We start from the raw sequence: 72,089 nt of genomic DNA on the forward strand, positions 1-72,089 counted from the left end.
GCACCTCTTTTAACACCTTGTTTTGTGCTGCTATATAACCCGTGGTATCTTTTGGTTCTTCGAATTCTTCTTCAACCACCTCCCATGCATCTTGAGAGCCGAGAAGAGCTTTCATTTGAATGCTCCAATTCTCGTAGTTTGTCTTCGTTAGTTGCGGTAGCAACATTTGACCCGTCAAATACGCCATTGACTCTGATACCAAATTCTTAAAGAAATCTCACAAATTTGTGAAATAAATCTCAAACACACTGACGATAGAAGGAGACAAATAACACTCTGTTTGTCTGAAAAAACCTTCTATTATTTCCCTATTTCTTTTCTTTTTTTCTCTGCTCTGCCTTTACAATAGAAAAGCAACGTCTTTTCTAAATCTAATTATAGCTATGAGAATGCCACTCATAAACCGCCACTATTCATATAAAGGCTCTTGCCCTTTTCTTTCAGTACGTTTTCAATTTAAAATCTACTAACAAATGAACTAAAAATGACATTTAATGTTTATTCAATATGCAACCACTCCTCAGTGAGGAGAAGACGATCCTGCTTGTCGATAGCTGAAGTGACATTCTTCTTCCTCTGCTCGATGATGCGCAATCTTCCAGTTACCTCTTCCATCGTCGGTCGTTCATGTGAAGCAATGTCTCGATCGAAATCGCGACTTGCTCGAGGTGATTTGGGGTGACCTGCAGCATCTTCTTCATGATCTCCGTCTTGTTGATGCTCCCACTAAGAATGGTGATGTTGTTGGCGAGCCCCGTGATCCGCATGGAAAAAATCATTGACAGATTCGCCGTGCTTAAAGCAAATCTCCAAGAACTCCTTCTGCAGCTGCTTGATGTTGGACTCTTCGCAGTCGCTACACACCAATCCAGTGGGATTTGACACTTGCTCCTAGGCCAATTGCGCAGTGCGCTGGTAGAGAGAGATGCCAGCATCTCTGGAGGTATAGCCTGTAGTATGGCAGCGAACGCCAGCTGATTGCTTGTGGATGTATATAATAAAATGATGTAAAATTCACAAGAACAAGTGCAAGTATACACTATTACAAGTAGCAAGTAATAAGTAAATTATCGATTCCACAGGGAATCTATCTTTTTGGTTAATTTTATCGCTGGAAATTAAGTGAGTTTTTGGGTAACATTCAAATGGGTGTTGGAGATTTTAACTATTTAAACAAAACTAAAACAGAGTGTCACTGCTGTCGAGAAACAGAAAATGATGAGAAAATCAACTATAATGAGAAAGGTTCCGCTAAGAGAGATTAAATAGATAAGTTGTTGAGTTTTGTAGTAGATTTTAGTTCCTTTTAATAGATTCTCAAGCCCACTTCCGAGGGTCATGAATGGTGATTATTTCCATAATCGTTGTAATTTCTATTAACAAGGCTCTAGGAGAAGAATTATTCATAACCCTTCTATTACCCTTCAAGTTTCCTTGCTATGGAACTAGAGTATTAAAGAGGATTTCATTGCTCCCTCTCTTCTCTCGAATAAGAGAACAACTATGTATGTAAAGTAGCTAATTAAACATACATGTAAATCATTAACAACAACTCTTTAATAAACTAAAATCATACCGTCAATATACTTAAACTATATAAAACTCTCTCGTCTCCCCTATTAAGTTTAGCTCTCCATACAAACTGAATTAAATAAAGAAATCCACATCTTCATCATGTAAAATTGATGGAATAAGGAAAGAGAATAAGGAAATAGAGAGTTATCCCGGTTTGTTGTCGTTCGTCAATGGAAGTTCCCTTCTCTTGAGCTCTCACGTCCACCTCTTTGCCCTAATCAATCCTTGTTGGCCTCCTTTTCCTTCTGCTGTCAACAGCTGCTGGATTAGGGTTTTCTTCTTCTTCTCTGGTTTCACAGCAGTTCACTGCAGCAGAGGCTGCTGCTATGTAATTCAATTTTCTCCCCCAAATGTGTCTCTCCCTTCTTGGTCTTCCTTTTCCTTTTATATTGAGCATGAGTTCCCTTTAGGCTAAAAATGAATAAGTTGTCCACTTACTCATTGGGCCTTTAGGGCTGAAAAGGAATAAGTTGTCCACATAGATGTCCTTCATTAGGTAATCAATGACCCACATGAACTGCTGATGTGGATTTAAAATTTTCATGTCATCCCCCATTTATTTCCAGATTTGCTACTCCCTCGTGGTTCAACATAAATGTCTGAAATTTTACCACATAACTCAATTAAATGTATAATTAAAATCGATTTATGCAAAATCATATTTTTTTCATGTTGGACTGCAATAAACGATTTCATGCTTACTAAGTAGAATAAATGGGGAATAAATGAGAAAATGGTGAATAAGAGTGCAATATTAACTACAAAAAAACTTGATATGACTCTAAATTTAGAGAGTTATCACACCCCAAAACTTAAAAGATTGCTCATCCTTGAGCAATCATTCTCTCCACTCTCCCTTTGTTCTCATTAACAAAATGTTCGTAGAGTATTCATCAAAGACATGATTTAGATCACATTCTTTATATTCCTTCCTCAAATTAGTTATTTCCCACCTTTCACCCACACTTATCACCAAATCTAACCAGAAAAATAACACATTCCTCACTTCCACCGTATTCCCCAAAACACAACTAAAATGATTACCATTCCTTTTACCTTTGCTTTTGTGACTTGGCTTCATAATTTATTTCATTAACTTTCTCTTATCATGACAAATTTTTTTTCCTCCCAAGAATCCTTCAAGTCATCCCCCTATTCTCTGGGTGCTTCCACTTGTGAAGCAAATCACCTAAATCTTCGAGGGATGACTATACAGGCTAACACTCGTTCTCTCCTTAGCTCGACTCTTTTGCTAGCATCCTATAGTTTTAAGTGTGACCACATTTGTGATGCAACTCACCTGAACAATAAGGATACTTTTTTTTTTCTACATCCTAATTACCTTCGATTCAGACACCTCCATTGGTGATGCAGATTGCCTGACAATGAGCAATTAGGACTTTTTTTTTTTTCATTTTTTTTAACAGTGAGAGTTCAAGCTTTAGGTTGAAGAGAAGTGGTCTCAGGTATGGATTATGTTTCTTTTTTTTTTTTTTTTGTTTTTTGTGTGGGGGTGATGGAATTTGCTTTAATACCCCCAAACTTAAACTAGCCATTGTCTCAATGAGCATTAGTGTGGGTGTGGAATCATTCTTGAAAGTAAATTGAGGTGTAGAAGCTCTTGGTAATTGTTTGTGTTGGGAAAATGGTTTAAAGGTTGGGTGAATTATGAGAATTCTTTCTAATTAAGGTGGATTATGATAGATTGGATCTTCACCTTAACTTTGATGAATACTCTTCAATGTGAGCTTCAATTTCCTTAACCCTTTTTTCTTTTAGAAAAACACTCCACTCACCTTACTGTTTTATTTATCTCATTTGACAATACATCCCTAGTTCTTGCCTAAAACATCATGACTACATGTAGAAAAATATGCATGATCTATTACCCTTTCTAAAACTTCATTCTTCTAGGTTGCATGCATGGACATCTTTCAAAATTATATGCAGTCAACAAAACAAAAACAGACAACAAAATATGGATGCATGCTTCAAAATAAGATAATAAGATTGTAAAAGGTGTGTTTAGAGAATTCTCTTATCTTTAGACATCGTGAAGATTCTTTGTGGCTCCATCCTTTTAAAATTTTCTCCAGAAACTTGGAAATATTGCTGCTGTAAATCTGCTATCAGTCTAGCTGCTACTGTAAGTCTATCTGTCCCCCTACAACTGTTGTAGGTCCGTTGCAACATGTGACTTCTGATGTATCACAACCTCTTTATATGCTGAAATTAGCATTCCTAACAACATTTAAATCCTCCTAATTCATCTACAAAAAATGACTACTTCCTTGGGGCATGCGAGTCATTCATGATAAAAATGTAAGATAAGTGAAGATAACTATTTAAAAACGATTAAAAGTGCATAAATAAAAGGAGAAGAAAAACTAACTTGGCTTCCCGGGAGTTTGTTACCTGTTACCGTTCCTTGTCAGCTCCCATTTTCTACAAAATGTTTTACTTTTCAGCTTTTTAAGCTAAAAGAGGCCATGCCTCTTTTTACTTCTCCACCCAAATATGGCTTCAGTCTCTGTCCATTCACTGTGAAAGGTCTCCTTTCGTCTCCATGTTTTATCGTTATTGCCCCATAGGGAATGACTTCAACTATAAACGGACCAACCAGACCATCTTGATTTTAATTTTCCAGGGAATAATTTTATCCTTGAGTTGAATAGCAACACTCTTTGTCCTTTGTAGAATTCCTTGGGCCTAATTTTGTTGTCATGTCACATTTTTGTTTTTTCTTTGTACATTTTAGCATTTTCGTAGGCTAGGTACCTGAATTCTTCCAATTCATTTAGTTGCATTCGCCTCAAGTCTCCATCTGTTGTATAGTCAAAATTTAACTTCTTTAATGCCCAAAATGCTTTATGTTCCAATTCCAGGGGTAGATGACATGCCTTCCCAAAAACTAGCTTGTAAGGAGACATTTCTAAAGGGATTTTGAAGGCTGTCCTATATGCCCATAATGCATCATCAAGTTTCACCGACCAATCTTTCCTGTTGGGTTGTACCACCTTTTTCAAAATACTTTTAATTTCTCTGTTGGAGACCTTTGCTTGCCCATTGGTTTGTGGGTGATAAGGTGTCGCCACTCTATGTTTTACATGTTGGGATTGATACCAGTCGTTAGCTCTGATACCAGTTGTTAGGATCGCACAACAACGCACACACTCGATCTAGATGAACATAAAGAACAGGATAGAGAAAATTGCAAGAAGAACTCTGGCTAAAAGGATTTTTTTTTTATTGATGACTTCAGGCATGTACAACAAGAGAGAGTACAGAGAATAGAAAGTACATCTCAAAGCTCTACGGACGGGATATATATATAATTCAATTTACTATATATAGCTTTACCAGATTTAATCATTTACTATATATAGCTATTTACTATATATAGCTTTACCGGATATAACCATTGACCAAGCTATAAATAAGCATAAGGCTCCATAACCTAACATTACATTGTATCTCTCTAAAAGACTATTCATCAATCTGTTCACAAAGTGCGTTCCCTCATCGTTGATTAATGCTCTTGGTACACCAAACCTAGTGAATATGTTTCTTTTTAAAATCTTGAGTACCATCTTCCCATCGTTGGATGGACAAGCTATTGCTTCCACTCACTTGGACACATAGTCGACAGCCACTAGAATATATAAGTTCCCATAAGATGGCGGAAATGGTCCCATAAAGTCAATGCCCCATACATAAAAAAATTCCACTTCTAAAATTGAATTCAGGGGTAGCTCATTTTTTCTACTGATATTTCCCGTCCTTTGACATTGATCACAACCCTTGCAAAATTCTTTTGCATCTTTGAAAATTGTTGGCCAATAGAAAATCGATTGAAATACCTTGGCTGCTGTACTTTGCCCTCCAAAATGACCTCCATATGAAGATGCATGACATTGTTCAAGAATTGTTGGTACCGTCTGGAATGCATCTTCTCATTATGCCGTCTCCACATTGTTTAAAAAGAAAAGGTTCATCCCAAATGTAACTTTTGGATTCATGGAAAAACCTCTTCCTTTGTTGATAATTTTTCTCTTCGGGTATGATGGCACAAGCCAAAAAATAGTCTATGTCTGCATACCATGGAGTTGCTATCATTCTCCTACTGTTGTAGCTGCTGCTACTGCTGTTTATCCCAAGCAGCTGTTCATCCGGAAATGCATCATCAATTTCTTTGCTATTGACCTTTTCTTCCATGTTCTCCGTTCTAGATAAATGATCCGCTACATGGTTATTAGCTCCTTTCGTGTCCACGCTTTCTATCTCAAACTCTTGTAACAGTAGAATCCATCTAATTAATCTTGGCTTGGCATTCGGTTTCATCATTAGGTGCTTGATTGCTCCGTGGTCAGTGTACACTTTCACCTTCGCTCCAAATAAATAAGCTCTGAACTTTTCAATAGCGAATACTACGGCCAACAATTCTTTTTCAGTGGCTGTATAATTCACTTGAGCCTCATTCAACATTTTGCTGGCATAATAGATAGGATGAAGTACTTTCCCCTTTTTCTGTCCTAACATTGCCTCCACAACATGACCACTAGCATCACACATCAACTCAAATGGTAAATTCCAATCGGGTGTTGACATTATAGGAGCTGCGGTCAGCGCTGTCTTTAATGTTGGAAGACAGTCATACATTGTTTGTCAAAAACGAATTTTCTATTTAACTCCAACAAACTACACAACGGTTTTCCAATCTTGGAGAAATCTTTAATAAAGCTCCTATAAAACCCTGCATGGCCCAAAAAGCTTCTTATACCTTTACTTGACGTAGGTGGATTCAATCTTTCAATAGCTTCTATCTTGTCTCTATCAACTTCTATTCCTCTTCTTGAGATCTTGTGGTCTAACACTATTTCCTCATTGACCATAAAATGACATTTTTCCCAATTCGGTACAAGATTCTTCTCTTCACATCTTTGTAACACCTTCCCTAAATTGCACAAACAAGTCTCAAAAGATTCTCCATAAACCGAAAAATCATCCATGAATATCTTCATAAATGTTTCTACCATATCTGTAAAAAAAGGCCATCATGCAACGTTGAAATGTCGCTGGAGCATTACATAGTCCAAAGGGCATTCGTCTAAAGGCAAAAATTCCATATGGGCATGTGAATGTAGTTTTCTCTTGATCTTCTAGACTGATTGTAATTTGATTGTATCCCGAATAACCATCCAAGAAGCAATAATGTGACTTTCCAGCAAGCCTATCAAGCATTTGATCAATGAATGGTAAGGGAAAATGATCCTTACGTGTCTCTTTGTTTAGTCTTCTATAATCCATGCAAATTCTCCATCCATTCACTATTCTAGTGGGGATCAACTCATTGTTCTCATTTGCCATTACTGTTATCCCTCCTTTCTTTGGAACACATTGAATAGGACTGACCCAGTTGCTGTTTGCAATTGGATAAATTATTCCAGCATCTAGCCATTTGAGAATCTCCTTTCTAACAACCTCCTTCATCATGGGATTTAATCGTCTTTGTTGCTCAATGGACTTAACTTTTCCTTCCTCCAATTGTATTTTGTGCATGCATAGTGAAGGGCTAATTCCTTTTATATCAGCCAATGTCCAACCTATCGCCCTCTTATGCTTCTTCAATGTTTCCAGGAGCATATCCTCTTGAGTCGAGGATAGTGTCGCTGAGATGATGATGGGTAGTGTCTTCTTGTCACCTAAATAAGCATACTTAAGGTTAGGTGGTAGTTGTTTCAAGTCCAGCTGCGGCGCTTCCTCAATAGATGGTCTCATCGGTGAACTCTTTCTTCTCTCACATTCTAGTGACTCAAAAGTTATGTTGATTTCACCTAAAAGTGCTAACTGTTCTATTCTGTCATTCCAGTTGCTGTCTTCTTCCTGCTCGCTTTCCTCATCATCCCATTCCTTGGTCGCTGGTTGTTCTGTCAATTCATACACTGCTGAGCATTCTTCTGTCACTGTTGGATATTTCATGCTGTCATTGATATTAAATTCAACTTTTTGGTCACCCATTCTTAACGTGATGGTTTTTTTTGTAGACATCTACTACTGTTCTTCCAGTCTTTAAAAATGGCCTCCCCAAAATAATTGGAACATCATGATCGGCTTCGTAATCTAAAATGATAAAATCTGCAGGAAATATGAATTTGTCAACTTGAATTAAGATGTTCTCAATCTTTCCTTCGGGATAAGTGAGGACCTATCAGCTAGTTGTAAGGTGACTGTAGTCGGTCTAGCCTCTCAAATCCCCAACTTCTTGTAAATAGATAGAAGCATTAAGTTGATGCTTGCTCCCAAGTCACATAATGCTCTTCCTAGTTCCTTTCTCCAATTGATACAGGAATAGTGAACGATCCACGATCTTTCTCCTTTAGTGGGATCTTGTTCTTCGATATTGCACTGCACTCTTCATTTAATGACACCACCTTAAATTCTTCAAACTTCCTTCTATTAGTGAATACATCCTTCAAGAACTTCACATAATTTGGCATTTGCTTCAAAGCTTCCACAAGTGGTATGTTTATATGAATTTCCTTCAGAATATCCATAAATTTCTCAAAATGGGATTCCTCTTTCTTTCTCTTCATCCTTTGTGGAAAAGGAGGTGATGGTGTGTATGTTCTGCTCTCTTGTCCACTGCTGGCTGTTGTTTTCATTTTAGGCTGCTCCTCAATTTCTGCATAATCCTTGCTGTGTTCTTTCTGTACAGCAGCTTCCTCATTTCTCTGCTGTGTATCAGCAGTTTCTTGGGAATGACTGTCACCTTGTTCTGCACTTTTTTCTCCCCCGCTGGGTATTTTTTTTTTCCACTTCTCAACTCTATTGCTTGACATTGCTCTTTGCCTTCTCTTTTTGGTGTTTCAGTGTCTGCTGGTAGCTTTCCAAGAGGCCTATTTTGTAACTCAGTTGCTAATTGACCTACTTGAACTTCCAAATTTCGCAATGAGGCTTGTTGACTTTGTATCATGGCATCATTTTTAGCCATATATTCCTTTATTAGGCTCTCAATAGATGTTCCGATGTGTATTGAGCTTGGGTAGTTCCTTTCCCTTGGGTGTTGACTTGTTGAGAACTATAAGCCAATTGATTTTGTAATTCAAAACCCGGAGGGTAATTTGCTTTAGGGGGCATTTGTTGGTTGTACGAGCCTTGTCCCTTCCATGAGAAATTTGGATGATTTCTCCACCCCGAATTATAAGTATTTTAGAATGGGTTATTTTTCGGGTTGCTTGACTAACTTGATTCCCGACATAGAAAATTGAGGCCGGTTTGCTTGGACATTGATCAAAGGTGTGTTCCTCTCCACAAGATTCAGCTGCTGTCTGGTTAATTACAGCAGCTGTATGGACTGGTGCTCTGATCATGGAGTCTTGCCCCAACGCTAGATTTTGTAAAATATTAGTCACCGAAGCTAGTTGAGCATTGATGGAGGACAAAGCATCAACTTCAAGTACTCCTCGAGTCTTCCTTTCTGGGTTGCTTCTCACATGGGCCCATTGACAATTGTTAGATGTTATTCTCTCTAAAATCTCATATGCTTCATTGTATGTCTTTGACAAAATAGCTCCATTGGCGGAAGCATCAACTACTTGTTTAGTAGCAATATTTAATCCATCGTAGAAAGTCTCCATTTGTATACAATGAGGTAGTTCATGGTGAGGACACTTTTTAAGCATCTCCTTAAATCTCTCCCAAGCTTCACTTAATGTCTCATCTTCAAACTGTTGAAAAGCAACAATCTCATTTCTGAACCGTGCATTTCTAGTGGGTGGAAAATACTTGATAAAAAATTTCTCTACTAGACTATTCCACGAATCAATTGTTCCCGATGCTAAGGTATTCAACCATGATTTAGCACCATCCCTCAATGAATATGGGAATAAGCTCAGTCTAATCACATCTTTATCCACTCCTTGGAATCGAAATGAGTCACTAACTCCAAAAAAATGACTTTAGGTGTAGGTGAGGATCTTCCGACGGTAGTCCATGAAATTGCCCAATGGTTTGCAACATTTGAAACATCACGGGCTTTAGCTTAAACGTGGTTGCTTGCATTTCGGGTCTAATAATGCACAGATTTAGCTCTTCCACAGCTGGGTGTGCATATACTCGGATTGCTCTTTCTCTATTATCTGATAAATGAATGGAATTAGCAGTAATTCTCTCTTGATTAGCCATTATCACTGGATTTTCAAACTCCCGATTCTGTTGGGCCATTTGCTGTATATCCTATTCTGCCATTTTCTTTTTCTCCCTCAACTTTCGTCTAAAGGTTCTCTCTATTTCGGGATCAAAAATAAATTTCAAACCCGTAGGGGGGTTCATGCACAGAATTCTGCAGAAGTAAGCTCAATTCTGCAACAGTAAATTCAGCAGTAGAAAATTTAGCTTACTATGGTTTCTTTTTGGCTCCAACTCACGAAAATCTACAGCAAGTAAAATAACCATCCTATTCTGCCATTTTCTTTTTCTCCCTCAACTTTCGTCTAAAGGTTCTCTCTATTTCGGGATCAAAAATAAATTTCAAACCCGTAGGGGGTTCATGCACAGAATTCTGCAGAAGTAAGCTCAATTCTGCAACAGTAAATTCAGCAGTAGAAAATTTAGCTTACTATGGTTTCTTTTTGGCTCCAACTTACGAAAATCTACAGCAAGTAAAATAACCAAATTAGGTTCCCCGGCAAGGGGGCCAAAAACTTGATCGCTTGTGGATGTATATAATAAAATGATGTAAAATTCACAAGAATAAGTGCAAGTATACACTATCACAAGTAGCAAGTAATAAGTAAATTATCGATTCCACAGGGAACCTATCTTTTTGGTTAATTTTATCGCTGGAAATTAAGTGAATTTTTGGGTAACATTTAAATGGGTGTTGAAGATTTTAACTATTTAAACAAAACTAAAACAGAGTGCTACTGCTGTCGAGAAACAGAAAATGATGAGAAAATCAACTATAATGAGAAAGGTTCCGCTAAGAGAGATTAAATAGATAAGTTGTTGAGTTTTGTAGTAGATTTTAGTTCCTTTTAATAGATTCTCAAGCCCACTTCTGAGGGTCATGAACGGTGATTATTTCCATAATCGTTGTAATTTCTATTAACAAGGCTCTAGGAGAAGAATTATTCATAACCCTTCTATTACCCTTCAAGTTTCCTTGCTATGGAACTAGGGTATTAAAGAGGATTTCATTGCTCCCTCTCTTCTCCCGAATAAGAGAACAACTATGTATGTAAAGTAGCTAATTAAACATATATGTAAATCATTAACAACAACTCTTTAATAAACTAAAATCATACCGTCAACATACTTAAACTATATAAAACTCTCTCGCCTCCCCTATTAAGTTTAGCTCTCCATACAAACTGAATTAAACAAAGGAATCTGCATCTTCATCATGTAAAATTGATGGAATAAGGAAAGAGAATAAGGAAATAGAGAGTTATCTCGGTTTGTTGCCATTCGTCAATGGAAGTTCCCTCTCTTGAGCTCTCACGTCTACCTCTTTGCCCTAATCAATCCTTGTTGGCCTCCTTTTCTTTCTGCTGTCAACAGCTGCTGGATTAGGGTTTTCTCCTTCTTCTCTGGTCTCATAGCAGTTCACTATAGTAGAGGCTGCTGCTGTGTTATTCGATTTTCTCCCCAAAATGTGTCTCTCCCTTCTTGGTCTTCCTTTTCCTTTTATATTGAGCATGAGTTCCCTTTAGGGCTGAAAATGAATAAGTTGTCCGTTTACTCATTGGGCCTTTAGGGCTGAAAAGGAATAAGTTGTCCACATAGATGTCCCTCATTGGGTAATCAATGACCCACATGGACTGCTGATGTGGATTTAAAATTTTCATGTCATCCCCCATTTATTTCCAGATTTGCTACTCCCTCGTGGTTCAACATAAATGTCTGAAATTTTACCACATAACTCAATTAAATGTATAATTAAAATTGATTTATGCAAAATCATATTTTTTTCATGTTGGACCGCAATAAACGATTTCATGCTCACTAAGTAGAATAAATGGGAAAGAAATGAGAAAATGGTGAATAAGAGTGCAATATTAACTACAAAAAAAAATTGATATGACTCTACATTTAGAGAGTTATCACCAGCCGATCCTCCTAGTACTCGATCGTGTTGGATGATGAAAGTCCCACATCGGCTAATTTAGGGAATGATCATGGGTTTATAAACAAAGAATACTCTCTCCATTGGTATGAGGCCTTTGGGGAAGCCCAAAGCAAAGCCAGGAGAGCTTATGCTCAAAGTGGATAATATCATACCATTGTGGAGAGTCATGATTCCTAACATGGTACCAGAGCTATGCCCTAAACTTAGTCGTGCCAATAGATTGGTAAATCCTCAAATGTCGAACAAAGGACTCCAAAAAAGAAAAAGGAGGACTCTATCCATTGGTATGAGGCCTTTGAGGAAGTTCAAAGTAAAGCCATGAGAGCTAATGCTCAAAGTGGACAATATCGTACCAATGTGGAGAGTCGTATTCATCTAACAGATCGCTTCTCCTTCCTCCGGCTCAACGGTGTGCCACAGCCCTTGCGCTTGCAGGTTAATGCACATCAGCAAAGCCCACTCGTTGTAGTTGGACCTCGTCAGTATCGGATACTGCACAGAGGCGCTCGTCTCTTTGATCACGAGCTCGACAAAAATTTGGCGTTCGTCTTTGCGGCGCTGGCCTCTTGGTGGTAGTGATGGATATGTCAGCACTCGGCCGTAGCGTGGAGGAGTGCGTGAGCCTGTCTGGTATGGACCCCACGACGAGTTCATCTTCGTGTGTTGGTGCATTTTTTTCTACCTTGAACCGGGCTCTGATATCACTTGCCGTCTTTTAACCAAGCAGCTCGTGGGGGGTGGCAGGACATCCAATTCTAAGTGAATGTGAGCGGTACATCCAATTCATGGTAAATTTTGGCATAAAATACAAATCTCAGGTGAGACACTGCTGGTGTACAAGAACAGTGGCGAGCAGGTGGCGGCTTGTACGGGGCAATAGGGTGCAGACACATGTGCGAAGGAGATGATACTTTTGGCAGATGGCGTGGCAGGTGCACTTGCATGAATCCTGTAATAATAGCCAAGCGAGAAGTAATCCAATAATAGTGTGGCGTGGATGGACAAATGACTTTGCAGTGTGACCAGAAAAAGAAAGGAAAAAAAAAATGAAGAGACATAGGAAGTAGGAAGAAGAGAGGTGGAAACTGAACCATGAGGCTATAGGTCTCAATAAGGGAGGGTTGTCTGCCTCTATTATTTATAGCCAAGCCCCAAGGAGTTGTTTTCGGCCATGGTTCGTTCATGAAAAGCGCTCGGGGGATGGATGTTATCTAGTATAAACTGTTAATTTTACACGAATTAGCAACTACCGATAAAGTTTTAGAAAATTTAGAGCTCCTAACACAAACAAAGCGAGCTTGGGAAAGCACACTTCATCTTATAATAGTCATTCAAATTTTCTTCAAATAATACTTGTAGGGATCCCTAGGACGTGTTAGCATGCGAGTATTCTTGCCTTTATTGGTTAGAATATGCACGTTTAGGACTATGAAATCACTATTTGAATGAGAATACTATATATGTTAAGGAAAATTATTGAAATGCCCCTAGATAGAGAATTTATGATGCGTGACGATTTCTAAACTTTTCGTTGTGCTAGATGGATGATGAGATATTGAGATCTGTGCTACGGGCGATTGATGGATGTTATCTCGTCGTTGAGTTTGCATGAATATTTAGACTATAATTTTCGTGTTTTAGGTGATCTATAGGAATATATCCTTAATATGTATGCATTAACGATTAGAATATAATTATGGTTTAGGTTATCGAATGGAATATCTCCCTAACTGCACGCATGAATGAACGAAGCTAAGGCTATGATGTTAGAGCTAGAGAGGTATTCACATTAACCGAGGACTTATAATTTGTTTGTACTTTTCCTTGAAAAAATTCAACATAACTATTAAGGATATCCTATATATCATATTTGATATTTTATTATAAGCAAATATCTAAATATTTGTCTTCTTAGCATAGGTATATTTCCATACATTGTTCTTTCCATTTATTACTCTTTCCAAATCCTTGTAATTTATTTGATTATAAATAAGATAACTTTCACACAATTTAGTTGTGGTGGATTAAGCAAACATTCTCATGGTATCACAGCCCTTTCGGTTTAGCAACTTAGTCCTTTATTTTCAATGGCTTCTGAATCCTCTATTGTTCTTTTCCACCACCACTGGTTTTGATGCCACAAGGGCAGTCGCCATGGCTGCTGCAGGCGGAGTCGATTGATTACTCTTCAGCTCCACCCTACTGACCCCCAAATCACCTTTCACCAACTCTATACATATAACCTCACATTCTCCAACACAATCGGTTTCCCCTTAGCCAACATAGCTTCTCTCAATTTCTTCCCTACCAACCCTTTATCCTTCACAGAAACCCTAATCTCAGGATCCTCATCAGTGTTCTCTTCGGAAATACACAGAATCTCGATAAGCCCATTAACCTTTTGCGGAGATTTACCTTTGGAATCTGGGCGCTGCACTGGCCTCTTCGTCAACCAAGTCGCGGCCACCCTTCTTGCCAAAATTGGCCCCTTCGTCCACTGTGGCGACTCTTCCGACTTCAACATTGTCTTTGTCCCTTGCTCTAGGTTTCCCCGTTCTACTTTTTGGGTTAGAGATATGCTCACAAGAGCCAAGGCAACATCGTTATTGAGCGACGATCCCTCTTCATGGGTTAAACATTCTTATTGAAGCCAAGGTAGCATCACCGCTGAGCGGCGATCCCTATGCAGTATTCGATGGACGAGAAAGTATTTCACTACGCCTCCTTCGAACCAGGTTGTTGACATCTTCACGAAAAGTGTTTCTCGACCTCTCTTTGAATTTTTCAGATCCAAGTTTCACATTCGTTCAAATCCGACACTCAGCTTGCGGGGGAGGAAGGGAGGGGGGAGGTTAAGGATATTTTAGTACTAAATTATAGTATCTAGATATTTTATTATAAGCAAATATCTAGATATTTGTCTTCCTAGCATAGGTATCCTTCCATATATTGTTCTTTCCATTTATTACTCTTTTCATATCTTTGTAATTTATTTTATTATAAATAAGTTAACTTTCACACCATTTAGGTGGGGTGGATTAAGCAAACATTCTCAATAACAATATCAAACTTTCAACTTTTTCCATTGGTAACCCAAAAGAAAAGTGAGAAATTAGAAAGCTTGAAAGTACACACATTATTTATTCAAAGTAAATTTGTAAAAGTGTAATGTATTCCATTGCATAACATGAAAACAAAGGGGGCAATGAAAGAAAATATATGAAATCAACAATAGCAATCACATACATGATGACTCCTAACAAGCTTACAAAATCCTCCTTTCACACATCCACAGATGCAGTGAATCCAACATTTGCCATCCCCTTGATCATCTACTATAGGCTTGCAATCTCCCAAATTAGGATGGTTCTTAGAACACAATTGAGCATTTGCATTCAAACTTCTTGTAATTCTACTTGTTAATTTTCAATAAGAAAAAAATAAAACTAAAAATTTATTTGATAAGAAAAGTTAGACCTCAATATAAAACGAGGAAGGTAACGAAGAAGCCCGTGAACATTGCTCCTACTTTTATCATTTCTCTTGATTGTTTTGTAAAAAAATTGTTGAAATGTGTGATGTAGTTGCAAAGGAAGATGGTGATTTTTTATTGTAAAATTTTGAGGACAAACTTAATAACAAACCCTATTAATCACGCTACTGTATCAAACTTTGAAAGGAAAATATGTAAATTATTTTTAAAACTACTGAATCAATTTAAATATTAATTTTTACCATATAAATATCAAACTTCAAAAGGAAAAATATGTAAATTATTGTTAAACCATCTGATTGTGTTACTATAACACGTGTGGAAGCAATTTAGATCTTAGGCACTCTAACTACATCAATTATAGTAAATTAGCTAGCATGTTCAAAAGCATTAAAACTCAATGAGTTTGAATACTAACCTTTTGTTGTTCAAATTTCTTTTTCCTCACGAACCGGTTTCGAACCACCACTAGTGTCTTCTCTACTATTCTCTGGCCTTAGAACGGGATTGTGGAATCTGGTGAGTGACTAAACTTGGAAGGGATTTAGTATATATAAGAGAGAGTTTGTGAGAGTTTTTCTCAATGTTTTTCCTAGGAAGAAAGTTCCATGTAACTTGATCCCTTTATATTTGCATGTTCATGCAAATTTGAGATTACCAAATTTTGAAATTCCACCCAAATTTGTTGGATTATGTGGTAGGCATGCAAGTTTGAATTAACCAAATTTTGACACTCAAAATTCCACTAACTCACACATGAATTTTTCGGTCCATTTTAATCCAACAATTAATTTGAATAATTAATTTCAAATTAAAGTAATATTAAATGATTAATTAAACTATTTAATTAATATTTATTCGAATGCCAATCCCAATAAATTCCGACACATATTGATTACAATATTTAAATCTTATTTAAATATCTCCGATTCTCTCTTTTTGTTTAATTAGTAAATAAAACAAAAATGCGGTTATATATATCGTATATATTAAGCGCATATTCCCTAATTTGAATTCGAACACTTCGAACTCACTCGTCACACTGTTCTATGGTTTAGTTCGATATGAGCTAGCAAGGGGACCTAATGGGCCTATAGATCATGGGCTCCAACGATCCATGCAAATCTAAGGATAATTCCTAATAAATAGGAGTTCATTGTTAGCTTAGAATTAAGATCGAGTTACTTAGGTCATCGAAAAATGACTTCAAGATTTGACTATGTTATATGTTCGATTGAAGAGTCTAATAACTTAAACACTTTAACAATCGATGAATTGCAAAGCAGCTTGCTGGTACATGAGCAAAGACTGAATGGACGTGTAGGTGATGTACAAGCACTAAAGGTGACATACGATAATAGATTCGATGGAAGAGGAGTTGATTGAGCTCGTGAAGTTTTTCGAGGAAGAGGAAGAGGAAGAGGAAGAGGAAGAGGAAGAGGTAGACATCCATTCAATAAAACTGCAGTTGAGTATTATAAGTGTCATCAGTTAAGACACTTTAGATATGAGTGTCCTCAATGGGAAAAGGAAGCAAATTATGCAGAGCTTGAGGATGAAGAAGAAATCTTGATGATGTCATATGTGTAGCTCAATCAATCAAGGAGGGAAGATGTTTGGTTCCTTGATTCGGAGTATAGCAATCATATGTGTGCAAAAAAGGAATGGCTCTCAAATTTTGACCAGAAATTCCAACAATCTGTGAATCTTGGAAATAATTTCAAGATGGCGGTGTTGGGAAAAGGTAACATTAGATTGCAAGTTTTTGGAGCCACTCAGGTAATCACTGATGTTTTCTATATACCTGAGTTGAAAAACAATCTCTTAAGTCTTAGACAATTGCAAGAAAGAGGTGTGTCTATTTTGATACAACATGGAGAATGCAAAATCAATCATCCCAAGAAGGGGCTTATTATGCAAACAACAATGTCTGAAATAGGATGTTCATATTACTTGCAAGAATCATGCCACAAACCGCCACTTGCTTCCAAACAATTATAAAAGACAACACTCATCTTTGGCACCACAGATATGGGCACCTAGGCTTCAAAGGTTTGAGAACATTGCAACATAAACAAATGGTGAGAGGGTTACCCCAATTGAAAGCATCGTCTAAAATATGCACTAATTGCATGGTGGGAAAGCAACATAGGGATGCATTTCCAAAGAGAAGTTTATGGAGAGCAACACAAACGTTGCAACTGATACATGCAGACATATGTGGACCCATCAAACCTCTTTCCAACAGTAAGAAGAGGTATGTTATAAGTTTTATTGATGATTACAGCTGCAAGGTGTGGATATATTTTCTTGCTGAAAAGTCTGAAGCCTTTACTATCTTCAAGAATTTCAAAAATCTTGTTGAGAAAGATACTTGAGAATTTATTCGTTGTCTACGCACAAACAGGGGTGGAGAGTTCACCTCTCACGAGTTCAACAATTTTTGTAAAACTAATGGTATGAGTAGACAACTTACTACACCCTACACTTCCCAACAAAATGGTGTAGCTGAGCACAAGAACATAACAATTATGAACATGGATAGAAGTATATTATCTGAGAAGCAAGTTCCAAAGAATTTCTGGCCAGGTGCAGTAAACTGGACAATGCACGTGCTCAACAGAAGTCCTACAGTGATATTGAAAAATATGACTTCTGAGGAGATTTGGAGTGGCGTAAAACCTAATCTTGACTATTTTCGAGTTTTTGGATGCATTGGGCATGATCATGTATCAGATGGTAAGAGAAAGAAGTTGGATGATAAAAGTTTTCCGTGTGTGCTACTAGGGATGAGTGAAGAGTCTAAAGCATATAGACTTTGTGATCTAGTGTCCAAGAAGATAGTTGTATGTAGAGATGTGATTTTTGAAGAAAAAAAATGTTGGAATTTGGAGAAAACTAATGAAGAAGCTAGACTTGATACCCTCCAATGGAAAGATAGTATTATAGAAGGAGGCAAACATGACCAAAGTGAGGAAGAATCTGAAGAGGAGACGATAGCAGAAGAAGAAGGGGAAGAGTATAAATCCAGTGAGTCATTTGAATAAAATTCCTCAATATCTGAAGAAAGCACTCCCAAAGTGAGGAACAGAAGAGCACCATTATGGATGGAAGATTATGTGAGCGGGGGAGAATTTTTTAAAGAAGCTGAGCACAACAATTTAGTTATATTAACCTCAACTACAGATCCGACTACCTTTGAAGAAGCTGTTCAAAGTTCAAAAGGGAGAGCTGCAACGAACTTGAAGATAGAATCCATTGAATCAAATGAGACTTGGGAGTTGGCAAATTTCCCTAAAGGAATGAAGAAGATTGGAGTAAAGTGAGTTTTCAAAACAAAACTCAACGAAAATGGCGAAGTTTACAAGTATATGACTAGATTGGTAGCAAAAGGTTATGCACAACAACATGGTATAGACTATACTGAGGTCTTTGCACCTGTGTCTAAGTGAGATACTATTTGAATGATAATTGCTTTAGCAGTTCAGAATAGTTGGAACGTGTATCAGCTTGATGTGAAAAGTTTTTTCTTATATGTTGAATTAAAAGAAGCCATCTTTGTTGAGCAACCACATGGTTATGAGAAAAAAGGTCAAGAATACAAGGCATACAAATTGAAGAAGACATTATATGGCCTTAAACAAGCCCCACGTGCATGGTACAATCGAATTGAAGCACATTTTTTCAAAGAAGGATTTGAGAGGTGCAATTGTAACCATACTTTATTCATACAAACAGGAAATGGAGGTAAAATTTTGATTGTTAGTCTATATGTTGACGATCTAATTTTTATTGGTAATGATGAGAACATGTTTGTTAAGTTCAAGAATTCTATGAAACCTGAATTTGAAATGACTGATTTGGGAAAAATGAAATATTTTCTCGGTGTAAAGATTTTACAAAATCCTGAAGTCATTTATATTAGTCAAAGAAAGTATGGAAAAGAAGTTTTGGAGAAGTTTAGGATGGAAAAAAGTAAGTGTGAAAAACTCTATTGTTCCTGGGGTTAGATCGACAAAGGATGACAAAGGTGCCAAGATCAATGCTACCATGTATAAACAATTGATTGGAAGCCTTATGTATCTAACTGCAACAAGGCCGGATTTAATGTATGTAGTGTCTCTAATGAGCAACTTTATGGCAATTCCAACATAATTGCATTTGCAAGCTTTAAAAAGAGTGTTGAGATACTTAAAAGGTACTATAGATTTGGAAATTCTTTATAGGAAAAGGGGTAAGGGTGAGTTGATAGCATATACTGACAGTGATTATGCAAGAGATATAGGTGACAGGAAAAACACTTCTGGCTATGTGTTCTTACTTAGTGATGGAGCTGTATCTTAGTCCTAAAAAAAACAACGTGTAGTTACATTGTCCAGTACTGTAGCAGAATTTGCGGCAGCCGTGTCTTATGCTTGTCAAGGTGTGTGGATGAGGAGAGTTTTGAAAAAGCTTTGTCATTTTCAAGACAAGTGTATCACTATGTTATGTGATAACAGTTCCACTATTAAGCTATCCAAGAATCCAATCATGCATGGATGTAGCAAACATATTGATGTGAGGTTTCATTTCTTGCGTGATATGACCAGAGATGGAGTTATTGAGCTGAAGCATTCTATCACACAAGAACAAGTTGCAAATATTATGACAAAACCACTAAAGCTGGATGCATTCATAAAACTACGTGAGTCAGTGGGTATGTGTGTAGTACAACGAGTAAACTGAAAGCATCCCTGCAATCAATTTAGGGGAGAGATTGTCAAAGATGGTCATACTAGACCTATTCTCTAGGGATGAAATGGCTACCATTTCCTTAGTATGTCCACTTCTCTCCTAATGTTAGAACTATTGAGTTAATTAGTGGGGGGTTGTTTTTTCTATTTTTAGAGTTGCACTCCAAGTTGTTTTGTATGACAAAATAATTGATTTTAGAGCTTTAGTGTGTGTGTTTACATTACCAAGAAAAAAATTAAGGATATGGATCAAGATCCAAGATCTAGAAAAACTAAGGATATGGATCAAGATCCAAGATCTAGAGACTATCGATAAAATGCTTTTTTCTCGATTCTAGAAAAACTAAGGATATGAATCAAGATCCAAGATCTAGAGACTATTGATAAAATGCTTTTTTCTCAATCCTTTTCTCACGTTTTCTTGGACAAAATCAATGGTGCATTGATCTCGCATTGGTGACTTTGCCTTTGGTTTCTTCTATGTTTTGCTTGTTCAGTTTCTTGTTCTGTTTCTTCTTTCTTTTGAATAATTTTGTTTTTGGTTGCCTTTTTTATCAAGTGGTTTGAACATGAAACCTATAGCATAGTAATGCAATATGGAGTAGACTCTACTCTGTAAGTTGTTATTTTAATTATTTATAATAGAGACATCTCTTGCCGACTTCTTTTTTCTTTCTTGGTTTTATCTCTATCCTTGTGATTTACAAAGTTTTGTTTCTTGTCAACCAAGAACACACATAGTTTTCGAAAAGAATATCTCTTTTAAACTGCGTTCTTATTTTCGGTCAACTTTTGACAAGGAAGGCTACCGGTAAGAATTGTGAAACTTGACTTGACACTTTTCCATTGTACACTTGGGATTCCATTATAAGAGGTTTTTTATATTTGTATCAATCTATCCTAATCTTATCCTTTTCTATCCATAACCTAACCATATCGTTTTATCAATCTCTCGGGACCATATAGTTTCCTATACATAACCTAACCCTATCATTTTATCAATTTATCAATTTATCGTAACCATATCGTTTTTTATACATAATCTAACTGTATCATTATATTAAACATATCTTAACTATAATGTTTTCTATACATAACCTTATCGTATTGTTTTATAAGGCTATCATAACCATAACGTTTTCTATATGTAACCTTATTGTATCGTTTGATCAATCTATCATAACCAACCCTCGCTCCTACTCATTTACTGTAAAAATGTTGCTTAACAGATTATTCATCAGCAAGTAGAACTTCTTCATTTCTCTTCAATAGGTGTAATTGGTGAAGAAAGTATTGTCTTAAGAAGAGATCGTCATGGTAAGTCGGTTCTCCAAAACTTCTATATTTTTTGTTTTGTCAAGTTTCACCAATGTAAACCGTATTTGAATTTTTAAGAATAAGAATTACAAAGGAGTGACCATGAAAAAGGAAGTGAATTTTGAAATGTCGGAAGTCAAGAAAGTATGGATTGTAACTTAAAATAACTCTGTCGAAGTCTTTCCTAAAACACTAACAAAAGAAAATGAGATCTTTAATAAAAGTAATATATATATAAATAACATCCCAAGACTCTACTATATCGAACTTTCATTAGGGATAAATTGGTGACACTAGCTTAATCGAATCAGGTAAGTGTAACGATTCTAGTTTCTGAAAAATATGAAAGTAATAATAATAATAAAATAAATAATTAAATGGTCTTATGAAATCTCCCTCAAAATCGCGAAATTTCCGGCTTGACATTTATTGCCTAATAGAAACATTCCATTTTAAGTTTCCTTATTCTAAAACCCTAGAATGTCGAGATTATTTTTATATTACTATGTCCAACCTTTTACATCACTTGAAAACCATTTACTCTCCAAACTTTTCTCTCGGAACATTAGGGTTTCTATTTTGGAAAAAGGATTTGAGTGGAAGTAAGATATAGATGACGGGATCGCCGTGCTTGTGTTGAAGACGATTCGTGACTGGCGAAAAAAAAAAGTTGCATCGGGGGTCGTCGGTGACGGAAAGGCGTCGGAATAGGTGAAGGTGTCGGCACGTTGTCGGAATCGGGGAGGCAAAATTAGGGTTTCGCTTTTTGGCGGGTAAGAAAGACGTGGGTTTGAATCGAGTCGGGTGCCTCTGAACCATTCCTCAGACGAACGTGCGCCGTGTGTGTTTCGGCCCAACACAGACGCATGCCTGTAGCTCCACTCTCGGCTCCGCACGCGTACTCTCGACTCAGCTTGGCGGGTTCATCGACTCGACGGCTTGGCTTTGCAGCTTGGTACCCATAATATATCGATTTCTAGGTTTTTGGCCCTTCCGAAGCCATATTTGCCCTCAGTTTTACAATCTAAGGTCAGTATGGTTCCTAACAGTCAAAGACAAATTGTATCGGGAGTTTATTTTGATAAATATCATGAGATTTAGCTAGGGTATGTTATGAAAGGTTCCTAAATTTTTATGTGGTTATTATAGGACGTAATTAACCGTTGGAATTAGCTTGTTGTGAGTGACTTCGACCAAGGCCATTGAGGTAAGTGACCTTACTTTTGGAGTTAGCTTATTGTGTGATGTATGATGCTACGTGCCCTGTGGCCCCTACATGCACCATATTTTATGTGATATGACTATGTGATGTATGGATTGTGTTGACTGTTGACTGTCGACTGTTTATGTTATGTTATGTATGAATTATGTTGACTGTTGTCTGTTTATGTTATGTGAAATTATGAATGATATGTTAGTAATATATGTCATGAAAATGTTGATTGATCGAGTCATGTCATGAAATGCTTATGGAACTGGAATATATTTTCATGTTATGTAATATTCCATGTAATGTAAGTTATGTAATATGCCATGTAATGTATGAAACGTATATGTGATGTTAGCAATTCTTATATAATGCCATGCTAGGTATGTTAAGGGACCTCATGCATATATGTATGTCACTTGCATCGGATACTTTCCCTTTATGTTACGAAAGAATGAAATACGATATTTATCTTCGCTATGATATCATGCGGATCTTTTTCTGTTCTGTGGTGTCCGACGACGTATAATACGTTGTGCTCAACCAAGCCAGGCCTAGGGGGTACGTATACGAGCCCGCCTGGTGAATCCATGTGCGTGTACATGGGCTGTGTGTTTGCATTTTTAACCCCAACAGTGGGTTGACTTACTGAGTATTTCATAAAATACTCAAGCCATGTGCTACCTATATTTTTCAGGTAAAGGGCCAATGTACAGTTGACGGTGGAGCTGAGGACACCATGGAAGTGGACGAGGGGCTTTTTTAGTAGTTTACATATATTTGACTGTTTTAAGTTAAAACATTGTACTTTGTTTTATTTAAATTTATTTTGAATTCAGTTACTGAAGGTTTTAGTTTCGAAGATATGTTTGTTTTGGATTTTTGAACCTTTATCAAAGACTTTGTTGCGTTTTTCAAGGTTATTTATGATGAACTTCCGCGCAATGAGTAATGCACGCATGGGTGACATCACTAATTAGGTTTAGAAAATTAGGGGCGTACAGTATGTGACCTTACTGATAATTGAATGATGTATGATGGTGCATGCCTCGTCTTCCCGGCATGTACCATCATATCTTCTGCTATGCTTATGTGTTCTATATAATGAAATGTGATGCTATGATATGGATGCTACTTCTTATATGGCCTATTCCTAAGGACAAGAATGTATTTTCAAGAGTTCAAGTTGATTAGAGAAAGCTTGGAAACTAAACCAAGTTAGGACCTAATAAATGCCTAAAGGAAACACCTCAAGACTCAATACCCTTCTAGAACCATCTAAAGAAATCATTAGGACTCTATGACTTTCTAGAACCATCTAAAGAATGTATGTTCGTATGGTTATGAATGCATGTTCCAGGAATTAAGAACTCTAGAAACTTACAAGATTGAGAACCAAGAACAATACCACACAAGCTTTACAACTACCAAAGTAAGAAGAATACTATGTACAACATATGGATAAGGGACCAAGGTCCTCTGACTAAAAAATTCAAGAATGTTAGGTAATACTCTAATCATGTCCAAAGTGACCCATGAACTCCCACCACGTAGTGCTTTCAGAGGCCCAAGTTTTCCTCTTCTAGGTGGAATGCCCTGCACCATGATTCCTTTGCAGAATGCATGTTTGGACTCATGTTTCCCCACCTAGATGAGACGTCCTGCATCATGTTATGGGTACCCAAAGATTTGCAGGATGCCATATTCATGTAATGGACCGATCACATAACCTTCATGGTCTATCATGGGGAGTAGTCTAGGGCCACGTTGGAACAAAAAGAGGGTAAGTTACCTTAGGCTAGAATCAAGAATCTCCTATGACCTCCCACGGTACAACATGCTCATGTCGTAGACTACGTTGCTTGGAACGCATGAAGCTTTGAGCGTAGGCATTTAGACGATGCCGCATAGAACGCATGAAGCCTTGAGCATAAGAATTCAGGCTGTATCACAGGGCAAGCCCTAGATGCAGGATTAGACTACATCACTTGGAACGTAAGAAACCTTGGGCATAGGTTTTCAGACAGTACCAAAGGGAAAACCCTAAGATGTGGGTTCAAACTACAACGCTTGCAACGCATGAATCCTTAGACGTAGGTTAAGACTATGTCACTTGGAATGAATGAAGCTTGGACACAAGTTGTCAAGTTCATGACTAGTACCGTAAATCCTAGGGAGAGTGTATTGGAGAACGAAGAAGGAACAGAACAAGAACCTAGAAAGTATCAAGAACAAGATAACGATCAAGGACTAGAACATAGATCAAGATCCAAGTTCTAAGGATAAGAACCAAGAACCAAGCACAATAGTACTAAGGCCCTTAGAAGATAACCAAGGTTTCAAAATCCAAGGACCAAGGTCCTCAGGATAGATCATGATAAGAACCTCAAGTCAAGAACAAGAATTAGAGGGCCTAAGTACTTACACAAGAACAAGAAAAGAAAAAGTGTGGCAAGAACAAGAACAAGAGAAGAAAGAATGTGGTATCGTAGCATATTAAGGACACGATTAAGAGCCTACAAGTAGGCTACTTACTGAGTCTTGTACTCATTCTTTATTCTTCATTTTTTCAGGCAATAAGAAGCTGGTCGAGGTCGAGAGTGGACTCTGGAGCAGGTGTCATAAACAAGTCTCAATCGTCGTCCTCAACCCTTTTTGTTTTAAAATGTTTTGTGTCCATTCCTTATTCTGTGTTTTAACTGTTGTGTTGTGTTTTAAATACTTTTGTATGAACTTTATTTTGATATAATATAAATATAATGTATGTTATGTTTTAAATTCAATTTTTTTTATTTCGTGAAATATTTACCCAAAAATAAATAAATAAATAAATAAAGGTGTTAAAGCTAGAGAGGGTTGTAATAGCTCAAAAATAAATAAAGAAATAAAGAAATAAAAAGTTATAAAAAAATAGTTAAAATAATAATAATAATATCAATAAATAAATAAATAAATTCAAATTTAAATGCAAAAAAAAAAAAACAACAACATTTCCCCTTCTCTCCACTAACCTCTCATCCCTCCCCCACAATTATCTTTCCTCAACCCATGCTTACACCATAAAATAACCGTTACTACAAAAAGAAAAAAGAAAAACAATAATCGTCAGATTTACCTGAGAGAAAAAAAAATGAGAATGACCTTTACCCATTGAGATTCACAGAAGATTTAGGTAGATCTGATTATATATTAATTCTTTATTTTCTTTTATCCTATTTTTTTAGAAATCACAACCAATTATAGTTAGATCTTCCTTAAATTATTACAATGGTCTAGCTTTAAGTTAGTGATCTTCCTTAAATTATTACAATGGTCTAGCTTTAAGTTAGAAACTAAATGTCAATCACTTTTAGTAATATTAGATTAAATTTTTATCAGTAGCCAAATGAATAGATTAGAGATAGAATGACCAAGAAAACTTTTGAATATGAAACACTGAGATAAGGAAAGATTTGAAAACAAACATCCATTAGAAATTTAGAATACATTAGAACAGAAGGCAACAGATAAAAAAAAAGAAGATTAGGGAATTAAAAACCACAAACTAAATAATACAGACGAAAAAAAGATGGAAATTAAAAACCACAAACTAAATACAGAGGGGGAGGTAAATACGAGGGTAAATATGTAGAGTACTAAAGCCCATAATAACTTAAATAATCTACTTTCTTGTACAACACTAATCATGAAAAATAAGATTTTTAATAAAAAAAATATAATTATAGATATATAAAAATTCAAGACTTTTAACAATAGATCAATATAAATTAGAGAAATAATGTTGTAGAGTTCAAACCTGAAACTGATGTCATGGGCTCATATAGGTTGACTCGGATTTCAAAGGACGGAATCGAATTTTCATTAAAGATATATTCGTGACAACGACTTAAGCTAGTCAGGTAAGTGACCTTACTATCGGCATGGTTATATTTGATGTTGACACGTACCTTATGGTTCTGCACGTGTCATATATATTGATATGCTTCCTATATGTTATGTATATGTTATAATATGTGAATTGTATGATAATAATTACGGTACAATGTGTTCAAGGATATGTTTGAGATAGGATACAAGAAGGATGCACAAAACGACATGTAACGATAGGAGTAAAATACGTTCATGAAACGTTAAGGTTAGGTTACATACGAGAGTGATATGGATAAGAGATATTGATGGAAGAATACGGTTAGGTTATGGGTAGAAAGGGTTAGGTTTGTGACAGATTGATAGAACGATAGCGTTAGGTTAAGTTCTTGTGATGATATGACTAAGGTACGTTCACGTAAAGATATGTCTGTGATAGGTATAAGAACATTAAGGCTATGATATGTTAGAGAACGATATGACGACGAAGTGTTTACGTTATGACTTGTTTATGATATGATACATTGTGATGCAATATGTCATGGTATGATGTGTATATGATGAAATGTTATGTTAAAAGCATAGAACGTTATGTTAGGTCTCTTAAATTGTGTGTATACAACATGAAATGAATGACATGAAATTATGATAAATGACATGAAATATAACCCCGTTAGAATTATGTATGATTTGAGAACTGAAGAATAAGAAACGATATGTTATGAATGATGAACGATATCTGAAACGATATGAAAAATGATATGATATGTACATAATGCTAGCCGGGTTGTATTAAAGGATAATGAAAATGGAAAAGTTTTGAGACCTCATGCATTTGGGGGGATACCCCTATCCCATCACGAGGGTACGGACGCATACGTCCAATGGCAGGACAACGATCATTATGCTTTGCATAGCACTGCCATGACGGTTACTAGTTCTAGCGGGTGTCCGGCCTAAGGGGCTCCTAGAGTATGCCCACCGGATAAGGAAGGTGGCCCAGTGGTGTGCGAACTAGCTGGTGAGCCCATACTCGCATGTATGGGCTGTGTGTAGAGTATATGGTACACGTCCAAAATTACCCGTTAGGACAGCACCGTAGGGAAAACAGAATGAAAGATAGGTCCCATCATCTCATTGCATATGATTGTTGCATTTAACCCCAATAGTGAGGTCACTTACTGAATATTTCTTTAAATACTCAAGCTATGTGCTACTACATTTTTCAGGTTAAGGCAAGACATTCCTGTACGGCTGACGACGGCATCACAACTCGAGACCATGGCACATGCATAGGATAGTGGTATTTATTTTCTTAGACTTAGGCTAGAATATAATGTTTTTAACTTAAACTCTTATTCGTTTTATTTAGTCTTTTGTTGTGTCCTTTTAATGATGTTTTCGAAACATATAAGTCCATGGCTGTGTTTTAAGATAAAGGTTATGTTTTATGGAATTTTAATGACGTCTTCCGCATTCAAGGTTTATGGTATGTATACAATAGCGACCTTAAATTAAGTAGAAAATTCGAGTCGTTACAGGTATTCACATTAATCGAAGACTTATAATTTGTTTGTACTTCTCCTTGAAAAAATTCAACATAACAATATCTCAAACTTTCAACTTTCTTCCATGTGTAACCCAAAACAAAAGTGAGAACTTAGAAAGCTTGAAAATTCAGACATTATTTATTCAAAGTATAATTTGTAAAAGTGCAATGCATTCCATTGCATCACATGAAAATAAAGGCGGAAATGAAAGAAAATATATGAAATCAACCATAGCAATGACATACATGATGACTCCTAACATGGTTACAAAATCCTCCTTTCTAACATCCAGAAATGCAGTGAGTCCAACATTTTCCATCGGCTTGATCGTCTACTCCAGGCTTGCAAGCTCCCAAACTAGGATGGTTGTTACAACACAATTGAGTCTCTGCATTCAAACTCCCGGTAACTCTACTAGTTAATTTTCAATAAGAAAAACATAACACTAAAAAATTATTCATTAATTTTCAATAAGAAAAAAATAACACTAAAAATTTATTTGATAAGAAAAGTTAGACCTAAATATAAAACGAGGAAGGCAATGAACAAGCGGGTGAAAATTGCTCTTACTTTTGTCATTTCTCTGGATTATGTTGTAAAAAAATTGTTGAAATGTGTGATGTAGTTGCAAAGGAAGAGGGTGGATTTTTATGGTAAAATTTCAAACTTTATAACATACCCTATTAATTACAGAATATGTATGAAAGGAAAATATGTAAATTATTTTTAAACCTATAAAATCAATTTAAATTTAAAGATTAATTTTTTACCATTTATTTATTTCTAACCACCTACATTTCACCATATCAATATTATAATATGCATTGTAATTTATTTTTTTATTTTTATTTTTATTTATTTATTTATTTTTGTCTATAAGCAGCATATACCTTACCATTTATCATGATAAACAATATATTAATAAAAAGTTTGACAATTTGAAATATTTCATATATAGGTTGTATATTAGTATATCGAGTTCTAAGAGTTATTTGTTAAGTCTTGAAGCACAACTAAAGAAAAATTATTAACAAGGTTGCCCTAATTCATATGAGTCAAACATTTCTTTGCATGCATAAATATTTTATAAGCAACTTGTTACTTGATATTCATAAAAACCTTGATTTCTTATAAAGTGTCTTGAGGGGTAGTTAAGTATTTTTCCTCTTGATTACTCCAAAGTTGTACTAATTCTCTAAGATCTTTCCTACTTATCTTTAATATTATAAATGATTGTCATATAGATTTACATACTATTTTGAGTCTTTTAAAATCGGAAAAAAAATCTTAGAATTCTCATAGGAGTTTTTTGGACATTTACTACCCAAATTTTGATTTAAACTCTCAACATATTTGGATGACCTTGTAACTTTGTATAATCCCTTTAAACCATGACATAAGGCTCCTTATCAAATTTCATACCATTTAGAGGTCACTTTGTTCATAAGCTTGCAATACATGATTACAAGGGCATTTTAGTCATTATACACCTACCTTGTTTGAGCCCCTCCATTGTAATTTAATGATCACCAAATTTCAGACCTAGCCTTATCATATCATATTCTAGATTACAATAAACATAGAACTAAGTCAACAATAATGCAGTCAACTATAACATAGTCAATGTTATCAAATTCCATCCTAAGTTACATTTGATAATAGTCAATCAATAACAATATATGCAATCAATGACAATTCTTTTTCTTATATTATGCATGACATTCCTAACAGTGACGGGGTGTCGACGGTGAGACTGTGGAACATGCAAAGCTTACCTCGTAGACTAGTCTATAGAGTCTATAACCGAGAGGTCTGAAACCAACTGTAACGATCCAAGATTTGTACATGCCTAAAGTCGCTACCATCATCATAACGTAATCATTTTATGTGGAAATAAACTTTTAAACTTTATCATAAAACATAAAACATCATCCCAAAATACTACCATTGAATTACTTGTTCGAAAACATCTTTAAAATGACACAATGAAATACTAAATGAAATGAGTACAATTATCCTACGCATGTGCCATGGTATCTAATTGTGATGCTGTCGTTAGCGGTATAGGAATGTCTTGCCTGGACCTATCATATTAGTCTATATTCCTTATGCGGGTATCCTAAATGTGGATGTGTAATTATTGTTCTACATATTCTCCATACGTGTGTGGATGTGGAACCATCAGTCGGTTTGCACACCTCCTTGACCACTTTTTTTTCGGGCGAGAATTCTCTTGTAGGTGTTGATGTCGGACACTCGTTTAATAATAGCGACTGTCGCAGCGCTAGGATAAACATAATGAATCTTTTCCTGCTTGACCATCGTAATAGTATGATAAACATAATGATCGTTTTCCTTTCTTGTAACGTATGCGTCTATACCATCATAAAAAGTGGGTATTCCTTGATGCATGTACACACAATGGTGCAAGAGGATCCAACATTTTTCCTTTTTCATAACCATGTATGACAACCCCTCTAACTTTATCCTCCTTCATATCATATCATTATCATCTTATTGCATGTCATGCATATCATACATCTTATCATGTTATGTGTATCATATCATAAGTATATCGTGTCTCCCAACATATCATTTTATACCGTAGACGTATCATGTCATAAACCATAACACAATATGCGTCGTATCGTCAAACATATCGTACCATAACATATCATAGTCATATCATTTCTTCAAACGCATCGTACAATAACATATATCATATCATTCACATGTCATATTTTAACATATATAAATTATTCACGTATCATATCTCAAATATGACGTCAAATGCATCATACCATAGCATATATCATATTATTAACATAACATATCATAGTCATATCATTTCGTAAACATAAGTGATATAGACTTTTTATAGTCATATCGGATCATAAACATATCTCGATCATATCATTTTCTAAACACTCCACACATATCAAACACATACTACGTGGAGAACCAGGGGGAACGTGTCATCATTCAACATCAATTTTTAACCATATTGATAGTAAGACCACTTACCTCATTAGCTTATGCTGGTGTCACCAATTTGTCCTTAATAAAAGTTCGATTTGGTCCTTTGTATCCCCGACAACCTATGTGCACCCACGACATCAATATGCTATATTTCATGCGAGCATCGTAGACTTTGCATGAGATGAGTTGAGTCCTGGAATATTATCTATATATATATATATATATATATATATATATATATATATTTGTATATATATAATTGTATTTTTATTAAAGATCTCATTTTCTATTATTACTATGGTTTTCTGGTAAATATAGTTATTGTCGTATGAACAAATTTGATGGTGTTATTTTATGTTACAATATTCCTAACTTTCTAGTCGTCTGAAGTTTCAAAATTCATATCCTTTACATAACCTATCATTTGTAATTCTTAATCTTAGAAATCAAGTTGTGTTTGGCCATACATATTAAAAGCTTTTCAATATTATTTTGCTGCTTGAATCACACAAACAATAAAAAAATAGTTTAATCATCTTCAAATCTTCCATTTTCTCTCATCGCCACAAGTTTGAAATTTATTGGAGTCCTTTTAGGCACTAAACAAATAATTAGTGTTGAAAATTACGAAAATGCTCAGGTAGATTTTAAAGGTATTTCAAGGTCCAAACACTTTTTAAATGACTTAAGGATTCATGAACGACCTACTTATAAGGACAAAAACATTTACTTAAGATTTTAACATGTTTGTAAGAAGTTAGATCCTAACTAAAGAAATGGAGTAAATGACCAAAATGGTGAGAAGTTTTGAAGACCCTCAATTCCTCAATGTTATAAGAAACGAAGGATTTTACAAGATCTTAAAGGTTCTAGAACATATTAGGGATATAAACCAAGGCTTATGGAAAAAGACAAGACTACCCATAATGACCTCCCAACAAAGAATCCCGATCCTTCTGCAACCCTTATGAGCTTGGATACTTGATAGGGATTAACAAGGGAAGTGAAGGCTTATGTCCCAAGAAATTACTCTACGAATTAGAACTAGAAAAAAAGTATGACATAAGCCTTAATTCCACCAAGACAATAAGAATGTTGGTGCCAAGCAAGAATAAAGGACCAAGGTCCTGTAATGGTTAATATGCTCGTGACATAGACCACATCGTTTGTAACGTAACAAGTCTTTGATGCATGTTTTAGATTACGTTTTTTGGAACGCATGAAGCCTTGGGTGTAGGTGTTCAGACTATGCCGCTTGGAATGTATGAAACCTTGTGCATACGTTTCCAAATTGTATAGCTTGGAACGTAAGAAGCCTTGGATGCAAGTTTCAGACTAGGCTGCTTGGAATGTATGAAGCCTTAAGCACAGCTATTCAGACTATGTCGCTTGGAACATAAAAATCATTGGGCATAGGTTTCAGACTGCGTCGCTTGGAACATAAGAAGTCTTGGGAATAGGTTTCAGTCTGTATCATAGGGAGCTCATGAAGCCCTAATGCAGATTCAGGCTACGTTGCTTGGAATACAAGAAGCCTTGGACGAAGGTTCAGACTATGTTGCTTGAAAGACATGAATCCTTGGACAGGTTGTCAAGTTCATGTCTTTTACGGTAAATCTTTGGAGGAGTGTCTTTGGGAACAGAAAGAAGAAGAACAAAGAACAAGATTAAGGACAATGACAAGAACTAGGAACCAAGTGTTAAAGATGGTCATATTCTCCACGGATGAAATGGCTACCATTTCTTTAGGATTTCCACTTATCTCAAATGTTAGGACCACTAAGTTAATTTGTGGGGGTTGTTTTCTTCTATTTTTAGAGTTGTCTAATTTCATCGTTTCTAAATTTGTTATTTGCAAGGCTATAAAAGGCAACCAAGTTGATTTGTATGACAAAGTAATTGATTCAGAGCTTTAGCTTGTTTGTTTACAACATTTAGTATCAGAGCCGTCACATCGCAAGGCCTGATTGTGAGAAGAAGAAAGAGATTCAAAATATGGCAGCTAAAATCAATTTCGTTCAACTGGCAATTCCTAAGTTTGATGGCCACTATGATCATTAGTCTACGCTTACGGAAAATTTTCTTCGTTCAAAGGAATATTTGTCCTTGGTGGAGATCAGAATCCCCGTCGCAGCAAAAGGAGTAGAGCTTACTGAAGCACAACAAAAAAACAATTGCTGTCCAGAAGCTGAAAGACTTGAAGGTCAAGAATTATTTGTTCCAAGCCATTAATCGAACTATTATGGAAATCATCCTTAATAGAGTCACTGCAAAAAAAAGAAAAAAAAAAATTTTGGGACACTATGAAGCAGAAGTACCAGGGTTCCACAAGAGTCAAAAGTGCTCAACCCCAAGCTCTTAGGAAAGAGTTTGAAGTCCTACAGATGAAAGAAGGTGAGAGTGTTGATGCATATCTTGCTCCAACTCTCACCATTGCAAACGAGATGAAAATTTATGGCGAACACATGAAACAAGTGGTGATTAATGAAAAAAATCTTGAGATCAATGACTTCAAGATTTGACTATGTTATATCTTCGATTGAAAAGTCTAATAACTTAGACACTTTAATAATCGATGAATTGCAAAGACGCTTGTTGGTACATGAGCAAAGACTAAATGGATGTGTAGGTGATGAACAAGCACTAAAAGTGACATATGATAATAGATTTTGTGGAAGAGGAGTTGATCGAGCTCGTGAAGTTTTTGGAAGAAGATGTAGAGGAAGAGGAAGAGGTAGACATGCATTCAACAAAACTATAGTTGAGTGTTATAAGTGTCATCAGTTAGGACACTTTAGATATGAGTGTCCTCAATGGGAAAAGAAAGCAAGTTATGCAGAGACTGAGGATGAAGAAGAAATCTTGTTGATGACATATGCAGAGCTCAACCAATCAAGGAGGGAAGATGTTTGGTTCCTTGATTCGGGGCGTAGAAATCATATGTGTGCAAATAAGGAATGGTTCTCGGATTTTGACGAGGAATTTCGACAATCTGTGAAGCTTGGAAATAATTTCAAGATGGCAGTGTTGGGAAAAGATAACATTAGATTGCAAGTTGCTGGAGTCACTCAGGTATTCACTGATGTTTTCTATATACCTGAGTTGAAAAACAATCTCTCAAGTCTTGGACAATTGCAAGAAAGAGGTGTATCTATTTTGATACAACATGGAGAATGCAAAATCTATCACCCCAAGAAGGAGCATATTATGCAAACAACAATGTCTACAAATAGGATGTTCATATTACTTGCAAGAATCATGCCACAAGCCGCCACTTGCTTCCAAACAATTATAGAAAACAACACTCATCTTTGGCACCACAGATATGGTCACCTAGGCTTCAAAGGTTTGAGAACATTGCAGCATACAATAATTGTGAGAGGGTTACCCCAATTGAAAGCATCGTCTAAAATATGCACTGATTGCATGGTGGGAAAGCAACATAGGGATGCATTTCCAAAGAGAAGTTTATGGAGAGCAACACAAAGGTTGCAACTGGTACATGCAGACATATGTGGACCCATCAAACCTCTTTCCAACAGTAAGAAGAGGTATGTTATAAGTTTTATTGATGATTACAGCTGCAAGGTGTGGATATATTTTCTTGCTGAAAAGTCTGAAGCCTTTACTATTTTCAAGAATTTCAAAAATCTTGTTGAGAAAGAGACTGGAGATTTTATTCGTTTTCTACGCACAGACAGGGGTGCAAAGTTCACCTCTCACGAGTTCAACAACTTTTGTAAAACTAATGGTATCAGTAGACAACTTACTGCAATCTACACTCCCCAACGAAATGGTGCAGTTGAGCGCAAGAACATAACAATTATGAACATTGTTAGTGTTAAATAAAAGCCATGCCTTATTTAGTTACATCTTAATTCACGCGGATGGAGAAGCGTGATTCTAGGAGCCATTGTTTTGGCAATTTGGGCGAAGTCTTCGTCCACTTCTTCTGTTTTTGTAGAATTGGTTTTTCTATTTTTGTAATTAGATTTGTTATTTAAACCGTTCAACTGAAGTAAAATAAAAACATCGAGTCTTCAGCATTATCAGCGAATCTCTCACTCTCTCTCCTTTTACTTCCGCTAATTTTTCCTTCGAAGAAACCTTCGGCCAATTTTTTGTCGACACTGTCTTCCGAATTGCTAAAGTCAACAAGTGGTATCAGAGCCTCGTTGAAGCGATCGGTAGTATACCATCACAGAAGAGCCAACCTATCAACAATCAAGTTGAATAGCTCAAGTGGTTAGAGTGTCGACCTAACAACACACTGGTCTCAGGTTCGAGTAGAAGAAAATGCAAAGGGCGAAAATAAGCACATCGTGGGGTCCATCCCGAGCAAGCTCGCTCACTCCTCCACGCCGCCGTCAAGTGCCGGCATCTCCATCACCACCACGAATAGGCCGACGCCGTGATGACGGGCGTCGAGTTGTCGTTGAGCGAGTGATCAGGGAGACAACGACCGTCGTCATTCAGTACCCGATGTTGACAAGGTCCAACTACAACGAGTGGGCCTTGTTGATGCGCGGCACCATCCTGTTCGTCAGTAAGGGAGGCGAGCATCGCAAGCCCGACGTCTACTTCATCCCGAGGCTCAAGGCTAACCTTGTGAGCCTGGGTCAACTCGATGAGACAGGTTGCTTCATTTCCATCGAGCGCGGACTACTGAAAATCTGCGATAATCAACGACGGGTGCCTCATCGGCAAACAGAGGCGCACACCCTTTCTGTCTCGAACTCTACCGAGTCGATGAGCCGTTGGAGCTTGTACACGGTGATATCTGCGGGCCCATCAAGCCAGCGACCCCAGGCGGTAAGAGTCTCTTCCTCCTGTTAGTCGATGACAAAAGCCGCTTCATGTGGCTGACTCTGCTGCAAGCGAAAAGTGAGGCGGCAGAGGCTGTTAAGCGCATTAAAGCGGGAGCGGATGCTGAATGTGAGAAGAAGAGATGCGAGTGCTGCGCACAGACTACTCCCCCCAATAGAACGGAGAGGTAGAGCGCCGAAATCAGACCATTGTCGGGACAGCGAGGTCATTGTTGGTGACGGCCGGGATGCCTGGGAGATTCTGGGGAGAGGCAGTAATGACGGCTGTCTATCTCCTCGATTGGAAGAAGCCATATGAGGCCTGGTACAACAAAAAACCAACAGTACATCATTTTCACGTGTCTCGCGACGTCGTCTTCGACGAAAGCACCTTCTGGCAGTGGAATGACGTGATCGAGGCAGACCGTAATCCAAATCAATTCACGGTGGAGTACCTCGTCATCGAGCCTGAAGAAGGAGGAGCCCAGCATCAGGAGACGTCACCGCCGTCAGCAGGTGCACCACCTGAACCAGTGGAATTCGCAACACCACAGACTGCAGATTCGACGCATGATGTCGATCACGATACTGATCTGGAGGCTAGGTACCGGAGGATGTATGACTTAGTGGGAGGAGGTGAACCATCTGGACTAGCAGCGCGCGAGCTCGAAGAAGTGGCCGAACTACATGCCGTCAGTGCAGATGAACCAAACACCTTCGCCGAAGCAGAAAAGAACCCGTGCTGGCTGAAGGCAATGCAGGAGGAGATGACATCCATCACTGAGAACCAGACGTGGAGTCTGGAGGATATGCCACCAGGACACCGAGCCATAGGGCTCAAATGGGTCTTCAAACTGAAGCGCAAGGAAAAAGGAGAAGTTGTGAAGCACAAGGCTCGTCTGGTGGCGAAGGGCTACGTCCAGAAGCAAGGAGTGGACTTCGAAGAGGTATTTGCGCCAGTAGCAAGGTTAGAATCCGTTCGTTTCTTGCTGGCAATTGCAGCACATCACTCTTGGGAGGTTCACCATATGGACGTAAAGTCTGCTTTCCTTAACGGAGAGTTGAAGGAGACCGTCTATGTTCAACAACCACCTGGCTTCCTGGATAACGGCAATCCTAATAAGGTACTGCGCCTGCACAAAGCACTCTACGGGCTTCGACAAGCCCCACGAGCCTGGAACGCGAAGCTCGACAGTACCCTACTGTCACTGAATTTCAAACGTTGTGCCTCTGAGCATGGCATGTACACGTACGGCCACGGCAAAAAGCGACTGATCGTGGGAGTGTACGTCGACGACCTCATAATCACTGGAGGCGACGTGGGAGTCCTCGAAAGGTTCAAGAAGGAGATGTCGAAAAACTTCGAGATGAGCGATCTCGTTGTGCTCAGCTACTACCTCGGCATCGAAGTGCAACAGAATTCTTCCGGCATCTCCATCTGCCAAAGTGCATATGCGAGGAAGCTGCTGGACACAACTGGGCTTATGGACAGTAATCCTACCAGGACGCCAATGGAGGCCCGACTTCTACTAAGGAAGGCCGGCACTACGACGACAGTCGACTCCACCAATTACCGCAGCATTGTCGGGAGTCTGCGCTATCTGGTAAACTCTCGTTCTGATCTTGCTTATTTTGTTGGCTATGTGAGCAGGTTTATGGAAGCACCTAGGGAGGAGCATCTAGTGACTGTCAAGCGCATCCTGCGCTATGTAGCCGGAATTAGAGGCTGGGGTGTGAGATATTGTGCAGGGAGCGGAAAGGAGAAACTCAAGCTGGTCGGCTACAGTGATAGTGACATGGCCGGTGACGTTGATGATCGTAAGAGCACCAGCGGAATGATCTACTTTCTCTCAGGTGGCGCGATCTGCTAGCAATCAACAAAACAGAAGGTGGTTGCTTTGTCTTCCTGCGAAGCAGAATACATCGTCGCTTCGATGGCAGCAACACAAGGGATCTGGCTTGCACGACTAATGGAAGAACTCATCGGGAGAGAAAGCGATCCACCAATGCTATACGTAGACAACAAAGCTACGATCTCCCTGATCAAAAATCCAGTTTTGCACGACCGGAGCAAGCACATAGAAATCAGATTCCACTACATTCGAGAATGTGCAGATCGAGGGCTGATCAAGATTGATTTCATTCGAACAGAGAAACAACTTGGTGAAATTCGAAGAACTACGCTCAAAGATCGGAGTTCAAATAATAAGGTACAGCTTTTAGGAGGAGATTGTTAAATAAAAGCCATGCCTTATTTAGTTACATCTTAATTCACGCGAATGGAGAAGCGTGATTCTAGGAGCCATTGTTTTGGCAATTTGGGCAAAGTCTTCGTCCACTTCTTCTATTTTTGTATAATTGGTTTTTCTATTTTTGTAATTAGATTTGTTATTTAAACCGTTCAACTGAAGTAAAATAAAAACATCGAGTCTTCAGCATTATCAGCGAATCTCTCACTCTCTCTCCTTTTACTTCCGCTAATTTTTCCTTCGAAGAAACCTTCGGCCAATTTTTCGTCGACACTGTCTTCCGAATTGCCAGAGTCAACAGTTAGAAGTATATTATAAGAGAAGCAAGTTTCAGAGAATTTCTGGCCAGAAGCAGAAAACTGAGCAATGCACGTGGTCAACAGAAGTCCTACAGTGGTAGTGAAAAATATGATTCCTGAGGAGGCGTGGAGTGGCGTAAAACCTAATGTTGACTTTCGAGGTTTTGGACGCATTGGGCATGTTCATGTATCAGACAGTAAGAGAAACAAGTTAGATGACAAAAGTTTTCAGTGTGTGCTGCTAGGGATGAGTGAAGAGTCTAAAGCATATAGACTCTATGATCCAGTGTCCAAGAAGATAGTTGTAAGCAGCGATGTGATTTTTGAATAAGACAAATGATGGAATTGGGAGAAAACTAATGAAGAAGCTAGACTTGATACCCTCGAATGGGAAGATAGTATTACAGAAGGAGGCGATCATGACCAAAGTGAGGAAGAATCTGAAGAGGAGACGATAGCAGAAGGAGGTAAGTTAGTATATCTTCCATCCAGGGAGTCATCTGATCAAATTCCTCAATATATGAAGAAAGCACTCCCGAAGTGAGGAACAAAAGAGCACCATTGTGGATGGAAGATTATGTGAGCGGGGGAGAATTTTCTGAAGAAGCTGAGCACAACAATTTAGTTCTATTACCCCCAACTACATCCGACTACCTTTGAAGAAACTGTTCAAAGTTCAAAACGGAGAGCTGCAACGGACTTGGAGATAGAAGTCATCAAATGAAATGAGACTTGGGAGTTGACAAATTTGCCTAAAGGAATGAAGAAGATTAGAGTAAAGTGGGTTTTCGAAACTAAACTCAACGAAAATGGCGAAGTTGACAAGTATAAGGCTAGGTTGGTAGCAAAAGGTTATGCACAACAACATGGTATAGACTATACCAAGGTGTTTGCACCTTTGGCTAGGTGGGATACTATTCAAATGACAATTGCTTTGGCAGCTCGAAATAGTTGGAACGTGTATCAGCTTGACGTGAAAAGTGCTTTCTTATGTTGACTCTGGCAAAACGTCGACGAAAAACAAACAGCCGAAGAAAGTTCCTTCGAAGAAATAATAGCGGAAAGTAAAAAGAAAGAGGGAGAGATTTTGCTGAAGACCTGATGTTTTATTTTTCATTCAGTTGAATTTGTTAAATAACAAACCTAATTACAAAAATAGAAAGAGTGGGGTAAAACTTGGCCCAAAGTTAGCCAAAAATGGCCGGCCAAATTTATACTCTCCCATTTGCGTGAATTCAGAAATTTGAAAGGTCAAAACAACTTAACTAAATTTAAGGATCATAGCTTTTATTTAATAATCTTCTCCTAAATGCTGTGCTATATCTACCTTATTATTTGAACTCCGATCTTTGAGCGTAGTTCTTCAAATTTTACCCGCGCTAGGGACTTGGTGAAAATGTCTCCAAGTTGTTCCTCTGTTCGGATGAAATCAATCTTGATGAGCCCTCGATCTGTACATTCTCGAATGTAGTGGAATCTGATTTCTATGTGCTTGCTCTGGTCGTGCAAAACTAGATTTTTTATTAGGGAGATCGTAGCTTTGTTGTCCACGTATAACATTGGTGGATCGCTTTCTCTCTCCATGAGTTCTTCCATTATTCGCGCAAGCCAGACCCCCTGTGTTGCTGCCATCGAAGCGGCGATGTATTCTGCTTCGCAGGAAGACAAAGAAACTACCTTCTGTTTTGTTGATTGTCAGCAGATCGCGCCACCTGAGAGGAAGTAGATCATTTCGCTGGTGCTCTTACAATCATCAACGTCATCGGCCATGTCACTATCACTGTAGCCGACTAGCTTGAGTTTCTCATTTCCTCTTCCTACGCAGTATCTTACACCCCAGATGCTCCTCCCTAGGTGCTTCCATAAGCCTACTCACATATCCAAAAGAATAACCAAGATCAGGAAGAGTGTTTACTAGATAGCGTAAACTCTCGACAATGCTGCGGTAATTGGTGAAGTCGACTGTCGTCGTAGTGCCGGCCTTCCTTAGTTGGAGCCGGGCCTCCATTGGCGTCCTTGTAGGATTACTGTCCGCAAGCCCAATTGTGTCCAGCAGCTTCTTCGGGTACGCACTTTGACAGATGGAGATGCCGGTAGAATTCTGTTGCACTTCGATGCCGAGGTAGTAGCTGAGCAGGTCGAGATCGCTCATCTCAAAGTTCTTTGACATCTCCTTCTTGAACCTTCCGAGGACTTCCATGTCGCCTCTAGTGATTATGAGGTCGTCGACGTACACTCCCACAATTAGTCGCTGCTTGCCATGGCTGTGCGTGTACATGTCATGCTCAGAGGCACAACACTTGAACTTTAGTGACAGTAGGGTATTGTCGAGCTTCGCGTTCCAGGCTCGTGGGGCTTGTCAAAGGTGTCTTGTGCAGGCGCAGTACCTTACCGGGGTTGTCATTGTCCAAGAAGCCAAGTGGTTTTCGGACGTAGACGGTCTCCTTCAGCTCTCCGTTAAGGAAGGCAAACTTCACGTCCATATGGTGAAGCTCCCAAGAGCAATGTGCTGCAATTGCCAGCAAAAGACGGATGGATTCTAACCTTGCCACCGGCGCAAATACCTCTTCAAAGTTCACTCCTTGCTTTTGGACGTAGCCCTTCGCCACTAGACGAGCCTTGTGCTTCACACAACTTCTCCTTTTTCATTGCGCTTCAGTTTGAAGACCCATTTGAGCCCTATGGCTCGGTGTCCCGGCGGCATATCCTCCAGACTCCAAGTTTGGTTCTCGGTGATGGATGTCATCTCCTTCTGTATTTTCTTCAGCCAGCATGGGTTCCTTTCTGCTTCGGCCAAGGTGTTCGGTTCATCTGCACTTATGCCATGCAGTTCGGCCACTTCTTCGAGCTCGCGCACTGCCAGTCCAGTGGTTCACCTCCTCCAATTAAGTCGTCCATCCTCTGGTACCTGGCCACCAGATCATCATCGTGATTGGCATCCAGCGTCGAATCTGCAGTCCGTGGTGTTGTGAACTCCACTAGTTCAGGGGGTGCACCTGCTGGCGGTGGTGACAGTTCCTGATGTTGGGCTCCTCCTTCTTCCGACTAGGTGACGAGGTACTCCACCATGAATTGATTTGGGTTGTGGTCTGCCTCGATCACGTCGTTCCACTACCAAAAGGTGCCTTCATCAAAGATGACGTTGCGAGATACGTGAGCTCGCCCCCTACAGGATTATAGAGTCTGTATGCCTTGCTCCCGGGTTCATAGCCGATGAAGACGACCTTTAGCCCCTTGGAATCTGATGGTGTTAATATAACACATGCGGAAGCAATTTGGATCTTAGGCACTTTTAGAACATCAATTATAGTAAATAACTAGCATGTTTATAAGTATTAAAACTTAATGAGTTTGAATACTAACCTTTTGTAGTTCAAATTCCTTTTTCCTCACAAACCGGTTTCGAACCACCACTAGTGTTTTCTTCACTATCCTCCGACCTTAGAATGGGATTGTGGAATCCGGTGAGTGACTAAACTTGGGAGGGATTTTGTATATATGAAGAGAGTGTTTGTCAGAGGTTTTTCTCAAGGTTGTTTTACCAAGAAGACCTTTCATGTACCACGATCACTCTATTTATAGAGTCATTTTTTATGTTCGTGCAAATTTGAGATCACCAAATTTTGACACTCAAAATTCCACTCAAATGTTTAGGATTACATGGCAAGCATGCATGTTTGAGTTAACCAAATTTTGACACTCAAAATTCCACTCAAACTTGTGGGGTTTATTTAGCAAGCATACAAGTTTCGTTAAACCAAATTTTGACACCTCAAAATTTCACTAACATGAATTTTTTCATTAAATGAAGTCAACATTTTGACTTTCTTCATTTTAATTCAACAATTAATTTGAATAATTAATTTCAAATTAAGGTAATATTAAATGATTAATTAAAATATTTCATTAATATTTAATATTAACTCAAAAGCCAATCCCAATCAATTATGACACATATTTGATTAAAATATTTAAAACTTATTTAAATATCTCAAATTCTCTCTTTTTGTTTAATTCGTAAATAAAACAAAAATGCGGTTAAATATATCGTATATATGTAGCGCATATTCTCTAATTAGAATTCGAACACTTCGAACTCACTCGTCACACTGTTCTATTGTTTAGTCCGATATGAGCTAGCAGAGGGACCTAATGGACCTATAGATCATGGGCTCCAACGATCCAAGATTAACCGGTTAAACTCATTAACCTTGTTAATCAACAACACTCGTTAACTACTAGGACACTCCACTATAGCCTAGTAGTTGCACTCCCCTCACTATAGATATATTTCTGTCCATTTGATATAACCATGATTAGTAAGTCGATCCTTCACATGTTGTTCGTAGCTAAAGCTGGGTCAATTAGCCGTTTTACCCCTGAAGTTGCTTCTTGTTCCTTATGTCCCACTGATCCTCTTATGAACAATTGGTTTGTGGTCCAACCAGTAAACCGAATCCCTCTCACGCCAATGAGTGGGTGGGGCTCCTTGTTCAAGACCTAGAGTCAGTACTTAAGGGAACTACTTCTCTTCTATCCCTAAAAGTGGGTAGGAACGAATTCCATCTTGCACCCCACGTCCCCAGCTATTCACCCAGTCTTACTCCTGAAATTGGAGGCCTATTGAGTCGGCAAACTCGAGCCACTCTCACCCATGCAAATCTAAGGATAATTCCAAATAAACAGGAATTCATGGTTAGCTCAGGATTAAAATCGAGTTACCTAGGTCATCGAATGAAAAGAAAATCAGTCTCAACAGTAAACGACATTATAAAGTGAGAGTGGTTTTCTTCATGGTCCGATCTTATGCAATACTCATTGCATAGGACGCCCCCACTCACATGTCTCCACATGTACAATTTAGTGATCACATTGTTTATATCATATACAAAAGTGGGCTGCATCCATAGTGTCCCCAGAATAAGGTACTCAGCCTTATCCTTATACTATAGATCATTTTGACTATATACTTGAACTTGATCCACTCTTATGTCTCTACATATAGCTCAAGTAATCATCCTATAGTCAGTGTTCTTAGTTTATTGGATTTAGATTAATGATCGTAAAGTTCACTTTATTCAATAACATTCTTTACTGAATAAACAATAATAATAACTTTATTGAAAATAGAATATGTTTTTATTTACAAACTATGAGTTTTAGGACATAAAACCTAAGAGGATCGAGCTTGGCGAGGTGGGGACGCGTTACCTTCATGTATGCGACACACCCGAACACGCGGAGATGTTGTACAGCTGATTTTTTGTTGTACCAGGCCTTATATGGGGTCTTCCCGTCGAGGATTTGGGTTGGTGATCGATTGAGGAGATAGACGGTCGTCATTACCGCCTCTCTCGAGAATCTCCCAGGCATCTCAGCCGTCACTAGCAATGACCTTGCTGTCCCGACGATGGTCTAATTTTGGCGCTTTACCACTCCGTTCTGTTGGGGGTAGTAGGGCGCTGTTAGGTGTCGTTGTATGCCGAACTCGTCGCAGTACTTATCGAAACTTGCCGAGGTGAATTCTCTGCCTCGATATGTGCGTAGCACTCGCATCTTCTTCTCACATTTGGCCTCCACTCACGCTTTAATGCGCTTAACCGCCTCTGCCGCCTCACTTTTCTCTTGCAGCAGGGTCAGCCACATGAAGCGGCTTTTGTCATCGACTAATAGGAGGAATAGACTCTTACCGCCTGGGGTCGCCGGCTTGATGAGCCCGCAAATATCGCCGTATACAAGCTCCAACGGCTCATCGGCACGGTAGGATGTCCGAGATGGAAAGGGTGTGCGCCTTTGTTTGCCGATGAGGCACCCATCACACAGATTGTTCATGCCTTTGATTGCCGACAAACCATGCAGCATCTCCTCCTTCTGTAGCTTTTCTAGGGCAGGAAAGTTTCAGTGCCCGTACCTTGGGTGCCACCTCCAAGATACCTCTTCGGTCTTGGCCAAGAGGCTGACAGGTTGCTCTATCTCTAACTCCAGGATGTAAAGACGGTTTATCGTGTGCCGAACTTGCATGAGCAGCCGTCGTCGATCATCGCAAATTTTGACTAGCCCGCGCTCGATGGAAATGAAGCAGCCTGCCTCATCGAGTTGACCCAAGCTCACAAGGTTAGCCTTGAGCCTCGGGATGAAGTAGACGTTGGTCAGCTTGTGGTGCTCGCCTTCCTTGCTGATGAACAGGATGGTGCCGCGCCCTTCGATCTCGACGACGAAGCCATCGCTAAATTTTATCATCCCGCGAATCCCCGAGTCGAGCTTGGAGAACGCAGATCTAGCCCCGATCATATGGTTTGTTGCCCCTATGTCGAGGATCCATCACCGGTGCTCATGCTGCTCGTCCCTCTCACCGATCTGAGTGAACACCCGCTCCTCCTTCAGTTGAATGGGTCCCCAGCTGGTGCCGCCTTTGCTACGCCCAGCTAGAGCTCTTCCTCGAGTTCGACGTCGTTGTTGATTACCTCCACCTCCGTGGATTTGGAATCAAAATTAGGGACGTATGCACTTATCATGAAAAGAGCTGGCTCTTCCTCCTCGGATTGAGCCACATGGGCCTTCTCGGCCTTCTCCTTGTTCCAGCAATTCTTGCTCAGGTGACCTCCCTTCCCACAGTTCGAGCACTAGATCGGCCTGCCATCGGTCGACTCCTTCTTTTTATTTCCATTTTGATTTCCATCTTTCCCGCGTGTGCGCCCGTAGGACTTCCATGGCTTCTTACTGCCTTTGTGGCTGGAGGGCCTATTGCTCTCGCCGGTGTTGTCGCGGAGCTTTAGGCTTGCAAGCCATTCCTCCTCCGTGAGGAGTAGACGACCCTCCTTGTTGACAGCTGAAGCGGTATTTTTCTTTCGCCGCTCGACGTTATGCAGTCTTATCATGAAGAGAGCTGGCTCTTCCTCCTCGGATTGAGCCACATGGGCCTTCTCCTTGTTCCAGCAATTCTTGCTCAGGTGACCTCCCTTCCCACAGTTCGAGCACTAGATCGGCCTGCCATCGGTCGACTCCTTCTTTTGATTTCCATTTTGATTTCCATCTTTCCCGCGTGTGCGCCCGTAAGACTTCCATGGCTTCTTACTGCCTTTGCGGCTGGAGGGCCTATTGCTCTCGCCGGTGTTGTCGCGGAGCTTTAGGCTTGCAAGCCATTCCTCCTCCGTGAGGAGTAGACGACCCTCCTTGTCAAAAGCTGAAGCGGTATTTTTCTTTCGCCGCTCGACGTTACGCAGTCTTATCATGAAGAGAGCTGGCTCTTCCTCCTCGGATTTAGCCACATGGGCCTTCTCGGCCTTCTCCTTGTTCCAGCAATTCTTGCTCAGGTGACCTCCCTTCCCACAGTTCGAGCACTAGATCGGCCTGCCATCGGTCGACTCCTTCTTTTGATTTCTATCTTTCCCGCGTGTGCGCCCGTAGGACTTCCATGGCTTCTTACTGCCTTTGCGGCTGGAGGGCCTATTGCTCTCGCCGGTGTTGTCGCGGAGCTTTAGGCTTGCAAGTCATTCCTCCTCCGTGAGGAGTAGACGACCCTCCTTGTCGACAGCTGAAGCGGTATTTTTCTTTCGCCGCTCGACGTTACGCAGTCTTCCGGTCACGTCTTCCACTGGTATGTGGTTCACGTCGAGCAATGTCTCAATTGAAATCGCGAATTGCTCGAGGTGATCGGGGACGACCTGCAACATCTTCTTCACGATTTCTGTCTCACTAATGCTGCCACCGAGAGTGGTGATGCTATTGGCAAGCCACGTGATTCACATTGAAAAATCATCGATGGATTCGCCGTCCTTCAAGCGGATCTCTGAGAGCTCCTTCTGCAGCTGCTTGATGTTAGATTCCCGCACTCGTAGTAACATCGGACCCGATGGGATTTGATTCCCTCTCAGGCCGATTGCGCGGTATGCTTGGTGGAGAGAGACGCCAGCATCTCTGGGGGAACAGATCGTAATATGGTGGCGATCGCCAGCCGATCCTCTCGATACTTGATCGTTTCTCCTTCCTCTGGCTCGACAGCGTGCCATAACCCTTGCATTCATGACTTTGCCTTTGGTTTCTTCTACTTTTATCTTGTTCAGTTTCTGATTCTGTTTCTTCTTTCTTTTGAATAATTTTGTTTTTGTCTGCCTTTTTTATCAGGTGGTTTGAACATGAAACTTATAGCATAGTAATGCAATATGGAGTGAACTCTACTCTGTATGTTGTTATTTTACTTGTTTATAATAGAGGCATCTCTTGCCGGCTTCTTTTTTCTCCCTTGGTTGTATCTCTATCCTTGCGATTCACAAAGGTTTGTTTCTCGTCGACCAAAAACACACTTTTCGAAAAGAATATCTCTTTGAAACCGCGTTCTTATTTTTTGTCAACTTTTGACAAGGAAGGCGACCCGTAAGAATTGTTTGCAATGGAAATATTACTGCTTAGAAACTTGACTTGAAGACACTTTGTCATTGTACAGTTGGGATTCCATTATAAGAGATTATTTATATTTGTATCAATCTATCTTAATCATATCAATTTCTATCCATAACCTAACCATATCGTTTCCTATACATAACCTAACCCTGTCATTTTATCATTTTATCAATTTATCGTAACCATATCGTTTTCTATACATAATCTAACCATATCGTTATATTAAACATATCTTAACTATAACGTTTTCTATACATAACCTTATCGTATTGTTTTATAAGGCTATTGTAACCATAACATTTTCTATACGTAACCTTATTGTATCGTTTGATCAATCTATCACAACCAACCCTGACTTTACTCATTTACCGTAAAAAAAAATGTTGCTTAACAAATTATTCAACAGCTAGTAGAACTTCTTCATTTCTCTTCAACAGGTGTGATTGGTGAAGTAAGTATTGTCTTAAGAAGAGACCATCACAGTAAGTCGGTTTTCCAAAACTTCTATATTTTTTGTTTTGTCAAGTTTCACCAACTTTAATCGTATTTGGATTTTTAAGAATAAGAATTACAAAGGATTAACCATGAAAAAGGAAGTGAGTTTTGAAAGGTCAGAAGTCAAGAAAGTATTGATTGTAACTTAAAATAACTCGATCAAAGTCTTTCCTAAAACACTAACAATAGAAAATTAGATCTTTAATAAAAGTAAGAAGCGTTGGATGTAGGTTTTTAGACTATGCTGGTTGGAACGCACGAAGCCTTGGACATAGGTTTTCAGACTGTATCAAAGGGCAAGCCCTAAGATGCGGGTTCAGACTACGTCTCTTGGAATGCATGAAACCTTGGACGTAGGTTAAGACTGTGTCAAATTCTAGGGGGAGTGTCTTGGAGAACGAATAAGGAACATAAACAAAACCTAGAAAGTATCAAGAACAAGACAACGATCAAGGACTAGAACATAGATCAAGATCCAAGTTCTAAGGATAAGAACCAAGAACCAAGCACCACGGTACTAAGGCCCTTAGAGGATAACAAACGTTTCAGAACCCAAGGTCCGAGGTCCTCAGGATAGATCATGATAAGAGCCCCAAGTCATGAACAAGAATGAGAGGGCCTAAGTACTTACCACAAGAACAAGAACAAGAAAAGAAAGAGTGTGTGGCAAGAACAAGAATAAGAAAAGAAAGAATGTGGTACCGTAGCATATCAAGGACACGATTAAGAGCTTACATGTAGGCTACTTACTGAGTCTTGTACTCATTCCTTATTTTCTATTTTTTTTTTCAGGTAATAAGAAGCTGGTCGAGGTTGGGAGTGGACTCTGGAGCAGGTGTCATAGACAAGCCTCAACCTTCGTCCTCAACCCTTATTTCTTTTAAAAAGTTTTGTGTCCATTCCTTATTTTGTGTTTTAACTATTGTATTGTATTGTCTTTTAAATACTTTTGTATGAACTTTATTTCGATATAATATAAATATAATGTATGTTATGTTTTAAATTCCATTTGTTTTATTACGTGAAATATTTGTCCATCTTTTTGGAGTCATCGAGTCAGCCAGGTCCTTACAATAGGCATATCTTCTTAATATGTATGCATGAACGATTAAAATATAATTATGGTTTAGGTTATCGAATGGAATATCTCCCTAACCGCATGTGTGAGTGAAACAAGTTAAGGTTACGGTGTTATAGCTAGAGAGGTATTCACATTAATCCAAGACTAATAATTTGTTTGTACTTCTCCTTGAAAAAATTCAACCTAACAATATCTCAAACTTTCAACCTTCTTCCATATGTAACCCAAAACAAAACTGAGAACTTAGAAAGCTTAAAAGTTAAGACATTATTTATTCAAAGTATAATTTGTAAAAGTGCAATGCATTCCATTGCATCACATGAAAACAAAGGCGGAAATGAAAGAAAATATATGAAATCAACAATAGTAATGACATACATGATGACTCCCAACATGCTTACAAAATCCTCCTTTCTGACATCTAGAAATGCAGTGAGTCCAACATTTGCCATCGGCTTGATCGTCTACTCCAAGCTTGCAAGCTCCCAAACTAGGATGGTTTTTACAACACAATTGAGTCTCTGCATTCAAACTCCCTGTAACTCTACTAGTTAATTTTCAATAAGAAAAAAATAACACTAAAAAATTATTTAATAAGAAAAGTTAGACCTGAATATAAAATGAGGAAGGTAATGAAGAAGCTGGTGAAAATTGCTCCTACTTTTGTCATTTGTGTTGATTGTGTTGTAAAAAATTGTTGAAATGTGTGATGCAGCTAAAAAGGAAGATGGTGAGTTTTTATTATAAAATTTTGAGGACAAACTTTATGATAAACCCTGACACAATGTGTATCAAATTTTGAAAGGAAAATATGTAAATTATTTTTAAACCGATTTAATGATTAATTTTTTACAATATAAATTTATTTATTTCTAACCACCTACATTTAACCACATCAATATTATATAATATGCATTGTAATATGCAATATATTAATAAGAAATTTGACAATCCGAAATATTTCATGTATAGGTTGTGTATTAGTATATGGACCACATTGAAATTAGAAAATGCAAACACATGCAAGTCTTCTCGTATGTTCACGGTCTTCTTCGTTGATCAAAGTCAGCATTGACAATAATTAATGGGCAGCCAGCATGTCCTCCTCACCGTTTCTCATTACTTCACTATCATGACCAAAATTTTAAGCTCCTTGAAGCATGAACTGCAATATAGTGTGATTTGGAATGGATAAAAATACAATAAATGTTTTTACTTTTTAAAACATGGAGAATTTGAGATAATTAGTCTATTACCTAAACCATACTTACGTAGTTATGTGGTATGTCATCCTCAGATGAGTTTCAGGAGACGGGATTCTATCAGGTTGTCCACTTCCTTTTCTACACATAACTCTATTCCTACACCTAAAGAACTCCCTTGATAGTCCTGTTAGGTCAATTGGTCGGTAAATGCCATGAACCTAGGAAAATACCCCAAATAAGTTAAAGGCGCCCATAAGAATTAAGGGATCTAAAGGAAAAGGTTAAAGGACCTAAGGAGAGTTTAAGGGATCTAAGAAAGTTATTTGAAAAGAAAAAGTTATGATATGGTAAGAAAATGGAAAAGAATTTGATGTAGTTATTCTCGTGAAGTTTCAAATTTTGATCCTTTTAAATAGCCTATTCTCTGTCATTCTTATTGTTAGAAATCACGATGTGTTTGGCCGTACATACTTAAATAATTGTCAATATTATTTTTTCCGTTGTTACATCATATACCACTAAAAAAAAAACTTTCGTACTCGAAAGTGCTTTAATCTTGAAATAACTCGAGTTTTCGTTCTAAGAGTTCTTTGTTAAGTCTGGAAGCACAACTAAAGAAAAATTATTAACAAGGTTGCCCTAATTCATATGAGTCAAACATTTCATTGCATGTATAAATATTTCATAAGCAACTTGTCACTTGGTATTCATAAAAACCTTGATTTCTTATAAAGTGTCTTGAGGGGTAGTTAAGTATTTTTCCTCTTGATTACTCGAAAGCTAATTCTCTAAGATCTTTCATACATACCCTTAATATCGTAAATGAATGCCATATAGATTTACGCACTATTTTGAGTCTTTTAAAGTCTTGAAAAAATCTTAGAATTCTCATAAGGGTATTTTTGACATTTACTACCCCACATTTTGATTTAAATTCTCAACCTATTTCGATGACCTTGTAACTTTGTATAATCCTTTAAACCATGACATAAGGCTCCTCATCAAATTCATGCTATTTAGAGGCCACTTTGGTCATAAGCAAGCAGTACATAATTACAAGGACATTTTAGCCATTATACACCTACCCTTGGTTGAGCCCCTCCATTGTAATCTAATGGTCACCAAATTTCATACCTAGTCTTATCATATCATATTCTAGATTTTTAGAACTAAGTCAACAATAATGCAATCAATTATAACATAGTCAATGTTACCAAATTCCATCCTACGTTACATTTGATAATAGTCAATCAATAACAATATATGCAATCAATGACAATTCTTTTTCTTATCTTATGCATGACATACCTGACCATGACGGGGCGTTGACGGTGGGACTGTGGAACATGCAAAGCATACCTCGTAGACTAGTCTACAGAATCTATAACCTAGATCTCTGATACAAACTGTAACGACCCAAGATTTATACTTACCTAAAGTCGCTACCATCATCATAACGTAATCATTTTATGTGAAAATAAACGTCTAAACTTATCATAAAATATAAAACATCATCGCAAAATACTACCATTGAATTACTTGTTCGAAAACATCTTTAAAATGACACAATGAAATACTAAATGAAATAAGTACAATTATCCTACGCATGTGCCATGGTATTGAATTGCGATGTCGTCGTTAGCGGTACAGAAATGTCTTGCCTAGACCTATCATATTAGTCTATATTCCTTAGACGGGTATCCTAAATGTGGATGTGTAATTATTGCTCTACATATGCTCCACACGTGCGTGGATGTGGAGCCATCAATCGATTTGCACACCTCCTTGACCACTTTTTTTTGGGCTAGAATTCTCTTGTAGGTGCTGATGTCGGACACTCGTTTAAAAAATAGCGACCATCGCAGCATTAAGATAAATATAATGAATCTTTTCCTGCTTGACCGACGCAACAGTATGATAAACATAATGATCGTTTTCCTTTCTCGTAACGTATGTGTCTGTACCATCATAAAAAGTGGGTATTCCTTGATGCATGTACACATAATGGTGCAAGAGGTCCCAACATTTTTCCTTTTTCATTATCACGTATGAAAACCCCTCTAGCGTTTTCCTTCATATCTATCATATCATTATCATCTTATTGCATGTCATGCATGTCGCGTGTGTCATATCATAAGTATATCGTGTCTCCCAACATATCATTTCATATCGTAAACGTATCATGTCATAAAACATATCACAATATGCGTCGTATCGTCAAACATATCTTACCATAACATATATCATATCATTCACATAACATCTCATAGTCATATCATTTCGTCAAACGCATCGTACAATAACATATATCATATCATTCATATGTCATATCATAACATATATAAATTATTCACGTATCATATCTCAAATATATCGTCAAACGAATCATACCATAACATATATCATATATTTAACATAACATATAATAGTCACATCATTTCGTAAACGTATCATAGTCATATAGACTTATTATAGTCATATCGGATCGTAAACATATCTCGATCATATCATTTTCTAAACACTCCACACATATCAAACACATACTACGTGGAGAACCAGGGGGAACGTGTCATCATTCAACATCAATTTCTAACCATATTGATAGTAAGACCACTTACCTGATTAGCTTATGCTGGTGTCATCAATTTGTCCTTAATAAAAGTTTGATTTGGTCATTTGTATCCCAGACATCCTAGGTGCACCCATGACATCAATGTGCTAGATTTCATGTGAGCATCGTAGACTTTGCATGAGTTGAGTCCTGGAATATTATTTATATATATATATATATATATATATTTGTATATATATAATTGTATTTTTATTAAAGATCTCATTTTCTATTATTACTATGGTTTCTTGGTAAATATAGTTATTGTCGTATGAACGAATTTGATGGTGTATTTTATGTTACAGTATTCTCTACTTTCTAGTCGTCTGAAGTTTCAAAATTCATATCCTTTTTCATGACCTATCGTTTGTAATTCTTAATCTTAAAAATCAAGTTGTGTTTGGCCATACATATTAAAAGCTTTTCAATATTATTCAGCTACTTGAATCACACTAACAATAAAAAAATAGTTTAATCATCTCCAAATCTTCCATTTTCTTTCATCCCACGAATTTGAAATTTATTGGAGTCCTTTTAGGCACTAAACAAATAATTAGTGTTGAAAATTACCAAAATGCTCAAGTAGATTTTAAAGGTATTTCAAGTTCCAAATACTTTTTAAATGACTTAAGGATTCATGAACTTCCGACTTATAAGGACAAAAATATTTACTTAAGATTTTAACATGTTTGGAAGAAGTTAGATCCTAAACTAAAGAAATAGAGTAAATGACCAAAATGGTGAGAAGTTTTGAAGACCCTCAGAATTCCTCAATATTATAAGAAACATAAGTATGACTCTAAGAAGGATTTTATAAGATGTTAAAGGTTCTAGAACATATTAGGGATATAAACGAAGGCTTATGGAGAAAGACAAGACTACCCATAATGACCTCCCAACAAAGAATCCCGATCCTTCTGCAACCCTTATGAGCTTGGATACTTGATAGGGATTAACAAGGGAAGTGAAGGCTTATGTCCCACGAAATTACTCTACGAATTAGAACTAGAAAAAAAGTATGACATAAGCCTTAATTCCACCAAGACAATAAGAATGTTGGTGCCAAGCAAGAATAAAGGACCAAGGTCCTCTAATGGTACAACATGCTCGTGACTTAGACCACATCGTTTGTAACGTAACAAGTCTTTGATGCATGTTTTAGATTACGTTTTTTGGAACGCATGAAGCCTTGGGTGTAGGTGTTCAGACTATGCCGCTTGGAATGTATGAAACTTTGCTTTGGACATACATTTCCAAATTGCATAGCTTGGAACATAAGAAGCCTTGGATGCAAGTTTCAGACTAGGCTGCTTGGAATGTATGAAGCCTTAGGCACAGCTATTCAGACTATGTCGCTTGGAACGTAAAAAGCATTGGACATAGGTTTCAGACTGCGTTTGATACATAAGAAAAATTTGATGCAGGTTTAAGACTACACCAATTGGAACGTAAGAAGTCTTAGAAATAGGTTTCCGTCTGTATCACAGGGGGCTCATGAAGCCCTAATGCAGATTCAGGCTACGTCGCTTGGAATGCAAGAAGCCTTGGACGAAGGTTCAGACTATGTTGCTTGAAAGACATGAATCCTTGGACAGGTTGTCAAGTTCATATCTTTTAAGATAAATCTTTGGAGGAGTGTCTTTGGGAACAGAAAGAAGAAGAACAAAGAACAAAGAACAAGATTAAGGACAATGACAAGAACTAGGAACCAAGTGTTAAAGATGGTTATATTCTCCAGGATGAAATGGCTACCATTTCTTTAGGATTTCCACTTCTCTCAAAATGTTAGACCACTAAGTTAATTTGTGGGGGGTTGTTTTTTCTATTTTTAGAGTTGTCTAATTTCGTCGTTTCTAAATTTGTTAGTTTGCAGGGCTATAAAAGTCAACCAAGTTGATTTGTATGAAAAAGTAATAGATTTCAGAGCTCTAGTTTGTGTGTTTACAACATTTGGTATCAAAACTGCCACATCGCAAGGCCCGATTGTGAGAAGAAGAAAGAGATTCAAAATATGGCAACTGAAATCAATTTCATTCAACAACCAATTCCTAAGTTTACGCTTATGGCAACTGAAATCAATTTGATGGCCATTATGATCATTAGTCTACGCTTACGGAAAATTTTCTTCGTTAAAAGGAATATTTGTCCGTGGTGGAGATCAGAATCCCTGCCGCAGCAAAAGGAGTAGAGCTTACAAAAGCACAACAAAAGACAATTGCTGTCCAGAAGATGAAAGACTTGAAGGTCAAGAATTATTTGTTCCAAGCCATTGACCGAACTATTATAGAAATGATCCTTAATAGAGTCACTGCAAAAAAAAGAAAGGAAAAAAAACTTTTGGGACACTATGAAGCAGAAGTACCAGGGTTCCACAAGAGTCAAAAGAGCTCAACCCCAAGCTCTTAGGAAAGAGTTTGAAGTCCTACAGAAGAAAGAAGGTGAGAGTGTTGATGCATATTTTGCTCAAACTCTCACCATTGCAAACGAGATGAAAATTTATGGCGAACACATGAAACAAGTGGTGATTATTGAAAAAAATCTTGAGATCAATGACTTCAAGATTTAACTATGTTATATGTTCGATTGAAGAGTCTAATAACTTAGACACTTTAACAATAGATGAATTGCAAAGCAGCTTGCTGGTACATGAGCAAAGACTGAATCGACATGAAGGTGATGAACAAGCACTAAAGATGACATATGATAATAGATTCTTTGGAAGAGGAGTTGATCGAGCTCGTGAAATTTTTGGAGGAAGAGGTAGAGGAAGAGGAAGAGGTAGACATGCATACAACAACACTATAGTATAGTGTTATAAGTGTCATCAGTTAGGACACTTTAGATATGAGTGTCCTCAATGGGAAAAGGAAGCAAGTTATGCAGAGACTGAGGATGAAGAAGAAATCTTGTTGATGTCATATGCGGAGCTCAATCAATCAAGGAGGGAAGATGTTTGGTTTCTTGATTTGGGGTGTAGAAATCATATGTGTGCAAACAAGGAATGGTTCTCAGATTTATGATCTCCATGATCCATTTTTTGATTCTCAACCACCTTTGTAGATATCATCATCTCAATGACTATGTTAAACTAATTTTAAAAAAAAAGAAAATTCCGTGAGTAGAATATGTTCCGTGACATATTCCCACTTTACTTCTTCAACTTCCTATCTTTTGGAGTTTTATTATTTTGGTTTTTTCTATTATTGATGTATCTTTTCCTATTTTCATCATATCTTCAACAGGTGTGATTGGTGAAGTAAGTATTGTCTTAAGAAGAGACCGTCACAGTAAGTCGGTTCTCCAAAACTTCTATATTTTTTGTTTTGTGTTTTGTCAAGTTTCACCAACGTGAACCGTATTTGGATTTTTAAGAATAAGAATTACAAAGGATTGATCATGAAAAAGGAAGTGAATTTTGAAAGATCAAAAGGGGTAATGGAGAGTTGATAGCATATATTGACAGTAATTATGCAGGAGAAATAGGTGACAGGAAAAGCACTTCTAGCTATGTGCTCTTACTCGGTGATGAAGATGTGTCTTGGTCCTCAAAAAGACAACCTGTAGTTACGTTGTCCACTACTGAAGCAGAATTTGTGGCAGCCGCGTCTTGTGCTTGTCAAGGGGTGTGGATGAGGAGAGTTTTGGAAAAACTTGGTCATTTTCAAGACAAGTGGATCACTATGTTATGTGATAACAGTTCCACTATTAAGCTATCCAAGAATCCAATCAGGCATGGATGTAGCAAACACATTGATGTGAGGTTTCATTTCTTGCGTGATTTGACAAGAGATGGAGTTATTGAGCTGAAGCATTGTGTCACACAAGAACAAGGTGCAAATATTATGACAAAACCACTGAAGCTGAATGCATTCATAAAACTACGTGAGTCAATAGGTGTGTGGAGTACCACAAGTAAACTGAAAGCATCCCTGTAATCAGTTTAGGGGAGAAATTGTTAAAGATGGTCATACTAGACCTGTTCTCTAGGGATGAAATGACTACATTTTCTTTAGGATGTCCACCTCTCTTAGAATGTTAGAATCACTGTGTTAATTAGTAGGTGGTTGTTTTTTCTATTTTTAGAGTTGGCTAATTTTATCCTTTCTAAATTTGTTAGTGTGCAAGGCTATAAAAGGCAACCAAGTTTATTAGTACGACAAAGTAATTGACTTTAGAGCTGTAGTTGGTGTGTTTACAACACCAAGAAGAAAAATGAAGGATATGGATCAAGATCCAAGATCGAGAGACTATCGATAAAACGCTTTTTTCTCGATCCTTTTCTCACGTTTTCTTGGACGAAATCAATGGTGCATTGGTATTGCATTCATGACTTTGCCTTTGGTTTCTTCTACTTTTTTCTTGTTCAGTTTCTGATTCTGTTTCTTCTTTCTTTTGAATAATTTTGTTTTTGCCTGCCTTTCTTATCAGGTGGTTTGAACATGAAACTTATAGCATAGTAATGCAATATGGAGTGGACTCTACTCTGTATGTTGTTATTTTACTTATTTATAATAGAGGCATCTCTTGCCGGCTTCTTTTTTTCTCCCTTGGTTGTATCTCTATCCTTGCGATCTACAAAGATTTGTTTCTCGTCGACCAAAAACACACATAGTTTTCGAAAAGAATTTCTCTTTGAAACCGCGTTCTTATTTTCGGTCAACTTTTGACAAGGAAGGCGACCCATAAGAATTGTTTGCAATGGAAATATTACTGCTTAGAAACTTGACTTGAAGACATTTTACCATTGTACAGTTGGGATTCATTATAAGAGATTATTTATATTTGTATCAATCTATCTTAATCCTATCAATTTCTATCCATAACCTAACCATATCGTTTTATCAATCTCTCAGGACCATATTGTATAGAAAACGATATGGTTACGATTAATTGATAAAATGATATGGTTAGGTTATATATAGGAAACAATATGGTCCTGAGAGATTGATAAAACAATATGGTTAGGTTATGTTTAGAAATTGATAGGATTAAGATAGATTGATACAAATATAAATAATCTCTTATAATGGAATCTCAACTGTACAATAGCAAAGTGTCTTCAAGTCAAGTTTCTAAGCAGTATTATTTCCATTCCAAACAATTCTCACGGGTCGCCTTCCTTGTCAAAAGTTGACCAAAAAAAAGAACGCGGTTTCAAAGAGATATTCTTTTCGAAAACTATGTGTGTTTTTGGTCAACGAGAACCAAGCCTTTGTAAATCGCAAGGATAGAGATACAACCAAGGGAGAAAAAAGAAGCCGGCAAGAGATGCCTCTATTATAAATAATTAAAATAACAACATACAGAGTAGAGTCTACTCCATATTGCATTACTATGCTGTAAGTTTCATGTTCAAACCACTTTATAAAAAAGGCAGGCAAAAACAAAATTATTCAAAAGAAAGAAGAAATAGAATCAGAAACTGAACAAGAAAAAAGTAGAAGAAACCAAAGGCAAAGTCATCAATGCGATGTCAATGCACCATTGATTTCGTCAAAGAGAACGTGAGAAAATGATCGAGAAAAAAGCATTTTATTGACAGTCTCTTGATCTTTGATCTTGATCCACATCCTTCGTTTTTCTGCTTGGTGTTGTAAACACATAAACTAAAGCTCTAGTGTCAATTACTCTGTGTACAAATCAACTTGGTTGGCTTTTATAGCCTACTAACAAATTTAGAAAGGATAAAATTAGCCAACTCAAAAAATATAAAAAGCAACCACCCACTAATTAACATAGTGGTTCTAACATTCCGAGAGAAGTGGACATCCTAAAGAAATTGTAGTCATTTCATCCCTAGAGAACAGGTCTAGTATGACCATCTTTATCTCCTGCCTAATCACTGTCAATATATGCTATCAACTCTCCATTACCCCTTTTCTGATAAAGGATTCCCAAATCTATAGTACCTTTTAAGTATCTCAACCCTCTTTTTGTAGCTTGCAAATGCAACTCTGTTGGACTTACCATAAATCTGCTCATTGGAGACACTACATACATTAAATTCGGCGTTGTTGCAGTTAGATACATAAGGCTTCCAATCAATTGTTTATACATAGTAGCATTGATCTTGGCTCCTTTTTCATCCTTTGTCAGTCTAACCCGAGGAACAATAGGGTTTTTCACACTTACTTTTTTCCATCCTAAACTTCTCGAGAACTTCTTTTGCATACTTTCTTTAACTAATATAAATGCCTTCAGGATTTTGTAAAATCTTTACACCGAGAAAATATTTCATTTTTTCCAAATCAGTCATTTCAAATTCAGGTTTCATAGAATTCTTGAACTTAACAAACATGCTGTCATCATTACCATTAAAAATTAGAACGTCAACATATAGACTAACAATCAAAATTTTATCTCCATCTCTCTTTTGTATGAATAAAGTATGGTCGCAGTTGCACCTCTCAAATTCTTCTTTGAAAAAATGTGCTTCAATTCGACTGTACCATGCACGTAGGGCTTGTTTAAGGCCATATAATGCCTTCAATTTTTATGCCTTGTCTTCTTGACTTTTTTCTCATAACCTTATGGTTACTCAACAAAGACAGCTTCTTTTAACTCTCCGTATAAGATATTAAATAAAAACTATGGTCCTTAAATTTAGTTAAGTTGTTTTGACCTTTTAAATTTCTGAATTCACGCTAGCCTAAATTTGGCCGGCCATTTTTGGCTAACTTTGGGCGAAGTTTTAGCCCACTATTTATTTTTTTGTAATTAGGTTTGTTATTTAAAGAATTCAACTGAATGAGAAATAAAACATTGGGTCTTCAGCAAATTCTCTCCCTCCCTCTTTTTACTTTCCGCTATTATTTCTTCGAAGGAACTTTCTTCGGCCGTTTGTTTTTCGTCGACGTTCTGCCAGAGTCAACAAGTGGTTAGATCGTCGACCTAACAAACACACAGGTCTCAGGTTCGAGTAGAAGAAAATGCAAAGCGCGAAAATACACACATCGTGGGGTCCATCTCAGGCAGGCTCACTCATTCCTCCACGCCGCCGTCGTGTGCCAGCATCTCAATCACCGCCAAAAAGAAATCGACACCGTGATGACGGGCGTCGAGTTATCGTTGAGCAAGTGATCAGGGAGACGACGACTGCCACCGTTCAGTACCCAATGCTGACAAGGTCCAACTACAATGAGTGGGCCTTGTTGATGAGCGTCAACCTACAGGCGCAAGGGTTATGGCACGCTATCGAGCTAGAGGAAGGAGAAACGATCGAGTACCAGGAGGATCGGCTGGCGTTCGTCGCCATGTTACGATCTGTTCCCCCAGAGATGTTGGCGTCTCTCTCCACCAAGCGTACCGCGCAATCGCCCTGGGAGGGAATCAAATCTCATCGAGTCAGTGTACAGCAAGTGCGGGAATCCAACATCGAGCAGCTGCGGAAGGAGCTCTCGGAGATCCGCTTTAAGGACGGTGAATCCATCGATAATTTTTCAATGCGGATCACGGGGCTCGCCAACAGCATCACCACTCTCGGTGGTAGCATCAGCGAGACAGAAATCGTGAAAAAGATGTTGCAGGTGATCCCCAATCACCTCGAGCAATTTGCGATTTCAATCGAGACATTGCTCGACGTGAATGACCTACCAGTTGAAGAGGTGACCGGAAGACTGCGTAATGTCGAGCAGCGAAAGAAAAATACCGCTTCAGCTGTCGACAAGGAGGGTCGTCTACTCCTCACAGAGATGGAATGGCTTGCATGCCTAAAGCTCTGCGACAACACCGGCAAGAGCAATGGGCCCTCCAGCCGCAAAGGTGGTAAGAAGCCATGAAAGTCCCACGGGCGCACGCGCGGGAAAGATGGGGATCAAAAGAAGGATTCAACTGATGGCAGGCCGATCTAGTGCTAGAACTGTGAGAAGAAAAGTCACTTGAGCAAGAATTGCTGAAACAAGCTCAGGAACAAGGAGAAGGCCGAGAAGGCCCATGTGGCTCAATCCGAGGAGGATGAGCCAACTCTCTTCATGGTAAGTGCATATGTCCCTAATTTTGATTCCAATTCCACGGAGGTGGAGGTAATCGACGACGACGTCGAACCCGAGGAAGAGCTCCAGCTGGGCGTAGCAAAGGCGGCACAAGCTGGGGAGCCCATTCAACTGAAGGAGGAACGGGTGTTCACTCAGATCGGCGAGAGGGATGAGCAGCATGAGAGCCGGTGATGGATCCTCGACACAGGGGCAACAAACCATATGACTGGGGCTAGATCTGCGTTCTTTGAGCTTGACTCGTGGATTCATAGGACGGTGAAATTCGGCGACGGCTTTGTCGTCGAGATCGAAGGGCGCGACACCATCCTGTTCGTCAGCAAGGAAGGCGAGCACCGCAAGCTGACTGACGTCTACTTCATCCTGAGGCTCAAGGCTAACCTTGTGAACCTGGGTCAACTCAATGAGGTAGGCTGCTTCATTTCTATCGAGTGCTGGCTACTCAAAATCTACGATGATCGACGATAACTGCTCACACAAGTTCGGCGCACGACAAACTATCTTTACATATTGGAGTTAGAGATAGAGCAACCTGTCAGCCTCTCGGCCAAGACCGAAGAGGCATCTTGGAAGTGGCACGCAAGGTACGGGCACTTAAACTTTCCTGTTCTAGAAAAGCTACAGAAGGAGGAGATGGTGCACGGTTTGCCAGCAATCAAAGGCGTGAACAAGCTGTGCGACGGGTGCCTCATCGGCAAACAAAGGCACACTAAGGCACACACCCTTTCCATCTCAAACATCCTACCGCGCCGATGAGCCGTTGGAGCTTGTACACGGCGATATCTGCGGGTCCATCAAGTCGGCGACCCCAGGCGGTAAGAGTCTCTTCCTTTTGTTAGTCGATGACAAAAGCAGCTTCATGGGGCTGACCCTGCTGCAAGCGAAAAGTGAGGCAGTTAAGCGCATTAAAGCACGAGCGGAGGCCGAATGTGAGAAGAAGATGTGAGTGCAACGCACAGACCGAGACAAAGAATTCACCTCGGTAAGTTTCGGTAAGTACTGCGACGAGTTCGGCATACAAAGACACCTAACAGCGCCCTACTCCCCCCAACAGAACGGAGTGGTGGAGCGCCAAAATAAGACCATCATCGGGACAGTAAGGTCATTGCTTGAGACGACTGAGATGCCTGGAAGATTCTGGGGAGAGGCGGTAATGACGGCCGTCTATCTCCTCAATCAGTCACCAACCCGAAGCCTTGACGGGAAGACGCCATATGAGGCCTGGTACAACTAAAAGCCAGCTGTACATCATCTCCGCGTGTTCGGCTGCGTCGCATACATGAACTTAACGTGTCGCCACCTCGCCAAGCTCGATCTTGTTGGGTTTAATGTCCTAAAACACATAGTTTGTAAGCAAAAACATATTCTATTTTCAATAAAGTTATTATTGTTGTTTATTCAGTAAAGATTGTTATTGAATAAAGTGAACTTTACGATCATTAATCTAAATCCAATAAATTAAGAACATTCTGGCTATAGGATGATTACTTGAACTATATGTAGAGACATAAGAATGGATCAAGTTCAAGTATATAGTCAAAATGATCTATAGTATAAGGATAAGGTTGAGAAACTTATTCTGGAGACACTATGGATGCGACCTACTTTTGTATATGATATAAACAATGTGATCGCTACATTGTACATGTGGAGACATGTGAGTGGGGGCGTCCTATGCAATGAGTATTGCATAAGATCGGACCATGAAGAAAACCACTCTCACTTTATAATGTCGTTTACTATTGAGACCGATTTTCTTTCATTCGATGACCTAGGTAACTCAATCTTAATCCTGAGCTAACCATGAACTTCTGTTTATTCGGAATTATCCTTAGATTTGCATGGGTGAGAGTGGCTCGAGTTTGCCGACTCAATAGGCCTCCAATTCCAGGGGTAAGACTAGGTGAATAGCTGGGGACGTGGGGTGCAAGATGGAATTCGCTCCTACCAACTTTTAGGGATAGAAGAGAGGTAGTTCCCTTAAGTACTGACTCCAGGTCTTGAACAAGGGGCCCCACTCACTCATTGGTGTGAGAGGGATTCGGTTTACTGGTTGAACCACAAACCAATTGTTCATAATAGGATCAGTGGGACATAAGGAACAAGAAGCAACTTCAGGGGTAAAACAACTAATTGACCCAGCTTTAGCTACGAACAACCTGTGAAGGATCGACTTACTAATCATGGTTATATCAAATGGACAGAAATATATCTATAGTGAGGGGAGTGCAACTACTAGGCTATAGTGGAGTGTCCTAATAGTTAACGAACGTTGTGGATTAACAAGGTTAATGAGTTTAACCGGTTAATCTTGGATCGTTGGAGCCCATGATCTATAGGTCCATTAGGTCCCTCTACTAGCTCATATCGGACTAAACAATAGAATAGTGTGACGAGTGACTTCGAAGTGTTCGAATTCAAATTAGGGAATATGCGCTACATATATACGATATATTTAACCGCATTTTTGTTTTATTTACGAATTAAACAAAAAGAGAGAATTTGAGATATTTATATAAGTTTTAAATATTTTAATCAAATATGTGTCGGAATTGATTGAGATTGACTTTTGAGTTAATATTAAATATTAATTAAATAGTTTAATTAATCATTTAATATTACTTTAATTTGAAATTAATTATTCAAATTAATTGTTGAATTAAAATGAAGAAAGTCAGACTTCATTTAATGAAATAATCCATGTTAGTGGAATTTTGAGGTCAAAATTTGGTTTAACCAAACTTGCATGCTTGCCAAATAAACCCCACAAGTTTGAGTGAAATTTTGAGTGTCAAAATTTGGTGATCTCATATTTGCATGAACATGCAAACATGACTCTATAAATAGAGTGATCATGGTACATGAAAGGTCTTCTTGGTAAAAAAAACCTTTAGAAAAACCTCTCATAAACACTCTCTTCATATATACAAAATCCCTCCCAAGTTTAGTCACTCACTGGATGCCACAATCCTGTTCTAAGGTTGGAGGATAGTGGAGAAGACACTAGTGGTGGTTCGAAACCGGTTCGTGAGGAAAAAGGAATTTGAACTACAAAAAGTTAGTATTCAAACTCATTAAGTTTTAATACTTATAAACATGCTAGTTATTTACTATAATTGATGTTCTAAAAGTGCCTAAGATCCAAATTGCTTCCGCATGTGTTATATTAACACCATCAATTGGTATCAGAGTAAGTTTTAGGCACTTTATTTACATTAATTTGATCATGGTGGGTACCATTTCGTGAATGAAAATTTGTGGTTGCTAAAGTGGATGGTTTTGGTTTTAGAATTTTTTTTATGCTTCCATTTGATACAATTATTGTAATAAGCCTAATGTGTATGGGCTTTAATGAATGAAGAAAGGTCTGTAAGTTTTATGTTGTCATTAGAGTCCATTTTAGGTTGTAATTGATCGAAAATGGAAGAGATAGCAAGTTGAACCGAAGAAGATGAAAGAGGCGGTTCGGGTGTTTTTTATGCCTTTGGGGTCCGGTTCAACGTTTTTAAATGTTGGTTCGCCTAGTTCGTGATCCTCGGGAGCGGTTCAAGTTATTTTTAATTACTAAAATGTAATAATTTAGTTAATTGCTTGTTTTAAAATGCCAAAACAAATCCACTTTAACGTGTTTAATTAATTATGCATTATGAATGTTTGTTTTAATTTAATAGAAAATGTATATGCATAAAGTATGTCATATAGATTTAAACTCCCACCATAGGCTAAGCTTTTCATGCATTCCAAGTATGTTATAAGTGTTATAATGTATAGTATGCATGTTTAGGGTTCCATGAGTGATAGATATAAATGGTTATATTATTGCATGGAATGGATGATTATATAATTGTTATATAAAGCATGTTAGATGCATGTTATAGGTTATTTTCAACGTCATAAAACGAGATAGACGTTAAAATCTATAATAAAGATAAGTGCATGTCACTTAAGGTTAAGAACCGAGCATGATCAATTTTAATAGTTAAAATAGGTCGATGTCTTACAAAATTGTGGTTACGAGAAAGCTCACCTGGCACAATCTTGTCTAAGGCTGGAGGTACTTAAGTTGACGGTTTATGGAACACCTACTACCTAGAGATCGGACCAGTACTTGTGCTTAGTTAGCCCAGTTTTATGAGCATGCTTAGGTGATATAAGTTTTAGAAAAATCACCTAGACTTAAGTTATATTTAATTAGCCGGAATATACCTAAGTAATAAGTATACCCAACTGTCTAAAATACTCAGTGGGAGGAAAAAGATATATGAGATACATCGTTTTCCTTTTACGCTCTCTGAAAAATTCACACCGTGAGATTCATGCTCGACCTCGTGATGCCTTGGGAGCGTCCTCCATTCGGAAGGTATTTGCATGAGTCAATAACAAGGTCAGTAGAGAAAGTATTTATAGTAAGTGGGAGAAGGAAGTATATCAACACGTCCTATGGTCTCCACCACTAGGTTGCAGCGTGAGATTCCCATGTTCCACCTACATGTTGCCCTAGAGCAACTACCCATTCGGAGGGTCATAACATGGGAGTCGAAACAACGCAAACTCCAGAAATGGATAGGATTTCTTACGTCCGTTCCCAACTTTGGCTTTTTCATTCGATAGCATTGTTGGGACCGATCATGAGGTCTGAAAATGGCAGGTCACACTTACGAAGAATTACTAAGATTTAGTATATTCTTGACCAAAATAGCGGTAACTAAAAACACTATAGGAACAAGAGTTATTCTGGGATTAGTGTTTAAGTCAAGAATGTCTTGGTTTAGTGAATGAGTGATTTACTGCCCCTCAGTAGCAGTTGCTCTAACTCACTAAAGTATGGTTGCAAATTAATAATTTTTGGGTACATTATTACATTTGCTAAAATTGATTGGATAAAACAGGATTAAATCAAATCACTAATAGAATTTTCTTTATATCACACCATGACAAACTCAATAGTACAATTATTCGCTTCTGAGAAATTAAACGGTGACAATTACGCAACATGGAAATCAAACCTAAACACAATACTGGTAATTGATGATTTAAGGTTTGTTTTAACTGAGGAATATCCTTCAAACCCCAGCTCAAATGCAAACCGAACAGTTCGGGATGCGTATGATAGATAGATAAAGGCAAATGACAAAGCCCGAGTGTACATTCTAGCCAGCATATCTGATGTTTTGGCTAAGAAACACGATTTTATGGGTACTGCTAAAGAGATTATGGAATCTCTAAAAGGGATGTTTGGACAACCGTCCTTCTCCCTTAGACATGAAACCATAAAATACATTTACAACTGCCATATGAAAGAAGGGACCTCAGTTAGAGAACATGTCCTGGACATGATGGTCCATTTCAATGTGGCAGAAGAAAATGAAGCTGTCATTGATGAGAAGAGTCAAGTCAGTTTTATCATGATGTCTCTTCCGAAGAGCTTCTTCCAGTTCCGCACAAATGTGGTAATGAACAAAATAGAATATAACTTGACTGCTCTTCTCAATGCGCTACAAACTTATCAGTCCCTCGTAACGAACCAGGGACAAATAGGAGAAGCAAATGGTTCTAATGCGCTACAAACTTATCAGTCCCTCGTAACGAACCAGGGACAAATAGGAGAAGCAAATGGTTCTATCTCCAAGAAATTACTACGATGATCGTACTCTAAAAATAAGTCTAGACCTTCAACTTCTAAATGTGTTTTGATGAAGAAGAAGGGTAAAGGGAAAAATAAGATTCCTACTAACCGCAAACACAAGGTTCAAAAAGTAGATAAAGGAAAATATTTACATTGCAACGAAAATGGGCACTGGAAGAGAAACTGCCCAAAATACCTTGTAAAGAAGAAAGCCAAAAAGACACAACAAGGTAAATATGATTTACTCGTTGTAGAAATATGTTTAGTAGAGTATGACAACTCAACTTGGATACTAGATTCAGGGTCGACTAATCATATTTGTTCTTTTTACCAGGAAACTAGCTCCTGAAGAATGCTTCCAGACGGCGAGATAACACTCAAGGTTGGAACAGGAGAAGTTGTCTCAGCAAGATCAATAGGAAATTTAAAGTTTTTTTTTTTGGATAGATTCATTATATTAGATAATGTACTTTTTGTTTCTGAAATGAAAAGAAATCTAATATCTATCTCTTGTTTATTAGAACAATTGTATAAAGTATCTTTTGAAATCAATGAAGTGTTCATTTGCAAAAGAGGTATTCATATTTGTTCTACAAAACTAGAAAACAACTTATATATGTTAAAACCGAGCGAAACAAAAGCTATTTTAAATACAGAGATGTTTAAAACTGCCGAAACTCAAAATAAACGACAAAAGATTTCTCCTAATACTATCTTTGACACTTAAGACTAGGCCACATTAATCTCAATAGGATTGAGAGATTGGTTAAAAGAGAACATCTAAATGAGTTAAAAGACAACTCTTTACCTCCATGTGAGTCTTGTCTTGAGGGTAAAATGACTAAACGATCGTTTTTCAAAAAAGGTTATAGAGCCAAAGAAACCTTAGAACTCGTGCATATAGATCTCTGTGGTCCAATGAATGTCAAAGCACGAGGAGGGTATGAATATTTCATCAGTTTTATTGATGATTATTCAAGGTATGACTATCTTTACCTAATGCGTCACAAGTTCGAAGCTCTTGAAAAATTCAGAGAGTATAAGACTGAGGTTGAGAATCTATTAGGTAAAACTATTAAAACACTTCGATCAGATCGAGGAGGAGAGTACATGGACTTGAGATTTCAGGACTATATGATAGAACATGGAATAAGGTCTTAACTCTCAGCTCCTGGTATGCCTCAACAAAATGGTGTATCAGAAAGGAGAAATAGAACTCTGTTAGACATGGTTCGGTCTATGATTTGTTTCGCTCAATTACCCGATCCGTTTTGGGGAATATGCAATGGAGACAGATACATACATTTTGAACATGGTTCCTAATAAGAGTGTTTCAGAAACACCTTATAAGTTATGGAAAGGGCGTAAAGGTAGTTTACGTCACTTCAGAATTTAGGGATGTCCAGCACATGTGTTGTTGCAAAACACCAAGAAATTAGAACGTCGTTCAAAATTATCTCTATTCGTAGGATACCCCAAAGAGACGAAAGGTGGTTTGTTTTATGACCCTCAAGAAAATAGAGTGTTTGTATCAACAAACGCTACATTCTTAGAGGAAGACCACGTAAGAAATCATCAACCTCGCAGCAAACTAGTATTAAGTGAGATTTCTAAAGAAGCTACTGATAAAACAACAAGAGTTGTTGATCAAGCTGGTCCTTCGACAAGAGTTGTTGATGGAGCAGACACTTCTGGTCAATCACATCCTTCTCAGGAGTTGAGAATGCCTCAACGTAGTGGGAGGATTATAACTCAACCCGATCATTACTTGGGTTTAGCAGAAACTCAAGTCACCATATCTGATGATGGCGTTGAGGATCCATTTACCTATAAACAAGCAATGAATGATGAAGATAGAGATCAGTGGATTAAATCTTTGAATCTTGAAATGGAGTCAATGTACTTCAATTCAGTCTGGAAACTTGTAGATCAACCAGATGGGGTAAAACCTATTGGTTGCAAATGGATCTATAAGAGGAAACGAGACCAAACCGGTAAGGTACAGACCTTTAAAGCTCGACTAGTAGCAAAGGTTATACCCAAAGAGAGGGGGTGGACTATGAAGAAACCTTCTCTCCTATTGCTATGCTTAAATCGATTAGAATACTCTTGTCTATTGCCACATTTTATGATTATGAAATTTCGCAAATGGATATTAAGACAGCCTTTCTAAACGGCAATCTTGAAGAGAGTATCTATATGGCTCAACCAGAGGGGTTCATTGAACAGGATCACGAGCAAAGGGTTTGCAAGCTTAAAAGATCCATTTATGGGTTGAAGCAAGCATCTCGATCCTGGAATATAATGTTTGATACTGCAATCAAATCTTATGGCTTTAAAGAGAATGTTGACGAACCTTGTATTTATAAAAGGATAGTCAACTCTACAGTAGCTTTCCTAGTGTTGTACGTTGACGATATCTTACTCATTGGAAATGATGTGGGATTTCTGACTGACATTAAGCATTGGCTAGTGACACAATTCCAAATGAAAGATTTGGGAGGCTCATTTTGTTCTTGGAATTCAAATTGTTCGGAATCTCAAGAACAAAACAATAGCATTATCTCAGGCATCGTACATCGACAAAATGTTGATTCGATATAAGATGCAGGACTCTAAGAAAGGATTATTACCTTTCAGGCATGGAGTTCATTTTTCGAAGGAACAAAGTCCTAAGACACCTCAAGAAGTTGAGGATATAAGACACATTCCATATGCATTAGCAGTCGGTAGTTTGATGTAAGCCATGCTATGTACCCGACCCGACATATGCTATGCTGTGGGAATTGTCAGCAGATATCAGTCCAATCAGGGACGTGCTCATTGGACTACCGTTAAGAATATCCTCAAGTATCTTAGGAGAACGAGGGACTATATGCTAATGTACGGTGCTAAGGATCTGATCCTTACAGGGTACACTGACTCTGATTTTCAGACCGATGTAGATTCGAGAAAATCGACATCAGGACCTGTCTTCACTCTGAACGGAGGAGCAATAATATGGAGAAGCATAATGCAAGGTTGCATTGCTGATTCCACCATGGAGGCTGAGTATGTTGCTGCTTGTGAAGCAACGAAAGAATCTGTATGGCTTAGGAAGTTCTTAACTGATTTGAAAGTAGTTCCAAATATGCATCTTCCCGTCACTCTTTATTGTGATAAATGTGGAGCAGTTGCAAATTCAAAAGAACCAAGAAGCCATAAGCGAGGAAAACAAATTGAGCGCAAATATCATCTCATAAGGGAGATTGTGCAACGAGGAGATGTGATTGTCACACAGATAGCTTCAGAGCACAACATTGCTGATCCATTTACAAAGCCCCTCACGGCTAAAGTGTTTGAAGGGCACCTAGTGAGTCTAGGACTACGAGTTATGTAATCTAGGGCAAGTGGGAGAAAAGGCATGAGTATATGATGCCCTAGTTTATTGTATTTATGTCTTTCTATCAACTCAACTTTATAAAACTCCACTAGAGTTTTAGTCCAAGTGGGAATTTGTTGGGTTTTATGTCCTAAAACTCATAGTTTGTAGACAAAAACATATTCTATTTTCAATAAAGTTATTATTGTTATTTATTCAGTAAAGATTGTTATTGAATAAAGCGAACTTTACGAGCATTAATCTAAATCCAATAAACTAAGAACACTCTTGCTATAGGATGATTACTTGAACTATATGTAGAGATATAAAAGTGGATCAAGTTCAAGTATATAGTCAAAATGATCTATAGTATAAGGATAAGGCTGAGTACCTTATTCTGGGGACACTATGGATGCAGCCCACTTTTGTATATGATATAAACAATGTGATCACTACATTGTACATGTGGAGACATGTGAGTGGGGGCGTCCTATGCAATGAGTATTGCATAAGATCGGACCATGAAGAAAACCACTCTCACTTTATAATGTCGTTTACTGTTGTGACTGATTTTCTTTTCATTCGATGACCTAGGTAACTCGATCTTAATCCTGAGCTAACCATGAACTCCTGTTTATTTGGAATTATCCTTAGATTTGCATGGGTTAGAGTGGCTCGAGTTTGCCGACTCAATAGGCCTCCAATTTCAAGGGTAAGACTGGGTGAATAGCTGGGGACGTGGGGTGCAAGATGGAATTCGCTCCTACCCACTTTCAGGGATAGAAGAGAGGCAGTTCCCTTAAGTACTGACTCCAGGTCTTGAACAAGGGGTCCCACCCACTCATTGGCATGAGATGGATTCAGTTTACTGGTTGGACCACAAACCAATTGTTCATAAGAGGATCAGTGGGACATAAGGAACAAGAAGCAACTTCAGGGGTAAAACAACTAATTGACCCAGCTTTAGCTACGAACAACCTGTGAAGGATCGACTTACTAATCATGGTTATATCAAATGGACAGAAATATATCTATAGTGAGGGGAGTGCAACTACTAGGCTATAGTGGAGTGTCCTAGTAGTTAACGAATGTTGTGGATTAACAAGGTTAATGAGTTTAACCGGTTAATCTTGGATCGTTGGAGCCCATGATCTATAGGTCCATTAGGTCCCTCTACTAGCTCATATCGGACTAAACAATAAAACAGTGTGACGAGTGACTTCGAAATGTTCGAATTCAAATTAAGGAATATGCGCTACATATATACGATATATTTAACCGCATTTTTGTTTTATTTACGAATTAAACAAAAAGAGAGAATTTGAGATATTTAAATAAGGTTTAAATATTTTAATCAAATATGTGTCGGAATTGATTGGGATTAGCTTTTGAGTTAATATTAAATATTAATTAAATAGTTTAACTAATCCTTTAATATTACTTTAATTTGAAATTAATTATTTAAATTAATTGTTGAATTAAAATGAAGAAAGTCAAAATGTTGACTTCATTTAATGGAAAAATTCATGTTAGTGGAATTTTGAGGTGTCAAAATTTGGTTAACTCAAACATGCATGCTTGCCACATAATCCCAAAAGTTTTAGTGGAATTTTGAGTGTCAAAATTTTGTGATCTCAAATTTGCATGAACATAAAAATGACTCTATAAATATAGAGTGATCATGGTACATGAAAGGTCTTCTTGGTAAAAAAAACCTTGAAAAAAACCTCTCACAAACACTCTCCTCATATATACAAAATCCCTCCCAAGTTTAGTCACTCCCCGGATTTCACAATCCCGTTCTAAGGCCGGAGGATAGTGAAGAAGACACTAGTGGTGGTTCGAAACCGGTTCGTGAGGAAAAAGGAATTTGAACTACAAAAGGTTAGTATTCAAATTCATTAAGTTTTAATACATATAAACATGCTAGTTATTTACTATAATTGATGTTCTAAAAGTGCCTAAGATCCAAATTGCTTGTGCATGTGTTATATTAACACCATCAAATCCCAAGGGGCTAAAGGTCGTCTTCATCGGCTATGACCCCGGGAACAAAGCGTACATACTCTATGATCCGGTAGGAGGGCGAGCTCACATATCTCGCGACGTCATCTTCGACGAAGGCACCTTTTGGCAGTGGAACAACGTGATCGAGGCAGACCACAACCCAAATCAATTCACGGTGGAGTACCTCGTCACTGAGCCGGAAGAAGGAGGAGCCCAGCATCAGGAACCGTCACCGCCGCCAGTAGGTGCACCCCCTGAACCAGTGGAGTTCACAACACCACGGACTACAGATTCGACGCTGGATGCTGATCACGATGATGATCTGGTGGCCAGGTACCGGAGGATGGACGACCTAGTGGGAGGAGGTGAACCACCTGGACTGGCAGCGCGCGAGCTCGAAGAAGTGGCCGAACTGCATGCCATAAGTGCAGATGAACTGAACACCTTTGCCGAAGTAGAAAGGAACCTGTGCTGGCTGAAGGTAATGCAAGAGGAGATGACATCCATCACCGAGAACCAGACGTGGAGTCTAGAGGATATGCCGCCGGGACATCGAGCCATAGGGCTGAAATGGGTCTTCAAACTGAAGCGCAATGAAAAAGGAGAAGTTGTGAAGCACAAGGCCCGTCTGGTGGCGAAGGGCTACGTCCAAAAGCAAGGAATGGACTTCGAAGAGGTATTTGCGCCGGTGGCAAGGTTAGAATCCATCCGTCTTTTGCGGGCAATTGCAGCACATTGCTCTTGGGAGCTTCACCATATGGACGTGAAGTCTGCCTTCCTTAATGGAGAGTTGAAGGAGACCGTCTACGTCCGACAACCACCTGGCTTCCTGGACAATGACAACCCCAGTAAGGTACTGCGCCTGCACAAGGCACCTTCGACAAGCCCCACGAGCTTGGAACGCGAAGCTCGACAGTACCCTACTGTCACTAAAGTTCAAGCATTGTGCCTCTAAGCATGGCATGTACACGCATGGCTATGGCAAGCAGCGATTGATCGTGGGAGTGTACGTCGACGATCTCATAATCACTGGAGGTGACATGGAAGTCCTCGGAAGGTTCAAGAAGGAGATGTCAAAGAACTTCGAGATGAGCGATCTCGGCGTGCTC

The 72,089-nt window shown here is 38.3% G+C and overlaps 1 non-coding gene across 1 annotated transcript; it reads left to right on the forward strand.

Annotated features, from left to right (window-relative positions):
- The first annotated feature begins 9,228 nt into the window (after positions 1-9,228).
- Positions 9,229-9,334, forward strand: LOC111458087. The gene has a single exon (XR_002713053.1). It is a non-coding gene; the product is annotated as a Plant small nucleolar RNA R71 (small nucleolar RNA).
- Positions 9,335-72,089: the final 62,755 nt, after the last annotated feature.

The sequence above is a fragment of the Cucurbita moschata genome, unplaced genomic scaffold, assembly GCF_002738365.1.
Source record: "Cucurbita moschata cultivar Rifu unplaced genomic scaffold, Cmos_1.0 Cmo_Scf00020, whole genome shotgun sequence".
Classification (NCBI taxonomy): Eukaryota; Viridiplantae; Streptophyta; class Magnoliopsida; order Cucurbitales; family Cucurbitaceae; genus Cucurbita; species Cucurbita moschata.